Source organism: Arachis hypogaea, chromosome 9 (genome assembly GCF_003086295.3).
Source record: "Arachis hypogaea cultivar Tifrunner chromosome 9, arahy.Tifrunner.gnm2.J5K5, whole genome shotgun sequence".
Classification (NCBI taxonomy): domain Eukaryota; kingdom Viridiplantae; phylum Streptophyta; class Magnoliopsida; order Fabales; family Fabaceae; genus Arachis; species Arachis hypogaea.
Window position 1 is genome coordinate 11,027,914 of NC_092044.1, and position 71,765 is coordinate 11,099,678.

Here is a 71,765-nt window from a genome sequence, read left to right on the forward strand (position 1 = left end):
TATACTACTGACACTAACAAGTTGAGAATGCATATGAGAAATAACAAAACACACAAAACAAGAGAATTTCAAGATCAGAGCAAGTAAATCATCAAGAACAACTTGAAGATCAATGAAAACACATGAAAAATGCAAGAAGAACAGAAACATGCAATTGACACCAAAATTAAAATGAGACACTAGACTCAAACAAGAAACATAAAATATTTTTGTTTTTTTAAGATTTTGTAATTTTTTTGGATTTTTCGAAAATTATATGGAAAAGAAAATAAAGAGATTTAAAATTTTTAATAAGAATTCCAGGAATCATGCAATGTTAGTCTAAAGCTTTAGTCTAAAGGAATTAGACATGGCTAGCCAAGCTTCAGCAGGACATTACATTCAAGAGCTAAATTGATGAAAATCAATCAGCTTTGGTGATGATAAAAACATCACGTTGAAACTTTAGAATTCATTCTTAAAAATTCTGAAGAAAAAATACCTAATCTAAGCAACAAGATGAACCGTCAGTTGTCCAAACTCAAACAATCCCCGGCAATGGCGCCAAAAACTTGGTGTTGTTGCCGGATCAAAACTTGGCACTGTTATTGCAGGGAACAAATGCGAAACTGTAGTTAGGACATTTATTTCCCCGGCAACGGCGCCAAAAACTTGGTGCACGAAATTGTGATCATCAATGGCGCCATCAACATGGTACGCTCAATTGTAATCTCAACTCTTTATCACAACTTCGCACAACTAACTAGCAAGTGCACTGGGTCGTCCAAGTAATAAACCTTACGCGAGTAAGGGTCGATCCCACGGAGAGTGTTGGTATGAAGCAAGCTATGGTCATCTTGTAAATCTCAGTCAGGCGGATTCAAATGGTTATAGATGATTTATGAATAAAGCATAAAATAAAGATAGAGATACTTATGTAATTCATTGGTGAGAATTTCAGATAAGCGTATGGAGATGCTTTGTCCCTTCCGTCTCTCTGCTTTCCTACTGTCTTCATCCAATCCTTCTTACTCCTTTCCATGGCAAGCTGTATGTTGGGCATCATCGTTGTCAATGGCTACAGTCCCGTCCTCTCAGTGAAAATGTTCAACGCGCTCTGTCATAGCACGGCTATTCAGTTGTCGGTTCTTGATCATGTCGGAATAGAATCCAATGATTCTTTTGCGTCTGTCACTAACGCCCCACAATCGCGAGTTTGAAGCTTGTCACAGTCATTCAATCCTTGAATCCTACTCAGAATACCACAGACAAGGTTTAGACCTTCCAGATTCTCAAGAATGCCGCCATCAATTCTAGCTTATACCACGAAGATTCCGATTAAGGGATCCAAGAGATATCCACTCAATCTAAGGTAGAACGGAGGTGGTTGTCAGACACACGTTCATAGGTGAGAATGATGGTGAGTGTCACGGATCATCACATTCATCAAGTTGAGGAACAAGTGATATCTTAGAACAAGAATAAGCTGAATTGAATAGAAGAACAATAGTAATTGCATTAATACTCGAGGTACAGCAGAGCTCCACACCTTAATCTATGGTGTGTAGAAACTCCATCGTTGAAAATACATAAGAACAAGGTCTAGGCATGGCCGAATGGCCAGCCTCCCAAAGAGGGTTTAATCATAAAAACATGATCAAAAGATGTCTAATACAATAGCAAAAGGTCCTATTTGTAGAGAACTAGTAGCTTAGGGTTTACGAAGATGAGTAAATGACATAAAAATCCACTCCCGGGCCCACTTGGTGTGTGCTTGGGCTGAGCATTGAAGCTTTCATGTGTAGAGACTTTTATTGGAGTTAAACGCCAGCTTTTGTGCCAGTTTGGGCGTTTAACTCCCATTCTTGTGCCAGTTCCGGCGTTTAACGCCGGGCATTCTTGAGCTGATTTGGAACGCCGGTTTGGGCCATCAAATCTCGAGCAAAGTATGAACTATTATACATTGCTGGAAAGCCCAGAATGTCTACTTTCCAACGCAATTGAGAGCGCACCAATTGGGCTTCTGTAGCTCCAGAAAATCCACTTTGAGTGCATGGAGGTCAGAATCCAACAGCATATGCAGTCCTTCAGCCTCTGAATCAGATTTTTGCTCAGGTCCCTCAATTTCAGCCAGAAAATACCTGAAATCACAGAAAATCACACAAACTCATAGTAAAGTCCAAAAAAGCGAATTTTAACTAAAAACTAATAAAAAACTAACTAAAACATACTAAAAACAATGCCAAAAAGCGTATAAATTATCCGCTCATTACATGTCCAATGCTTTCCCTTTCTGATTTGCGAAGTGATTTTCTCTTATTGTTAAGATTGCTCTTATGCCCTTTATGCACATGAGACTCACTCTTGTCATTTTCTTCCTTACCAATTTTTTATTTATTGGACCATGAGTCCTGAATATCCAAACAACAATTAGAAACAATATAAATAAATCTATTCTTTGATTAAAAAAAATAAGGAGCGATACAATAAGAGATAACTTAACCGGTTTCTTTTGTAAGGGGAGTGAATCCTCTCAATTTTTTTCTCTTAATTGTTTTGTAAAGTGTGATCTCTCATCATTCAATATCTTCTCACATATTTTTTCTTGGTCCCACTTAATGTAACGTGAAAGATCACACTTTACCAAACAATTGAGGGAAAAAATTGAGAGGATCCATTCCCTAGTAAGCCCTATTGCATAATAATAATAATAATGATGATGATGATGATGATGATGATGATGACGACGACGACGACGATGACAGCAATGAAAATTAACCTTATTTTCCAAGATCATTTGAAGTTCATCACTCCCTATTATGGATGATTTATTTTTCTTTGTGTTCACGTTAATAATGAGATCATCTTCATCTGTTGAACTACCTACTTCAGAGTAATCAGGATGTGCAGGTGATTCAAAGGAATCCTCTGTTTCAAGATTATTCTTTTCGAAAACATTTTCTTTTCCAAGTAGTTTGTTCATCAAGACATTCATTATGTTAATTTCTTCATCATTCATTCCTCCAATTTCTGTTGCCCTTTCAATATGTAGTTTTCCCCTTTCTGTGCCAGAAGGACTACAATGTTCCTTGCAATCACAGAAATCCACAGGGAGAAGAGGAACTTTAATATTCTGGAAACTATATTTGTGCTTTTCAGTTCCAGTGAATGGTATAGATTTTACCTGCATAAGTACATATGTTGCATGTAAAAATTGAACCATATGATTAAGCATTAACGTTTCTTTACATGACCGAATATAAGGGAAAGACAAGAAATTTTAAACCTTATTACGTGATAAGATGTTAAACGTAACATGTATTACATGAATAGAAATTTTAACAGAATAGAGGAGGAATATAAATGAAAAACCATTTAAAACAATGATATAAAAATATATACAACCCCCCTTTCCCTTTTTCTCTCTCTCTTCTCATGATAGTACCTAGAAGGCAACAATGAGTCTTCAAGGCTACAAATGTCGCAAACATTCCCTAAAGTCTCTACATATTATACAGGGACAGTCTCGAAAAAACACATATACATCACAGAACAAAAAACAAGACACCAAAAGCACAAAATTACCTATAAGATATGTAAAAGAAAAGAATAATCCTAAAAAATTTAAAATGACACACTTCAAACAAACAGACCATCTGAGAACAGCATAATTAGACACTCCCACAAATGTTGGCCTTGTTATTCCTGCCAAAATCTTTAAAACGTGTCATAATAAATGTTTACAGTATGGCCTCATAGAAATGGAGACAGCTAACAGTTCAGATCATTTCTTAGTGTCATTCATTACCGAATATGTTACACTTGCGGTACATAGCCGGTCCTAAACCCGGATAAAGGAGGAGGGTTGTGTTAGGTCTTTGGAAACCAACATAAAAATATAGCCGAACCCCATGACATGAATCAAAGACATTATTGTGCTAAAGTTAGGTCGTTGCCCGGAAGCAACACGCCGTATGGCTCGAGTACGGTGTCAAAGCAAGAGCCGATGCATCGGTGCCCGGATGTAGTGTTAAATGAGCAAGGGTTCTTGCATTTTCGTGAATGGACGAGGGTAAATAAGCTAGTTTACAAAGTAAAAGGTAAAGGTCGAAGCGACAGAAGGTTGAGATTTGGGACATGAAACATAGGCACTCTAACAGGAAAGTCCATGGAGGTGGTGGACACCATGACAAGGAGGAAGATTAACATTATGTGCCTACAAGAAACGAAATGGGTTGGTGCAAAGGCTAGGGAGTTGGATACTTCTGGTTTCAAACTTTAGTATACAGGAAATGTGAAGAATAGGAATGAGGTTGGAATAATTGTGGATAAGAAGTGGAAGAAGGACGTAGTGGATGTCAAGAAGGTGGGAGATCAGATCATCTCTATCAAACTTGTGCTGGAGGGAGGTGCTTTCCATGTGATTAGCGCCTATGCACCGCAAGTGGGTTCGGGCGAACAACACAAGATAAGGTTTTGGGAGGATCTAGAGAGTTTGGTTCAAGGCATACCTTTGGGAGATAAGATTTTCTTAGGAGGAGATTTAAATGGCCATGTTGGGAGAGAAGTGATTGGATATGGGAGTATTCACGGAGGCCATGGTTTCGGGGTGATCAATGCCGAGGGTAAAACTATTTTGGACTTTTCCTCAACCTTTGATATTCTCATCGCAAATACATGTTTTAAAAAGAGAGACGAACATCTTATAACCTATAAGAGTGGCATGACAAGCTCTCAAATCGACTTCTTCTTGTTGAGGAGAGTCGACCGAAAATTTTACATTAACTCTAAAATTATCCCGGGAGAGAGTTTGACAACACAACATAGGGTGCTCGTCATGGATTTTCGCGTTGAGCAAAAGTTAAGGAAAAGACATCATACGAAGAACCCAAGGACAAGGTGGTGGTGGATGAAAGGTGAAGAACAAAGAAGCTTCCTAAGATGGGTAGGAGAAGAGACAAAGTGGGATGGGAATGGAAGCGCGGAAGAGATGTGGAGGGAGAAGACAGAAGTTATTAGAAGAACAGCAAAAGAATATTTTGGTGAATCTAAAGGAATAGGACCAAAAGACAAGGAGTCGTGGTGGTGGAATGCGAGTATACAAGAAAAGATAAAGATAAACAGGGGAATGCTTTAAAGAGTGGTCTTTATGCCGCAATGCAGATAATTGGGAAAAATATAAGGCGGCTAAGAAAGAGACAAAAGTGGCTGTAAGTAAAGCAAAAACAAGAGCATATGAGGGTCTCTACCAGTCTTTGGGCACGAAAAAAGGAAAAAAGGTATATATATATATATATATATAGAATCGCAAAGAGCCGGGAAAGAAGAACGAGAGATTTGGATCAGGTTAAGTGCATAAAGGATAAGGATGGAGAGGTGTTTGCTCAAGAGGAGAAGATTAATGAAAGGTGGAAGAGCTACTTCTACGAGTTATTTAATGAGGGACAGAAGTCTCTTCCAAGCCTTGGTCGATTATGCACAAGGGAAGAAGATCAAAACGTTGACTACTATCGAAGGATTCGAGACTTCGAGGTAAAAGAGGCTCTAAAGCAGATGAAAAATGGCAGGGCAGTAGGACCTAATAATATCCCGATTGAGGTTTGGAAGGGTCTTGGAGAAAAAGACATCAACTGGTTAACCAATCTTTTTAATGAGATTTTAAGGTCAAAGAAGATGCCTGATGAGTGGAGAAAGAGCACCTTGGTACCTATCTACAAGAATAAGGGGGATATACAAAGTTGCGGAAACTATAGAGGGATTAAGCTTATGAGTCATACTATGAAGTTATGGAAAAGGGTGATAGAACGGAGGTTGAAAAAAGAGACACAAGTAACAGAGAACCAATTTGGATTTATGCCAGGAAGATCTACCACTGAAGCGATATACCTATTAAGAAGGATGATGGAGAGGTATCGTAGTAGTAAAAGGGATCTACATATGGTGTTTATTGATTTGGAAAAAGCGTATGATAGGGTACCAAGGGAGGTCTTATGGAAGGTTTTAGAAAAGAGGAGAGTAAGGATCGCATATATTCGGGAAATTAAAGACATGTATAATGGGGCCACAACTAGTGTGAAGACTCAATGTGGTGTGACGGAGGAATTTCCTATTGGTATAGGATTACACCAGGGATCATCCTTAAGTCCATACATTTTCACATTAGTCTTGGAAGTACTCACAGAGCACATCCAATAGCTTGTGCCATGGTGCATGCTTTTTGCCGATGATATCGTCCTTATGGGAGAGTCAAGGGAAGACCTAAATAAGAAGTTAGAGTTATGGAGAGAAGCTTTAGAAGTGTATGGTCTGCGCATAAGCCGTAGCAAGACAGAATATATGGAATGTAAGTTCAGTCTGAGAAGGGAAAACCCCAATATAGAGGTGAAGATTGGAGAAAACATCCTAGGAAAAGTTAAAAGTTTTAAGTATCTTGGGTGCATCATACAGGATAATGGAGAGATTGAACAGAATGTAAATCATATGATCCAAGCAGGTTGGTCAAAATGGCGGAGTGCATCTGGTTTTATATGCGACAAAAAGTGCCTTTAAAACTTAAAGGTAAATTCTATCACACCACTATAAGACCGGCTATGCTGTATGGTACGGAGTGTTGGACGGCTAAAGGGGAGCACGAACATAAGTTGAGTGTGGCAGAGATGAAGATGTTGAGATGGATGAGTGGTCATATGCGATTGGATAAAATAAGGAATGAAGATATAAGGGAGAGAGTTGGAGTAGCACCCATTGTGGAAAAGATGGTTGAATCGCGTCTCAGGTGGTTTGGACATGTGAGAAGAAGACCGATAGAACATCCAATCAGGAGGGTGGATGAGATGGAAGATGGACAAAGGGCGAAAGACAGAAGAAGACCTAAGAAGACCATCCATGAGGTGGTCAAACGAGATCTACATGTAAACGTTCTCTCTGTAGACATGATACATGACAGAGTACAATGGCGTCGTTTGATTCATGTAGTCGACCCCACTTAGTGGGACAAGGCTTTGTTGTTGTATTCATTACCGAAATAACTGTACCTATAATATTGTGAGCTTAATTCTTGACATTGAAAAAAAACAAAAATATTAAGACATGAATCCATGGCAAAGCTCTACAGTATTTTACATAATATTTCCCACGTTATACCACTTTCATATGCAAAAATGGCATTCTACAAAGCCATAGCCACACTAGATACACACCCAAGACTGGCATCCACACCTTTTAGCTTGACAGTTTAAAGGTTATTCAAAACACAAACGCCTTTAAAGGCCACGGTTCAACATCCAAAAAACATGTTGAAACACAACCAGTGAACATATTTATAGATGGAGTTTATTCAACGTAGGGTTCCAAACTGAAAAAAGATTCTCTAAAATGAGATTAGTAAAGTGATAAAGTGAAGGCTTAATCACCATTGAATTTGTAACTTCTAAGATATGTGAACCCCACTATCTTAATTTATAACTTTACCAATATCCTCAATTTAGAGGAGTTTGATCCATCCAGACTCATTGGATATTGGCTTTTAACAACGTCAATGACCAATGAATACATACTTGTGTCGACTAAATGAATAAATAAAGGTATGTTATATTAGTATGTCACCTTTCTTAACCTCGGGAAGTAAATGTGGAGTTGCTTTGTCTTTAAACTCTCTTTTGTGGGCTTTTCCTCTAACTTATTAGTAGTGACTGGTTTGTCACTAACATGACATAGCATCTTCATCCCATTCTCGTTTCAACCGTACTAGATAATATTCTTTAGCCTTCTCAAGCTTCAACTTCCCACCCTTCCAAACACAACCATTATACTGCCAAGACAATAATTTTTTTTTAGTTTTTAACAAAAAATGCATATTGTTATAATCAATTGAATTTAATGAAGTTTTAACTAAAAAAATAAGAGAAAAAACAAACCTTGCTAAAAAGCCTGGAAAGAGATTTGTCATCGGTGGGAGAAGGAAGGAAGTCAAGATAGGCGAAACTGCGACCTTTGGTTCGGATTGTTTCGACTGCTTCGACATTGCCGAAAGAGCTGAACAAACTGTGGAGGTCTTGTTTAGTTACTGATTCTCCCAATCCACCGACAAATATTCTCACCGCCTTGTTGTGTTGCCCCTTCATGCCTTAAGGAACGTTAGCCTGCACTCAATTAACAATAATACAGTTGATAGAGGAATGCTATTAAGTTGGTTCGACAATGTTTTGTGCCTCCAAGAGTAAGAATTAGAAGCGGCAATTTTTTTCTTAATTATTTTTTGGGTAAAATATCTTTTTTGTCCTTGAATACGGAACCATGTCAAAAACTTCATAAATATCATAAGTTTTATTTTGGAATAAATAACCATTTGTACCTATGAAAGATGATAACGCTGACATATGTACCATGATAGATCAAAACTGATTAAATTACCAATTCAGAAACATGCAAAAATACAGGAAAAAAGGAAAATTTGGAAAAGAGAGAACACTAAACCAAAACATTAACCAATAATCACAAAACACTAAACCTTCACCCAGCAATTACAAACAAAGCCAGCAATTACAAACATTAGCACATTATGAAACATTCCAAAACACTAAACCTTCACCCAACAAAACCAGCAACTACAAACAAAGCTATCAGTAAATTTGAACAAAAAAATTAAGAGCCATCAGCCTACAGCATTCAGCAATATTGCAACAAACAAATTAGGAGCCATCAGCAACTGGTAAACCAGTAAAACACTATCAGAGCCATCAGAGTAAGTATTACTGACTAAAACACTAAAACAGAATAACAGAGTAAGTATTACTAACTAACAGAGCAATCAGAACCATACATACTAATTTTTAAATTTGTAAAAGTTCCACCATTAACCACCAGCAAATACAAGGGAATACCAAACTGGAAACCAAGACGGAAGACCGAAGATGAAGAATTGAAGAACCAAACTTCAAAGTTCAAACCAAGACTGAAGAAGAATTGAAGAAAAAAGGAACAAAAATTGAAGAAGACCGAAGATGAAGATGAGCCACTAACCTGGGTTCCGCGTCGAGAAGCCAGCGAAGATGAAGAGTACCTGCCGAGTTACTGGGTTAAGGTTCGACGACCTGGGAACGGCGGTGCTGACGACCTGGGGACGGCGGCGGCGCCGACGACCTGGGAACGGCGGCGACGAGGGAGGGCTAGGGTTCCTTCGCTTCAGAGTTCTCCAATCTCCAGTACAGGGAGTATAGTGACAAATGATTAAATGAATGAATGATTGGGGAAGAGGAGGGTGGTTGTTTAGTTCGACGGTTTTCACGGTTTTTTTTAGTGGTTATAGGTGAAAGACCAGACTGCTTGCATTGCCGGTTTTCGGATGAACTGGTTCGACCAGATGGTCCGGTCTAATTTTTAAAACCATGAGAATTGGACAAGACAATTATTAACGGTTATGAAAAGTTAAACGTCTTACTATTTATAAGATGCATTGAAGATTCTCGTTAGTTAAGAATTAAATAGACACCACTTTCTTAGTATTTATTTTATATTAAATTTTATTTTAGTTTGTTTTGTTTGTTTTATGCTCAGTTATGATTTGACTTATTTTTATTTTAGTGAACTTATGCATTAGGATTTTAAACTTAAAAGAGATAAAAATTCTCTAAAATTCGGTAGTTACTTTTTTTTCTTACTTTTGATGAATAAATTTTTTTTTAAAAAAATTTGGGTATAAACAAACCTTAACTATTGCATCAAGAAATCAAATTAAAGTAGAGAAATTTCTTTCTTTGATTTTTCATCTTACTCTAGTTACGTTCCATATCATGTCCTTTACCTTCGCTTGCGTTTCAGTGTATCGCGGTCTTCCTTGGCCTTCTCGTCACCGACAATAGAAGCAACTCGTCCAGATCGTTGTCTTTTGGTTTCAGGTCCTAGCCATTGCTGTGGGTCATGGACCGTTGTGGTTCTGGGAAGAGCACCGTTTACAATTGTTGACACTGACGTCATCGCTCGTGTGAGTTATTTATTCTATTTTTTTATCTTGTGATGCTTGTGTTTTTGTTAGGGTTTTGTTTTTTAACTGAATAAAATTCTCAAACTTGGTGAATGTTTGGAATTCGCAAATGTTTGAAATTCGCATGTTGCTTTAAAGAAAGGTAGTGGTGAATGGAAAAATTTGTTGCAGCTTCTAGGAGAAAATCCTCCATGAAAATAGAAAAGTCAAGAAACTCATGCTTGGCCAGATTATTTTTTCCACTCGATAAACGCCAATTTCTCAATTATCAAATCTTATTCTTTCTCTTAATTTACATGAAATTTCTTAACAATTTTGTATATGTGAATTGCTCAAACCTACTTTTAGTATTTATTTTAGGTGCCCTGATCCTAGATTTTTAGTCAATTCTCTATCTAAGGTTAGAGTAGACTAAGATCAAAGACTATAATTCTTTATAATTTTTTGGTCAATTCCCTGCTGCACCTTCTCATTACTATCCATGTTAAAACAGTGGTCAACCTCATCATAATTATAAATTAGTCAAACTGCCACAAAAAAGATAACAGTACTTGACAGCTAAATTCATCTTTTAAAATGCTAAATTACAAATTCAAATTTAATCTTCTAAAGAACATAAGTGACTATGAAAGTGCTTTTATACACAAAACAAGACCTGAAATGAGTGAAGCATGACCAAGGCTCCATTCCTGGAACCGAGTCCCTGTCAAGGGTTTTGACACTTCAATTAGAACCTTCTGAAACTTCTGAAACTGTTCCTTCAAGTCATCAAGTGATCCACTGTTATCTATCACTATATCCGCTTTATTCCTCTTCACATCAAGTGGCATTTGAGCATTGATCCTGTTCCCAGCATCCTCCTCATTTGATTTGTCTCTCCCCATGAGTCTCTTTTTCTGTGTTTCAGGATCAATCCACACAACTATAATTGGCTTTGTGAACTTGTCGATCTTGGCCTCAAACAACAAGGGGACATCAAGAACAATAACCTTGTATCCCTTCAGCCACAGCTTCACAACTTCCCAAAAAATTCCAGAGGATATATGGGGAGCCAATAATCTAAAACATGATCACAACTGAAATTCAAATAAAATTCAACAAACTAATCCTAAAAATGATGCATTTTAGGAATGATTGAATTGAAAATACTAGCTGTCGGTTACGAATTATAAAGTCTTCAACTTTAGCCTACTCTAACCTTAGAAAGAGAATTAACCAAAAATCTAGGATTAGGGCACGTAAAATAAATACTAAAAGAAGTAGCTTTGAGCAATCCACATATGCAAAATTGTTAGGAAATTCCATGTAAATTAAGAGAAAAAGAGTAAGATTTGATAACCGATCGAGAAATTGGCGCTTATCAGGATCGGAAAAAACAATCTGGCCAAGCATGGGTCTATTGACTTCTCCATTTTCAAGAAGGATTTCCTCCCCAAAAGTTGCAACAACTTTTTTCCATTTCTTCAAAGCATCCTGCGAATTCCAAACATTAACTGAGCTTGAGAATCTTATTCAGTTCAAAAGCAAAACTCAAACAAGAACACTCACATCACAAGAAAAAGATTTAGAATAAATAACGAACACGAGTGATGACGTCAGCGTCAACAACAGGAACCCCATGGGACTTGAAGAGATTGGAAACGGTGCTCTTCCCAGACGCGATTCCGCCGGACAATCCAACTATCCTCATTTCCCTTGATTCGATTCAATTCAATTCCTCCCAGGGTGTTCTGTGCTTCTACTTGCTCTGCAGTCGTGATTTGGTTCTTCTTGTGGCCTTTTGAAAATCTGTATCTGTTTCAGATGACATTAGAGCAGCCTCGCCGATCCGTTGCGATGAATGGCGACTGCGATGATGACCTTGTCTGTCTGAGCTTCGCAGTTCGCATAGTCTGCAAGAGCTTTCCTTCTTTTGTTCAATGCATAGGCGGTTTTTTTTCCAGACTGAGATGTTAATATTTTTGCCATAGAGACGGGCTGAGCCCGAAAGAAAAGAAACTTTAAATGCACTTCAAAACAATTATTAGGGTAAGAATGGTTCGCTGTATGAGCCGTAAAGCAAAAATCAATAAAAAGTGAAAAACAACTCTTGTTGTAACTATGGTATCTATATCTACTAAACAACAAAAACTTGACCATTTTATCATTCAATTGGCACAATAAAAAAAGAAACGGGACAAGTATGGCAAAACACATTTTGGATTCATTCATGATTATTCTTCTAGTGTGCATAATATCTGAAGCTACTCGCTAAAATTCAAATTAGTTCCTCAAAATAAGGCTATAACAATACCTAAACTTCTAGAGCTAATTGCTCAAATTAAATTGATTCAAATAATTATGCAAGCATCAAAAGCTGGATGGTGCTTCTTCAAGAGAAGAAAGAGGATATATGATAAGGTGGCATTGAAAATTTTTGTCCCAAATAGAGATCCAGTAGAGGTAAAATAATGTATAACACATCACTCTCCAGGGACTTAATTTCCTAGCAATGAGGTGGAAATTAAACCCTTTTGATGTGACTGTTCGGTGACGACAAACATAAACAGAAGCACACATACCCAAGAAAGAATATATATTACCCTGTCAAATTGTCCACATTTCCACTTCGTTGCAACAAAACCAACTGGGGCAGTATTGCAACTGCCTCCAGGTATATTGAAAATGCCCAGAAGATCTGCAATAGATTCACATTAAGTAAACAACCATATTCATGATGTCAAAGCCTAAACAGTTTCCAATGAAGTATCAAAATGCTGAGTTGAATATAATCTATTTTGCATACACAAATATATGGGAAAAGAATCTGCAGGCTTTCAATAAGTACAGGAACATGGGAAGATTCTAACTATGATGGCATATATAGTATCAAGCAAAATTATAATCTAGGGTATGCACTGGAAAATTCAAGATGCAATCTGCTGATTGGAATCCTCAGGTTGGGTCATAGATATATAAAGGTAACAACCCTTCCTTCACTAACCCGTTTTCATAGTCTAGTTAGTATTCACAACAAAAGCAAGGTTAGTCTCGGCAAAGAAAAGTCATATAAATCATATTTTTCACGTGGAAGTCAAGAACAGCTCAATCTGGAAAATGAAGGCTTCGACAAATGCACACAACACAAAACATCAAAAGGGGAAATGAAAAACTCTACATCAAAAGCACAGCAAAGAATACAAATTTTTAAAAGAAAAATAAATCAAAACAAGAAATCTGCACAAGTTGATCTTTCTCAATCTAATGCAAAAATCCTCAATTAATGACAAGAGGAATTGATCCAAGAAAAGAGAGGGAATTGATCTCCAGAATTGAATAGATAAATGGCAAGAGGCGGAAAAAAATCACAGCATCGAGAGAAAAAATTGAAACGTGAGGGTAAAAAGTGTGCAAACTTCGAGTATAAATTAAAACGTGGACAAAGTATTCTATCAAGATCAAGTTGGTACAACTTCTTTGAATCAATTATTATAAAATGGACAATTTTAAGAAAATTATTACAATGGTTTACCAACAAGTATTCTAAGAGCGCTCATTTAAATAAGGTCTCTTTAGCGCTATCTACCTTAATTTGTTAAAAGCTAATCTTAGAATACTAGTTGGCAAAAAGATTAACTAATGCAAGCACATTAAAAGATGAAACAGAACAGAAACATACAGCAAAACATAACTCGAGAAGTAAATCTAGTCCAAGAGTGATCTAAAGTCGGCATCTATATTTTCATATGACAAATTTGGAGCTAGACCAATACTGCCTATGTAAGAATCAAATCAATCAATATAAAATCTATTCTTACAGCAACAAATTCAACTCACTGATAATTTTTTACAACAAATTCAACTATGATAATTTTCATGAACAAAAAATTTAGCTAGGTGATTATTTCAGTAAGACAGCAACAAATTCAAGGTACAGCGACGATAATTAGCAACAAATTCAACTCATTGATGATTTTTCATCAACAAAAAAAATGATCTCAGTGATATTTTCAGCAACAAATTCAGCAAATCCTACTTCATTCATGATTTATAGCAACATTTAGATCAGCAACAAGGCAAACTAATTGATTAGCAATTCAACATCATCTCAAAATAGAGGGACAAGGGAAATCTGCAAAAGACAGAACAGGGGAAGCGATGATGCAGGGACTCACTAATGGTCCACGGCGACTCGGCGACGGCGAGGACTCGAAACCAGAAGACAACGAGGGACGAAGCACGCGACGACTCCACGACGGTCCACGGCGACTCGGCGACGGCGAGGACCCGAAACCAGAAGACGACGAGCAACGCCTCTGTCGCCGGCGACGAGGAGCCCAGGAAAGGCCACGAGACGTTAAAATGCCGGCGACAAAACGAGACAAACGACGAGACGCCGGCGAGTGTGAAGGAGACGAGACTCGAGTGAGACCGAGAGAGTCTCTAGTAACAGTGAGAGAGAAGAGAGAGTTTGAGTCCGTCAGTATGAGAATTGAGAAGTGTACTAAATGGGTTTTTGTTTTATTTTTTAAATTATTTAAAATTATAAAATTTAAGTTAGTTGAATTTTATACAAGGAATTATTAATTTTAAGTGTGTGTGTGAATTTGACACAAAAAAATAAATATAAATGTTGTACTTAGGAGATATATTATCAAATGTTATATATTTATATTATATGCCCCTATTTGAAAAATTAGGAGTAAAATAAAAATAAAAGATTATAAACAAAATTAAACTCAAATATAAATGTTGGGAGTGAAAAACGTATTTATCATTTGTTAAAATATATTGTAAATAAAAATATATTAAAAATGATTTTAACACATATTTTTTTTAGAAATCACTTTAATATAGTACCATTTTATTTAAAAGAATATGAGATTGTAACAAACATCACATACTCTTCGCATAATATACTCATAAAAATATTTTATATAATTTACTAACGAGTATAGGATTTTTTTTAAATAAATAAAATAAATATTATAATTATTGATATATGTAATTTTGAGAGTATTAACGATTTTTTATATTTAACCTTATCTCGTTTATAGTAATGTATGCACACGTCTCTACGTATCACGTTTATGAACGCGATGTGATACATACCTTATTTTGTTTACCGTGTAAACGAGATACGGTCATACTTATCTCGTTTACATATTTCGTTTATACTATAAATGAGATAAGGAAAGCTGGCGCCTATAAATATAACTCGTTAACAGATTGTCTGACCCCACTCCTGATCAATATTTCTCACATTTCTCTCCATCCTTAGGCTAGTTTATTGATATTTTTGAGTTCCCGGTACGTTATGGCACACAACCCTGACATAAATTGGCTGAACGCGTACTGACTCATTGCGGGAATTATCGACTTTGAGGTTGGTACTATCTTTTATGGTTCAAATTAATAATTGATTATCTTTTAATTAGTGAATAGACAGGATATATTGAATGATATTTAGGTAACACAGAGTATGTTAGTGGCAAATATGGATTAAGATATTTATAAGTAATTAAGTTAATTCATAATGAACTTTTTATTCATAGGAAAGACTTGTTGACAACTTATTTTGCAGAAGTCAAGTTTATTCGTAGTGAAAATTTGATAAGTATGTTAGTTGGCAAATAGGAATTATAAATACTATTTTTTCTGATGTTTATCTGATGGTTATCTGAGTTGCATATTATATTTTTTAGAATAGATCTAAACATGCTAGAGAAATTAGTTTGAAGTATTGTATTTGGAACTTTTTTTACTTTTAAACAAAGGCATCGCCTTTTATTGCCTAGGCGAGTTAGTCTGTCATACACTTGCACCCCCGGATGCCATCGTCCCTTACCTGAGGGAAGTCGGGTTTGGTGATACGGTGCAGCTCTGCGACTTTGTCTTTGACAACTCCCTGATCACTGTATTTTTGGAGCGGTGGTGTCCGGAGACCCATACTTTCCACCTACCATGGGGTGAGTGCACCATCACCCTGCAGGATGTTACGTACCACCTTGGGTTACGCACAGACAGAGAGCCAGTGGATGGGTGCCTGCGTGACTTGCAGACTTGACACAGTGGCCGACATGGGAGTACGTGGAGGAGCTCCTAAGAGTCAGACCGCCCCTTCCAGCGCAGCATGGTGCGCAAAGGAAGGAGTCGTTCAGCATAAAAAAGACCTAGTTTAGAGACCGGATCTGGTAGATGCCAGCCATCACCGATCCGGCCACCCTTCGATAGTACACCAAGTGCTATATCATGCTGCTGATTGGTAGATACTTGATGACCGACAAGTCCAACAATCAGGTGCACATCAGGTGGTTGCCATTGTTGGCGAACTTTAGGAGGTGCAGCGGTCTTTCGTGGGGATCCGCTGTGCTTGCATAGACGTACCATTCCTTGTGCCATGCAGCACATCGTGATACGACGGACATCGCCGGCTGTGAACCGCTTCTTACGGACGAACAACTGCTGCAACCTCTCGTAGGTGCATCTCACTATAGCTGAAATGGGTAGATACATTGTTCCCTTCAGCACTGCATTGATGCACTTGGAAAGGCTCGTTGTCATGTGACCACACCGACTTCCACCATCACAATGTTGCAGCCATATTTCTTTCTTAAATCTCCTGACCCAGTCAGCCATCTCACGCGATAAGGTCCTCAGAGCATACATGTACCACTTGTAGCCAGTACTGCTAGGAGTATAGGCATCATTAATGAGATATCGCTTGCCCTCAGCTGACTTGAACTGGGACATAAAGTTTGCAACTATATGCCTAACACAATATGCATGAAACGCCCTAGGAGGCTTCCATATGCTATCATCCGCTCTAAGCGCAGCCTTGATTGCTTGGAATCTATCAGATATAATAAGAAGTCCTTCCTGCGATATGACATGGCGCCTCAGATTGGATAGAAATAACGACCATGACTCCATACTCCCAGACTCAACAATGGCGAAAGCCACAGGTAGGATATTGCTATTACCGTCTTGGACAACTGCAATTAGCAACATCGCTCCATACTTGCTGTACAAATGTGTGCCATCTACTGAGACAAAGAGATTGCAATGCTTGAACGCTTCAATGCATGGAGGGTACGACCAGAAAACCTTGTCAAACTAACTGCAGTCCGGAACCATCACGTGTCCATCATAGTATGGCACAGCACTCAAGTCACATAACGTGCCTAGACAACAACTCTGCAATGCTTGGAGCAACCATGGCACCCTATTGTATGACTCATCCCAATCACCATATATCTGTGTAATTGTCTTTGTTTTGCCATCCATACCTTCCTGTACGGTGGCTTGAAGTGATAGCTTTGTCTCAGTGTACTTTGTAGAACAAGGATGAAAACTGATGGACTTGACTGTATGAGCGGCAAGATGAGTCTGCATATGAGATGACTGTCCAACTGCTGATAATCCTACGACATGGTGGGGGCTAGACACGTATGCAGTCTGCCAAATTTATGCACCTCCCTAAAGTTTTTAAGTATCATCAAATTAAAATCTAACCAAAATGACAACAGCGATTTTAAAGACGAGCTAAAATCTTGAAACACTCACCAATATCCGAGATTCTGTCGGAAGGTGACCCGGAAGGTCCAAGGACAACCGTACGTGAAATGCCTGCATCGTACGTGGTACTTCATCCGGTCCGATTCAACTACCCGATACTTTGTGCTTCGCCGAATGCTGTAATTCTTCACACCTTGCAGCACTGCCTCTCTACTCCTGAATCTATGACCAACTCCAAACTCCATACTACCATCCGTGTTGTAATCCTCGGCCCCCGTGTTCGAGTACGGAGTTTTCTCATACATCGCATCCAAGTCCAATGTGTGGTAGTAGCTGGGCACAGATGATAACTCCGGGATTGGTTTGGGAGTTGGCAACAAGTATCGACGTGATCTCCCAACGGGAGTCTCTGGTATGAACTCATCTTCATCATCACCCACAGATGAACCACTTCCGTCACTATCGACAACGTAGTCATCGTCCGATCCTCACCCTCAACTTTCATGTCCTGCACCGGACTCGCATAGTGCAACGGACGTGGTGCGAGAGGAGGGTCATCCAGTACGAAGTCTGAGGTACCACTACCGCCCCCACCAATGTCACGAACCTTCGCTGAAAGCTCCATCACTTGTTCAACCATAATTCTCCCGTGCACATCAAACATAAGGCGCACATGCTCGTCGCCATCGAGGCAAAACAGATGAAATCGAAACACCTCATTCCCCATCGATGCTAGCATCCTATACCCAACTCGACCAACCTATTTTGGCTCCGTACCACCAACGTGCGACAATATCATACTCTTTAGTTCTAACAACAAATCCACTCTTCTATTTCGAAAAAGCGTCAGACTCTCGCACTCAAATATCACTCTGCTGTCACTATTTCTCATCTAACAGTTGGGATAAACCATTGTAACAAAAAAAACCACTACTATTAGACATTTTTTCCAAAGCTCTAGGAAGGAAAACGGAAGAGAAGGAAGATTTGATAATTTTGTGAAGAATACCAATAGTTTGCTGGTCCTTTTATGGAAGCTAGATGTTTGTCTGTCCTATTATATTTCGTTTATTATGTCAACGACCTAAACTCAGTCTTATCTGATTTACACTGGCCATATCTCGTTTACACTGTAAACGAGATAAGGCATGTTTGACATCATGTTTATAAACATGATATGCAGAGACATGTGCGTACCATATCTTGTAAATGAGATACAATCATACTTATCTCGTTTACACTGTAAATGAAATAAAATTAAATATGAAAAACCGTTAATACTATCAAAACTACATATATCAGTAATTATAATATTTATTTTATTTATTTAAAAAAATCTAACGAGTTTATAATGCTTAATTACTTCTCATAATTTCATATTTGCTTTTAATACAAATATATGTGTCTAAACTAAATAAATTTCTTTTAAAAAAAAGTCTTAAAAAACATTTACTAAATGTAAGTATTTTTTCAACTTAAAATGTATATTTAATGAATAGTAGCTGGGGACTAATGGGAGTGATGGCTAATGGTGTACAACGATCAATTTTGGAAACTTTATGGCAAAAAAAAACTCAAAGGGAAAAACAATACATAAATCGGTTTCTTCCCTTGTTACAGTAAATACAAAACATCTCTGGCAATGCAATCTTTCACCAAGAAAGACTATTGATAAGAACCAAAGTCAAAGTGAACAGAATAAATCTGAGTTCTGAATGAATCCCTCAGCAAAGTCATGCAGAACCAGACTTTCAACTTGACATGATCATACTTGAAGTGACTATAAGATGCACATAGAGACCGAATGAAACTAGATAAATTACAATTAGAAATAATGGTAAAACTCTGGTTTATTATAAACCATAAGCAAATGTAATTAGAAGTATAGCATGAGAGCATTAGTCCATTCCAAACAGTTCAGAAGTAGCAATATCAAGCTTTCAAAATCTCCCCGGCTTTCACCAGATCTTCAAGTGCCTTGGAGATCTGTGCCTCAGACAAGCCTTCCAATTTGATGCCTTTCTCAACACCAAAGTCTAGCATTAACAAATTGAACAAAGTGAGAGCTCGCCATAAAGAGGTGCTTATTTCAAAATAATGCAAGAAATAATCAAGATGTTCGATAGACATAGATAGATGAACAATAGATTCGCTGAAATATGGGGATTTATTTCTTATACACATTTTCTATGTCAGTGGATTCTTTAAGCACTCTTTAATGCCCTCAAAATCCAGAGAAAAAAGGGTAGGAAACTGGGAATTTGTTATCTCTATTTCCTTGTCAGCAATTTTTCCCCAAAGGTATGGTGATGCCTTTGCATTGAATTGCAGGTCTCTTCATAAATTCTAATATCTGGTGTACATTTGGTGGAATGTGGGTAGTTAACCAAGTCATTTTACATAGCAATTATATCAATATCAAATTATTAATTAAAAAAACTGAACATAAGCAGGGCCTTAGCAAGAGCAAAAATCACTCCCTACATTAGGTTCTTGACTTGTATCAAATTTGTTATAAAAACCTATTTTGTTCACATTACATGATGAAGGATGTCAACCGATATTTAAGAAAAGAATATAATATGATGTTTTCTTTCAATAAATAATCTAAAATTGAACAATAAGGGGTAGTTTTTGTCATTAGGAAGATGTAAACTATGTTTTGTAACAACAGTTTGTTTACCCACAAATTGAGCATCCCAGGGGTTTTAAAAGGTGTAAAACCCAACCCCACAAAATTATTCTATCAAATATGGTATGTATTTATGTCACAAATGACAGCATCAATCATCGAAATTGAGTTGCAAGGAAAACAAGTCGGTAGGAATGAGGTAACTCACCAAAATGGAAGAGTAAATCAAAGAGCTAGTTAAATATTAACCAAGCATGCCACATGATACGGAAAATAGCGATGCAAGGAGAAGTGACCACATGAGCATTTCCAACTAAAAAGAGGCACTTCATTAAAGTGAAGGTATGAGGATGGTGAGACTTCTTTCTTATTTCTGCAATTACCTATTCTGATACTATCTATGTACCAAGTTATTAAAATCTTCCATTTGTGTATCAGGTGAAGTTATAGATACCTAGCCATAGACTATTGGGATTCAATTTTAATTGTCAAGTGTGCAGGATGAAGAGTGAATTGTGGGCAAGGCCCTATGGGGATAGATTTAGAAAATAGAAACTAACTCTACCAACTAGACAGAGGAGGCTGAATATTTTAGAAGTGGTAAGGGGAGGGGTATTGAGGAGAATATCTCAGAAGTTAGAAATGAACCAGACTTGGGAGAGTATTAAGTTTCTTGAATACGCAACTATAGAAGAGATTTGGCCTCCAGAAGAGGCATGCACATTTTACTATTCTTGCAATTTCAGTCTAAATTCGAGCATATTTTTTGTGATCTAGTCCTATTATGCCCATGAGTACAAGGTTAGTGAAAGATGATCATTAAAGGAACAATTCATTGACGGTGAATATCATTGCTAATTGTGATTGTAATTGGACTAGTTGGTGTGGATTGATCTTTGTGCAAGACCAGTACAACTAAAACTTTTAGCCTCACTATACATTAAGTGTGTAAGCAAGAAAGTTGAGAATTCTTGACTCAGGATAAAAGCAAAAAGTATTGTATATTAATATTTAGTTATGTATATTGTGCCAATGAACAAACGGGGATAGAAGGGCTCAATGGCTCATTGATGATGATATAGAACAGAAAAGCATATCAAAGGGTGATAAATTCAAATATAGAGAGTTTAATTTTGATGCACTGACAGTGAGTCATTCACACATCTGTTCTTTTGGAAGACCATTCTTGCTGTCAATATAAAAAGTAGTTATTATTACTGACGTGGTTATGTGATTGGATGCATGTGTAAAACTACTCTACACTATCAAAATTAAATTCAAATAATAATAAGAAGAAAAAGAATGAGACATTAGAATGATGATACCAAATCTTGCCCATAATTGGGGTTCAGCTCCACTGCATTCGCGGATCAGTATTGGCAATTTTGGGTTCAATGTCTTCAGTTCCTTATAATTCTTTTCCACAAATGTCCTGAAGATAACAAAATAAAGAATACTCATTACTACTTAACTATCTATAAGATTTACATAATCAAATCAAGAGATAAGAAAATGTAAATAATATAACCTTGCAGGTGATGACTGGCACATCAAAAACCGAAGCTCCCTTATGTTCTTTGAAAGATTTCCTCTCCACGCCATTGATTCCCTACCTCGATTTAATACTTTATTTTCAGATATTTCCTCATCAGCAGGCATCAACAAAAGACGGTAAAAGTAAAACCCCATACAAATGAAAGATAAAAGTTTGAGCTACTTCACTCCTATGAGCTGCTCCCTAATAAAGTTTCAAGTAGAAATTTCAAAACATTTTAATACTATGAGTAGTTGGTTTCAGATGTATTACCTGAATGACTGGATGTGATGCCAAAGTCGAATAACGTGTTTGCGTAAGAAGCCGCAAGGTGATGGACACGGAAACCATGCGCTGATTCGGGACTGGCTTCGGTTTTGGGGTTTAGAAGTGAGAATCGAAGTGAGGGTAGTGTTGTCATTTTACAATTTCAAAAATCAACCAAAAACCACGGCAAACAGACAAAAAATGACAAGAGTGGTAAACTGGTAATTGTTGGGAGATATTGTGCTTGTTGGGCATTGTTATTTTGATAAAGGAAAAAAAGATTTTTTTTTAATGAAAAGATTTTTTTTTCATTTATTAATGTATTTGTTAAATTTTTAATAGTAAAAATAAAAAAATTAAAAAATATTTTTTAAAAAAATTGTAATTTATATTTTTTTAAAATATTTTTTTTTAAAAAAAGATATTTTTTATGTAATAAATAAAAAAAATATTTTTATATTGTTATACCTAAATATAATTAATAGATAAAAAAATCTTATTGCATAAGATATCCAAATATAAAATTATTTTTACTTTTTTTATAAGATCTTTTAAAAAAAATAACTAAAAAAAATCTTGTTTTAGAAACTTACACAAACAAGTCTATTGTTTGCATACGTATTTTTCTTTGTTATTCTTAATTTTATTAGAGCTGGATCTAGAAAAGTTGAAGGTAAAGTCGATAAAGTTGTGTTTATTTTTACAGACAGGACATTGAAATAGGAATACAGAGATATAAATTTATGTTTGAGCAGATGAGACATGGATAGAGATATTGTGTCTAAGGACACTGAATTGATGTATTTTGTGTCCATCCCAACAAAAAAAACACAAAAATACTAACAAAAAAATGTTTTTTATTTTTTATAATTATATTTTTTATAATTATATTTTTTATTATTATATTTTTATTAAATTTTTGAATGAAAAATAAGAATAAATTATATTTTTATAATTTATTTTAATTTATCACCAAATACAATATAAAAATATAAAATTTTATATTTCTATCTTTTATATCTTGTTCTCCGTGTCAAATAAAATTATTATGACCAAATTACTATGGTGATACTTTTACTCTGTAATATTTAGCATCATGAATTAAGAAAATAAATTTAATTACTATTTTCTCTGTTATATATGCTTAATAGTAATAAAAAGTATCAAATTAATAATAATGGTCCATGATCAACTATTAGATTTAAAAGCCAAATATTGAAAGAATAGAAAGTTCCATCAAAATAGCAACTACAATAAACAATCTTTTCATTCTCATTTATAGGGGTGTGCATGTTTGGTCCGGCCCGAAAATTTGGTCCGGTCCCAAAAAATTTTGGATCATAAAGACCCGAGTTCGAAGTGATTCGGAGTTGACTTGGAGAGAAGAAATGAAATACGGGAAGTGCGTGAAACTGAGATCGGATCATAGCTTGGGTCACTCGGACCTAGTCCGGTGATCCGGTCATCATACACAATTAATATTTTGTGTTATTATTGATGGATGATGGCTATTTTTACGTAGAATTTAAGTATTGCAAACCTTAAATTTTGTGTTATTAGTCATTATAAGACTATAAATTAATTTTTTATTCTTAGAATGCATAAAATTTTAAACTAATGCATAATATTGTGTTATTTGTATTGACTTAAATATTTGGTGTTATTAGACAATATTAGTATTGATTGTGGTTATGCTTTAATTTTGGAGAAGGGTTGATTCTTGGTATATGTTTGGCAGTTTGGGTACCGGACAGTTCGGGAAGATCCTCGAGTTGATTGGTGGGGTGTGGCCTGGGACCAGGTCGCGAGGGTGGTGCTGGAAATTGGAATAGACGACTTCTCGGGCTCCGGGTGTAAAAGGAGGGTGTCACCTGCAAAGACACTCCGACGCCCTTGTCAGTTTAGTGTGCAGGCGAAAAAAGGGATAAAGTGGTAGGTGTCGTACCTTGGGGGAGGGGTAGGACCCTCCTCATATATACTGTGTCAGAAGTGGGTCCCACCAGAGAAGTCCCACCTTCTTCGAAGCTTCCTCATACAGCTGTAGCGATGAGCTGTCAAGGACGCGTGTCCGGGTCGGTGGCTAAGCAGCTCGCACCCGACCGTTCGGGTCGGGTGGTCTACATGTCGGGTCGGCCCACAATGCCGCAACAGTGCCCCCCAAGCGCCAGCAATAGTCGTGAGGGTTGTTGGCGGTGTGTTGTCTCTTCTTTCGCGCGTTGTCGCGAGTTCGGCCATCCGTGGGGGGAACGTGCCCCTTGCGCGTGTTCGTCTGTTGCTAGAGTGATCACTCGTCGCCTCGTTCCTCGCGTCGAGCATTAAGTGCTCATAATGGGTTGAGAAACCCCATGCGCAAAGACCATTTTGCCCCCAGTCTTTTCGCGCCTTTTGAGTGGCAGTTTTTAAACCTTTTGCATTTCTTCTTCCTTTCTCATTCTCTCTTCTCCTATCTTCACCTTCTTCTCTCCCAAGCATTCCAGAGCGTTATTTTTGCATTCCTATGTGTTTCCTTCTCTTTCAGGTTTTCATAATTATCTCAGGTAAATGTCAATTCCTTCCCTTTCTGCTTTAAAGTCCTTTTTCTTCATCATTGGTTCTTCTGTTTGCATGTTGCTTGTCTGTTTTGTATGATAGGTGATCTTAGTGTTGAGTAGGTGCGTTAGGAGGGTGATGAGCGGATAATTTATACGCTTTTTGCCATTATTTTTAGGTAGTTTTTAGTATGTTTTAATCATTTTTTAGTATATTTTTATTAGTTTTTAAGCAAAATTCATATTTCTAGACTTTACTATGAGTTTGTGTATTTTTCCGTAATTTCAGGTATTTTCTGGCAGAAATTGAGGGACCTGAGCAAAAATCTGATTCAAAGGCTGAAAAAGGACTGCTGATGGTGTTGCATTCTGACCTCCCTGCACTCGAAATGGTAATTTTTGGAGCTATAGAAACTCAAATGGCGCGCTCTCAACTGCGTTGGAAATTAGACATCCAGGGCTTTCCAGCAATATATAATAATCCATACTTTTTCGAGTTTAGACGATGCAAACTGGCGTTTAATGCCAGCTTTCTGCCCTATTCTGGCGTTAAACACCAGAAACAAGTTGCAAAGCAGAGTTAAACGCCAGAAACAAGTTACAAACTGGCGTTTAACTCCAAGGAAGACCTCTACATGTGAAAGCTTCAATGCTCAGCCCAAGCACACACCAAGTGGGCCCGAAAGTGGATTTCTGCATCATTTACTCATTTCTGTAACCCTAGTAACTAGTTTAGTATAAATAGGACGTTTTACTATTGTATTTTGATATTTGGACGAGCTTTTGGAACATCTTTAATTATTGTTAGTCCTTTAGACACTGGGGGATGGCCTCACAGCCATGCCTACCTTATTTTCACTTATGTATTTTCAACGGTGGAGTTTCTACACACTGGTTAGTTGTGCGAAGTTGTGACAGAGAGTTGAGATTACAATTGTGCGTACCAACTTGTTGGCGCCTTTGAGATCACAATTTCGTGCACCAAGTTTTTGGCGCCGTTGCCGGGGATTGTTCGAGTTTGAACAACTGACGGTTCATCTTGTTGCTTAGATTAGGTAATTTTCTTCTTATTTTATTTTCAAAAAGTTTTCAAAAAATCTTTAAAAAATTTTCTTCTTTTTCGTTTTTTTTTCTAAAAATAATTTTTGAAAAATCCAAAAAAATTTATAGAATCATAAAATCAAAAATATTTTTGTGTTTCTTGTTTGAGTCTAGAGTCAATTTTCAAGTTTGGTATCAATTGCATGTTTTGATTTTTTCTAAAAATTTTCGAAAAATTCATGCATGGTGTTTTTCATGATCTTCAAGTTGTTCTTGATAAGTCTTCTTGTTTGATCTTCATATTTTCTTGCTTTGTGTTTTTTGTTGTTTTTCATATGTATTTTTGCATTCATAGTGTCTAAACATGAAAAATCTCTAAGTTTGGTGTCTTGCATGTTTTTCTTTTCTTGAAAATTTTTCAAAAATAAGTTCTTGATGTTCATCATCATCTTCAAAGTGTTCTTGGTGTTCATCTTGACATTCATAGTATTCTTGCATGCATCTTTTGTTTTAATCCAAAATTTTTATGTTTTGAGTTATTTTTGTGTTTTCCTCTCTTCTCATTAAAAATTCAAAAAATCAAAAAAATATCTTTTCCTTATTTCACTCATAAATTTCAAAATCTTTGGGTTGACTTAGTCAAAAATTTTTAAAATAAGTTGTTTTTTGTTAGTTAAGTCAAGATTTCAATTTTAAAAATCTTATCTTTTCAAAACTTTTTTAAAAATCAAATCTTTTTCATTTTTCTTTTATATGTTTGAATTTTTTTTAAATTGATTTTCAAAATTTTTTTCTTATCTTTATTTCAAATTTTCAAAAGCTTTACTAACAATTAATGTGATTGATTCAAAAATTTGAAGTTTGTTACTTTCTTGTTAAGAAACGTTCAATCTTTAAATTCTAGAATCATATCTTTTAGTTTCTTGTTAGTCAAGTAATCAATTTTAATTTTAAAAAATCAAATCCTTCTAAATTTCTTTTTCAAAATAAATTTCAATCATATCTTTTCAATCATATCTTTTCAAACATATCTTTTTCAAATCATATCTTTTTCAAAATTTGATTTCAAAAATCTTTTCTAACTTCTTATTTTTTCAAAATTAATTTTCAAATCTTTTTCAACTAACTAATTGACTTTTGTTTGTTTTACTATTTCTTATCTTTTTCAAAATCACCTAACTACTTTTCTCTCTTTAATTTTCGAAAACTCCTCACCCTTTTTCAAAATTCTTTTAATTAACTAATTGTTTCAAATTTTAATTTTAATTTTATTTCTTCTCTTAATTTTCGAAAATCACTAACCATTTTTCAAAAACAATCTTCGAATTTCTCTCCCTCTCATCTTCTTCTATTTATTTATTTATTTACTAACACTCTTCTCTTCATCTTAAAATTTGAACCCTCTCTTCTCCTCTGTGTTCAAATTTTTCTCTTCTCCTTCTTCTATTCTTTTCTTCTTCTACTCACATAAAGGAATCTCTATACTGTGACATAAAGAATTCCTCTTCTTTTCTGTTCTCTTCTTTTTCACATGAGCAGGAGCAAGGATAATAACATTCTTGTTGAAGCTGATCCAGAACCTGAAAGGACTCTAAAGAGGAAGCTAAGAGAAGCTAAAACACAATACTCTGAAGAGGACTTTACTAAAATTTTCGAAAAAGAAGTAGAGATGGCCGAAACCAATAACAATGGTGGATGTGCAAGGAAGATGCTTGGTGACTTTACTGCACCAAACTCCAACTTCCATGGAAGAAGCATCTCAATCCCTGCCATTGGAGCAAATAACTTTGAGCTAAAGCCTCAATTAGTTTCTCTGATACAACAGAATTGCAAGTTTCATGGACTTCCATCAGAAGATCCTTTTCAGTTCTTAACTAAATTCTTGCAGATTTGTGATACTATTAAGACCAATAGAGTTGATCCCGAGGTCTACAAGCTTATGCTTTTCCCTTTTGCTGTAAGAGACAGAGCTAGAATATGGTTGGACTCTCAACCTAGAGATAGCCTGAACTCTTGGGATAAGCTGGTCATGGCTTTCTTAGCCAAGTTCTTTCCTCCTCAAAAGCTGAGCAAGCTTAGAGTGGATGTTTAAACCTTCAGGCAAAAAGAAGGTGAATCCCTCTATGAAGCTTGGGAAAGATACAAGTAACTGACCAAAAAGTGTCCTTCTGACATGCTTTCAGAATGGACCATCCTGGATATATTCTATGATGGTCTGTCTAAATTGTCTAAGATGCCATTGGACTATTCTGCAGGTGGATCTATTCACCTAAAAAAAATGCCTGCAGAAGCTCAGGAACTCATTGAAATTGTTGCAAATAACCAATTCATGTACACCTCTAAAAGGAATCCTGTGAGTAATGGGACACCTTAGAGGAAGGGAGTTCTTGAAATTGATGCTCTGAATGCCATATTGGCTCAGAATAAAATGTTGACTCAACAAGTCAATATGATTTCTCAGAGTCTGAATGGTTTGCAAAATGCATCCAATAGTACTAAAGAAGCATCTTCTGAAGAAGAAGCTTATGATCCTGAGAACACTGCAATGGCAGAGGTGAATTACATGGGTGAAGCCTATGGAAACACCTATAATCCATAATGGAGAAATCATCCAAATTTCTCATGGAAAGATCAACAAAAGCCTCAGCAAGGCTTTAATAATGGTGGAAGAAACATGTTTAACAATAGCAAGCCTTTTCCATCATCCTCTCAGTAACAGACAGAGAATTCTGAGTAGAGCCCCTCTAGCTTAGCAAATATAGTCTTTGATCTATCTAAGGCCACACTAAGTTTCATGAATGAAATAAGGTCCTCCATTAGAAATTTGGAGGCACAAGTGGGCCAGCTGAGTAAAAGAGTCACTGAAACTCCTCCTAGTACTCTCTCAAGCAATACAGAAGAAAATCCAAAAAGAGAGTGCAAGGCCATAACCTTGCTTGGTGTGGCCGAATGCACAGAGGAGGAGGAGGACGTGAATCCCAGTGAGGAAGACCTCATGGGATGTCCTCTAGACAAAAAAGAGTTCCGAATTGAGGAACCTAAGGAATCTAAGGTTCATCTAGAGACCATAGAGATTCCATTGAACCTACTTCTGCCATTCATGAGCTCTAATGACTATTCCTCTTCTGAAGAGGATGAAGATATTACTGAAGAGCAAGTTGCTAAGTACCTTGGAGCAATCATGAAGCTGAATGCCAAGTTATTTGGTAATGAGACTTGGGCGGATGAACCCCCCTTGCTCACCAATGAACTGAATGACTTGGTTAGGCAGACATTACCTCAAAAGAAACAGGATCCTGGTAAATTCTTAATTTCCTGTACCATAGGCACCATGACCTTTGGAAAGGCTCTATATGACCTGGGGTCAGGCATAAACTTAATGCCACTCTCTGTAATGGAGAAACTGGGAATCTTTGAGGTACATGCTGCCAAATTCTCATTAGAAATGGCAGACAAATCAATGAAACAGGCTTATGGACTAGTAGAGGATGTGCTAGTGAAGGTTGAAGGCCTTTACATCCCTGCTGATTTCATAATCCTAAACACTGGGAAGGATGAGGATGAATCCATCATCCTTGGAAGACCCTTCCTAGCCACAGCAAAAGCTGTGATTGATATAGACAGAGGAGAGTTGATCCTTTAATTGAATGAGGACTACCTTGTGTTTAAAACTCAAGGATCTCCCTCTGTAACCATGGAGAGGAAGCATAAAAAGCTTTTCTCAATACAGAGTCAAACAAAGCCCCCACACTCAAACTCTAAGTTTGGTGTTGGGAGGCCATAATCAAACTCTAAGTTTGGTGTTGAACCCCCACATTCAAACTCTAAGTTTGGTGTTGGAAGGTCCCAACAATGCTCTGAACATCTGTGAGGCTCCATGAGAGCTCACTGTCAAGCTATTGACATTAAAGAAGCGCTTATTGGAAGGCAACCCAATTTTATTTATCTGTGTATTTTCCTTTTTTTTAGGTTAATGATCATGTGGAGTCACAAAAATAATTACAAAAATTCAAGAAAAATAAAAAATAGTATTAAAAACAGCACACCCTGGAGGAGGAACTTACTGGCGTTTAAACGCTCTGCTACCCTTACTGGCATTTAAACGCCAGTAATAGTAGTAGAATGGGCGTTTAACGCCCAGTCTGGCACCATTCTGGGCGTTAAACGCCAGAAACAAGCACCAGACTAGCGTTAAACGCCAGAAATAGGCTACAATCTGGCATTAAACGCCAGAAACAGGTTACAGCCTGGCGTTTAACGCCAGAAAAGGAATAAAAGCTGGCGTTTAACGCCAGAAACAAGCAGCAATCTGGCGTTAAACGCCAGGATTGCACAGTAAGGGCGTTTTGCACGCCTAAAAGGAGTAGTGATGAAATCATTGACCCCTCAGGATCTGTGGACCCCACAGGATCCCCACCTACCTACCTCTCTCTCTCTCACTCACCAATTAAATCATATCCTCTTCCCTATATTCTCTTCACCAATCACCTCTATACCTCTTCCCTAAAAACCCCACCTACCTCACTTTAAAAATTCAAACACTTTTCTCTCCCAAACCCAACCCTAATGACCAAAACCCAACCCTCCTCTCACCCCTATATAAACCCCTCACTACTCCTTCATCTTCACACAACACAAACACCTTTCCCCCCTCTTGGCCGAACTCCTATAACCCTCCATTTCCTCTATTTTCTTCTTCTTCCCTTTCTTTCTTTCTTCTTTTGCTCGAGGAGGAGCAAACCTTTTAAGTTTGGTGTGGTAAAAGTATTGCTTTTTGTTTTTTCATAACCATTTATGGCACCTAAGGCCGGAGAAACCTCTAGAAAGAGGAAAGGGAAGGCAAAAGCTTCCACCTCTGATCATGAGAGATGGAGAGATTCATCTCAAAGGTCCATCAAGACCACTTCTATGAAGTTGTGGCCAAGAAGAAGGTGATCCCTAAGGTCCCTTTCATGCTAAAAAAAATGAGTATCTGGAGTTCTGACATGAAATCCGAAGAAGAGGTTGGGAAGTTCTTACCAACCCCATTCAACAAGTCAGAATCTTAATGGTTCAAGAGTTCTATGCCAATGCATGGATCACTAGGAACCATGATCAAAGTATGAACCCGAATCCAAGGAATTGGCTTACAATGGTTTGGGGGAAATACTTAGATTTCAGTCTGAAAAATGTAAGGTTGGCATTCCATTTGCCAATGATGCAAGAAAACGCATGTCCTTACACTAGAAGGGTCAACTTTGATCAAAGGTTAGACCAAGTCCTCATGGACATATGTGTGGAAGGAGCTCAATGGAAAAGAGACTCAAGATGCAACCCAGTTCAATTGAGAAGACCAGACCTTAAGCCTGTGGCTAGAGGATGATTGGAGTTCATCCAACGCTCCATCATTCCTACTAGCAACCGATCTGAAGTGACTGTAGATCGGGCCATCATGATCCATAGTATCATGATTGGGGAGGAAGTGGAAGTTCATGAGATCATACCTCTAGAACTCTACAAGGTGGCTGACAAGTCATCCACCTTGGCAAGGTTAGCCTTTCCTTGTCTCATTTGTCATATATGCAATTTAGCTGGGATTGACATAGAAGGAGACATCCTTATTGAAGAGGACAAGCCCATCACTAAAAAGAGGATGGAGCAAACAAGAGAGCCCATTCATGGACCTCAACAAGAGCATGAGGAAGATCCTCATCAAGAAATCCCTGAGATGCCTCAAGAGATGCAATTTCCTCCACATAACTATTGGGAGCAACTCAACACCTCCTTGGAAGGCTTGAGTTACAACATGGACCAACTAAGGGTGGAGCACCAAGAGCACTCCATCATTCTCCATGATATTAGAGAAGATCAAAGAGCTATGAGGGAGGAGCAACAAAGACAAGGAAGAGACATAGAGGAGCTTAGGCGTTCCATTGGTTCTTCAAGAGGAAGACGCCACCCTCACTAAAGTGGACTCATTCCTTAATCTCCTTGACTATTTATTTTTCTGTTTTTGGTTTTTAAGCTTCATGTTTGGCTATGTTTTGTGTCTTCATTACATGATCATTAGTGTCAAGTGTCTATGTCTTAAAGCTATGAATAATTCCATGAATCATCCACCTCTCTTAAATGAAAAATGTGCTTAATTACAAAAGAACAAGAAGTACTTAGATTTCAAATTTTATCTTGAAATTAGTTTAATTATTTTTATGTGGTGGCAATACTTTTTATTTTCTGAATGAATGCTTGAACAGTGCATATTTTTTATCTTGTTGTTTATGAATGTTAAAATTATTAGCTCTTGAAAGAATGATGAACAAAGAGAAATATTATTGATAATCTAAAAAATTATGAAATTGATTCTTGAAGCAAGAAAAAGCAGTGAATAAGAAAGCTTGCGAAAAAAAAGTGGCAAAAATTAAAAGAAAGAAAAAGAAAAAGCAAGCAGAAAAAGCCAATAGCCCTTTAAACCAAAAGGCAAAGGTAAAAAAGGATCCAAGGTTTTGAGCTTTAATAGATAGGAGGGCCTAAGGAAATAAAATCCAGGCCTAAGCGGCTAAATCAAGATGTCCCTAACCATGTGCTTGTGTCATGAAGGTCCAAGTGAAAAGCTTGAGACTGAGTGGTTAAAGTCGTGATCTAAAGCAAAAAAAAAAAGTGTGTGCTTAAGAACCCTGGACACCTTTAAATGGGGACTTTAGCAAAACTGAGTCACAATCTGAAAAGGTTCACCCAGTTATGTGTCTGTGGCATTTATGTATCCGGTGGTAATACTGGAAAACAAAGTGCTTAGGGCCACGGCCAAGACTCATAAAGTAACTGTGTTCAAGAATCAACATACTGAACTAGGAGAATCAATAACACTATCTAAAATTCTGAGTTCCTATAGATGCCAATCATTCAGAATTTCAAAGAATAAAGTGAGATGCCAAAACTGTTCAGAAGTAAAAAGCTACTAGCCCCGCTCATCTAATTGGGACTAAGTTTCATTGATATTGTGAGATTCATTGTATATCCTCTTCTTTTTATCCTATTTTGTTTTCAGTTGCTTGGGGACAAGCAACAATTTAAGTTTGGTGTTGTGATGAACGGATAATTTATACGCTTTTTGGCATTATTTTTAGGTAGTTTTTAGTATGTTTTAATCAATTTTTAGTATATTTTTATTAGTTTTTAAGCAAAATTCACATTTTTGGACTTTACTATGAGTTTGTGTATTTTTCTGGGATTTCAGGTATTTTCTGGCTGAAATTGAGGGACCTGAGCAAAAATCTGATTCAGAGGCTGAAAAAGAACTGCTGATGCTGTTGGATTCTGACCTCCCTACACTCGAAATGAAATTTTTGGAGCTAGAGAAACCCAAATGGCGTGCTCTTAACTGCGTTGGAAAGTAGACATCCAGGACTTTCCAGCAATATATAATAGTCTATACTTTTTCCGAGTTTAGACGACGTAAACTGGCGTCTATTCTGGCGTTAAACGATCAGAAACAAGTTGTAAAGCAGAGTTAAACGCCAAAAATAAGTTACAAACTGGCGTTTAACTCCAATGAAGACCTTTACACGTGAACGCTTCAATGCTCAGCCTAAGCACACACCAAGTGGGTCCGGAAGTGAATTTCTGCATCATTTACTCATTTCTGTAACGCCTAGTAACTAGTTTAGGATAAATATGACTTTTTACTATTGTATTTTGATATTTGGACGAGCTTTTGGAACATCTTTGATTATTGTTAGTCCTTAGACACTGAGGGCTGGCCTCACGGCCATGCCTACCTTATTTTTACTTATGTATTTTCAATGGTGGAGTTTCTACACACCAAAGATTAAGGTGTGGAGCTCTGCTGTTCCTCGAGTATTAATGCAAAGTACTACTGTTTTCTATTCATTTCATGTTTATTCTTATTTTAAGATATCCATTTGCACACAAGAACATGATGAATGTGATGATTATGTGACACTCATCACCATTCTCACTTATGAACGCGTGATTGACAACCACTTCCGTTCTACATGCAAACAAGCTTCAAGGTATATCTCTTGGGTTTCTAATCAACGATTCACATCGACTCCCCTCTGACAATGGGGCATCTGAATCCGAGATTAGAATCTTCATGGTATAGGCTAGAATCCATTGGTAGCATTCTTGAGATCCGGAAAGTCTAAACCTTGTCTGTGGTATTCCGAGTAGGATCTGGGATGGGATGACTGTGACGAGCTTCAAACTCGTGACTGTAGGGCGTGGTGACAGATGCAAAAGGATAGTAAATCCTATTCCTACACGATCGAGAACCAACAGCTGATTAGCCATACGATATCTATGCATGGTATTTTTCATCCGAGACGAGCAATCCGGCAGTTGATTAGCCGTACAGAAACCATAGAGGACCATTTTCATTGAGAGGATGGAAAGTAGCCATTGAAATGGTGACACCCAACATACAGCTTGTCATAGAAAGGAGTATGAAGGATTGGATGAAGGCAGTAGGAAAGGAGAGATTTAGAAGGAACAACGCATCTCCATACACTTATTTGAAATTCCCTCCAATGAATTACATAAGTATCTCTATCTTTATTTTATGTTTATTTATCTATTAATTATCAAAACTCCATAACCATTTGAATCCGCGTGACTGAGATTTACAAGGTGACCATAGCTTGCTTCAAGCTGACAATCTCCGTGGGATCGACCCTTACTCACGTAAAGGTTTATTACTTGGACGACCCAGTGTACTTGCTTGTTAGTTGTGCAAAGTTGTGACAAAAAGTTGAGATTACAATTGTGCGTACCAAGTTGTTGGCGCCATTGAGATCACAATTTCGTGCACCAGGGGGTTACCATTCCAGGGTATTAGCTTTTAGGATTTTGCTTGGGTTTTGCTTTAGCCCTGCTTAATTTTAGTTACTGAATAGGCTAAATGTAGTTTTTGGGTTTTCCCGAGCTCCCGACCTCATAGACTAATCAAGTGGTACCCTCACTGTAGGTATGCCTCGCGTCGTCTCCCAAGCTTCTATCTCCGCCGCGGGTTACGACCCATACGCTTGGGTGGCTTCCGACTTGAGGGACTCCCCGAACTAGATGGGTGAGGAGGAGCTTACCGTTTCTTCAGGCTGAGTACCTATGCAGGGGTACTGACGAGGAGGCCAACTACGAGGTCTTTGTCCCTGCCCCTCACGAGCGGCTGTACGAGCTCAATTTCCACGCCCCCCGGGTTGCCGACTGGATTTGGTTTTACAAAGCCATGTTCACCCAAGTGGGGGTCGGTATCCCCTTCTCCACTTTTCAAATGGGGCTTTTTAGTCAGATCTCCGTGGCATCGTCGCAGCTGCATCCGAACAGTTGGGCTTCGATCCGCTGTTTCGAGATGGTGTGTGAATACCTGGAGCTGCCGGTGTCCGTCGATGTTTTCCTTTACTTTTTTAATCTCACGAATCCTACCAAGGAGGGGAAGGCGAGGAAGGGGTTCATGTCCTTCCGATCTGCTCAAGGTCGGAGGATCTTTGGCTTGTTCGAAGACTCTTATCATGGGTTCAAAGATAAGTATTTTAAGGTGCGTCCAGTCAAAGGTCGCCATTCCTTCTGGTTGTCGTTGGAGGGAGAACGCCTCATCCCAACATATTGGAGTTTCGGGACGGGGTCTAACACTTTTATTAAGGTGACCTACAAGGGGATGTCTGCCGTGGATAGAAAAATTGCCGACGTGCTGTGGGCCGTTTTTGGGAGAAACCACGTGAACCCCCACTTTTTTATGGGTAACAGGAAGGTCGCCCGGAATTATATTTGTGAGTGGTTTTTGTCTTGTGTTTTTTGCATGGTCGCTGCTTTGGTTGGTTATGCCGATTAAACGACTAACTTGTTCATTTCTTTTGCAGTGGGAATGTCTGCCGAGGTGACACGCCTTGAGAGCTTGTTCAAAACTTTTCTGGCGGAAAGCGATGGGGAAAAGGCCGATGAGCAGCCGGTAGTCCCTGCCGGGGACAAGGAGGATCAGGTGGCACCCTCACCCCGTGACGTCGACATGTCGGATAAACCTTCTGACGTGGCGCACGTTTCTCCAGTTCATGGGGAGGCGGCCAGTACCTGACATTCGTCTTCTGCTCAACAGGTCGAGGAAGACGACCTGAGGGTCATTCCTACCCCCCAAGAGGCAGAGATCACTCTCCAGCTCCGAAGGGGCCCTCACCGTGATGGAGAAGAACTTCGATGCCGGGACGTTCATAGACTCCCAGTTGCTTCCCGGCACGGAGGAACACTTTCATGGTACCGACCTTGCGGGGCAGGCACGATGGATGTATCGTACCCTCCTTCACGGTTCGGCCATAGCTCGGAAGGCAGAGTTTGAGCTGTCGGGTATGCAGTCACTACGCCGGAAGCTCGAATCTGCTGTTATAGCCAACAACAAATTTAAAACTTAAGTTGAAACGCTCCAGGGGCAGCTATCCGAGGTGAAGGAGAAGCTTAAGACTGCCAAGGAGAAGGCTGCGTTTGCCCAAAATAAAATTGAAGACTACTGATGCTACCGTATCCCGGCTGACTGAGCGGGAGATGACTTTGGAAAGCCAGCTCAACGCCGCACAAGGTCGGGTGGTCGCTTTGGAGAAGGAACGTGATGCGGCCGTCTCGTCAGCTAAGGCCTCTCAAGCTGAGGCTGAGGGGCTGAAGAAGAATCATAAGGAGGTCAGAGAGCAGGGAAAGAGCGCGATCTTCATGACTGAGGAGGCTCTCAAGGCTCAGGTGAAGATCGTGGCTCCCGATTTTGACACGTCGGCAATTGGGGTTTTCAAAATGATAAAGGATGGCAAGATTATCGACATGCCCAGAAAGTGAACTCCTGTATCTTATGCTTTTGCATGGATTTGTGGTTTTGTTATAGAACTTATGAAACAAATTATGTTATACTTTGTTAGCCGCTTGGTCAGCTTGTGATTATCGTCTTTATCAGACGGTGTATGCTTGTTGCTCGTTTACCATTATGTTGGTATCTTTGGCGAAGCCATGTCGTTGCTTTACTATTATCGCGGCCGTTTGTTATAGCTTTAATTTGGTTGGCTCCCGGAGTGATCAGTCCCGGGGCGCCGTATTCGTTATGAGGAACATGTTGTCGTGGGATGCATAAAAGGTGAAATTTGTTAAGTAAATATTAATCAACAGTTAAACAGGTCTATAGCCATGGTAAGCGTTTAACAATAGTAAATCATTGAGCTCATCAAACCGCCTAGCCGGCGTGTCTGAGTTAGGAATAAAATCTTCTCAAGTTACCTGCATTCCATGTTCACGGGATTTCCTTATCGTCGAGCTTCCCCAATTTGTAGGCGTCTTTGCCGAGCACTTCTTTTACCCTGTAGGGGCCTTCCCAGTTTGTCGCCAGTTTTCCTTCCCCTTGGGTCGGTAGCCCTATGTCGTTGCGTCGCAAAATGAGGTCATTTTTTCCAAACTCTCTCCTGAGCACTTTGGCGTTGTAGCACAAGGCCATTCTTTTGCTTCAGTGCTACTTCTGTCAAATGGGCCATCTCCTTGGCCTCATCCACCAGGTCCTTCTCCACTGCTTCTTCTACTCCCTTCAGAAGTAACCATGGGCTCGGCTTGCTGATTTCCATGGGTATCATCGCGTCCACCCCATACGTCAGGCGGAAGGGGGTTTCTCCTGTGGAGGACTGCTCGGTTGTACGGTAAGACCAAAGGACCGAAGCGAGTTCGTCGGCCCATGCACCTTTTTTATTATCCAGCCGCTTCTTGAGGCCCAGCAAGATGACCTTATTTGCGGACTCGACTTGCCCATTTTTCTGGGGGTGCTCTACCGAAGAGAATTTCTGTTTTATACCAGACCGATGAGAAATTCTATGAACTTCTTGTCAATAAATTGCGTCCTGTTGTCTAAGATGATGACCTCCGGGATGCCGAATCTAGTTATCACCTACCTCCACATGAATTTTCTACAATTGGATGAGGATATGCAGGCTAGTGGTTCGACCTCTATCCATTTGGTGTAGTAGCCGATGGCAACTATGAGATATTTGACTTGCCCCGAGCCAACCTGGAAGGGTCCCAAGAGGTCGACTGCCCATTGTGCGAAAGGTCGGGAGGACGTCAGTAGACTTAGTTCAGAAGCCAGTGCTCTGTGGAAGTTAGCGTTCTCTTGACACTTGACGCATTTCCTTACGAATTTTTTGGAGTCTTTCATCATCGATGGCCAGTAGTATCCAACTCGGATGAGCTTTCTCGCTAGGGCTTTGCCCTCGATATGGTGGCCGCAGCACCCCTCGTGGACTTCTCTGAGAACATAGTCCGTCTGGTCGGATGCAGGCATTTCAATAGACGTTGGCTGAATCCCTTTTTAAATAGTTATCCCTGTATGGTCGCATATTTGGTTGCCTCCCTTCTCAACGCTTTGGTTGTCCTGTCATCGTCGGGGAGTCTACCGTTTTCCAGGAAATCAATGATAGGGTCCAACCAAGAGGGGCCTAACTTTCACACGTGGAGGGTAACCGCTGGTTCCTTTACCATGCCTTGAATAAGAGATCGGTTGCCGACTCCCAGTTTCGTGCTTGCTAGCTTAGACAGGAGGTCCGCCCGTGCGTTCCTTTCCATTGGGACATGTTGGATCGTGACCTCTTCGAACTGCTTGCTCAACTCTCTAACCTTCTCCAAGTACTTTTGCAATAGCGAGTCTCTGGCTTGGTAGCTTCCATTTACTTGTGAGGTAATGACCTGTGAGTCGCTACACACCTCCAGCCTTATCGCCCCGACTTCCCGAGCTAAGGTTAGGCCTCCCAAGAGGGCCTCGTACTCTGCTTGGTTGTTTGACACAGGAAACTCGAACTTGGTTGATTGTTCGTATATGACCCCAGCTGGGCTTTCTAAGATGATCCCGGCACCCCCCGGCGTTTGGTTGGAGGCCCCATTTACATGGAGCCTCCACCGTACGCCCGCTTCTTTGGTTGGGTCCCCTGTTACTTCCACTAGGAACTCTGCCATTGCTTGCGCCTTAATCGCATGTCGGGGCTCATATTGTAAGTCGTACTGGGAGAGCTCAATGGCCCAAGTCATCATTCTTTCCGCTAAATCGGGTTTTTGGAGCACTTGACGGATTCTTTGGTCCGTTCTTACGATGATCTGGTGGCCTTGGAAGTATTTCCTTAGTCTACGGGAAGAGGTCAGGAGTGCCAGTGCCAGTTTCTCCAATTTGCTATACCTTGGTTCTGCTCCGTGCAGCGCTCTACTGACAAAGTAAATCGGCTGCTGAGCCTTCCCTTCTTCTCGCACCAAAACCGCGGCAAGCGCTTCCTCCGTTATGGCCAGGTACAGGTAGATTGGTTCTCCGACCTTAGGCTTCCCGAGTACCGGGGGTTCTGCTAGGATCTCTTTGAAGTGTTTGAACGCTTCCTCGCACGCATGAGTCCATTCAAACGCTATCCCTTTTCTCATTAGATTGAAGAAGGGCAGGGCCTTTGCTGTCGACGCTCCGAGGAATCGGGACAGCGCGCTGAGCCTTCCCGCCAGCCTCTGGACATCTTTAACACAGCCCGGACTTTTCATTTGAAGTATCACTTGGCATTTTTCAGGGTTGGCTTCCACCCCCCTTTGGGTTTTCATGAATTCTAGGAACTTCTCGGCCTCCATGGCAAAGGCACACTTGAGCGTGTTGAGCCTCATGCCGTATTGTTGGAGGGACAGGAATACGTTCCCCAGGTCGCTCAAGAGGTCCTTAGGCCGGGTGGTCTTTGTAAGGATATCATCTACATAGACTTTCACTGTCTTGCCTATGAGATTGTTGAATATCTTGTTCATTAGCCTCTGGTATGTGGCCCCTGCATTTTTCAGGCCAAATGGCATCACCTTGTAGCAATAGATTCCTCCCGGCGTTATGAACGCTGTTTTATCCTCGTCAGGTCGGTGCATCGGTATCTGATTGTAGCCGGAATAAGCATCCATGAAGCTCAGATATCGGTACCCCGCCGCCGCATCAATAAGTGCATCAATGTTAGGAAGGTGGTAGCAAGGTTCTGAAAACCGAACCGGTCATCGAACCGCTCTATGTACTGATTCACTGGTTCATAGGTTCAACCGGTCCGACCGTAGTTGAACCGTAAAAACCGTTTTATAATAAAATAATAAATAAAATATAAATAAGCACATAAAAATATAATTATAGTCTAATCTAAACTTGAAAATATCATTCAAATTAAAAGTACTACATAAACCAAATGTTATAATCTCATTCAAATACAAATTCAAAGTTCAAAAGTCAACAAACAAACAACCAAACATAACATAGCAGCATCAAAATGAGCCAAATTTGTCATCAACCATCAAAATCCTCCATAATTTGTTGCAGATTTGGATCATTGATTTCATCACCTTCATTTCCACTACTTGGACCAGAAAAAGCAAGTGGTGCAGCATAAAATGTACTAGTACTACCACCACCACCACCTTGATCTAAATCAACATCAATCTCATCTAAGAAAATATAATCATATTTTTGTATTATGCAAGTATCATAGATGTAGTAAATCACACCGGTAAGCAGGATAAGGAAAAATGATCCCAGTACTGATCCTGCATTCATCAAAACTCCATCTTTAGAAAATTTTCACATTTACTTGCTTTCAGGCTAATTAATAATGATACCAAGAAAAGCATTAAAAAAAAAGAGAAGGCATAATGAAGTGAAAACTAACCTGTTGTTACCAGAGCTGTTGATGGTCCTGCAACTACACCAGTAAACTTAGATCATGCAATCACTTGAAAAAGCAATAACCCTGAATTTGTTGAACAAGTTAAAAGGTACATAAAGCTAGTCGGAATCATGGACTGATTCATTGATTTGGATGTCTAATGTTTTCATGAAATTCATCTACTTGCTTCAATTATTTGTTAATAAACATCTAAGAAAGAATCTACTCCAAAACAACAAGAGTCAAGCTTAATTAAATTGGCTATTAGTCATGTCAAATGCAACAAAATGAAAAAATAAAATAAAAAAATAAGCTACCTTTATGGTTGTCTAAACAACTGAATTCATTCTTTGTACTATTCCAACTACACGTGTTCCCTTTTGATTCACAGTAATCTCAACTCTCAAGTTCACAACAAATGAACATTGAACAAACAACATCCAAATTCCAAAATCAGAGTATACAAACAACATCTTAGGTTCAAAAAATTCATAATTCAATTCACAAAATCATCTCTCAAAACCAGAGTATACAAAACGTCAAAACCAGAGTTCACAATGACAAAATCATGTCACAAAATCAGAGTTCACACAATCAGATTTCACAAAATCAGAATTCACAAAATCAATTCACAAAATTAATTCATATTTCATCACAGAATTAGTTCATAATCATATTTCATCACAGTTTCATGACTTCATCAGAGTTCAGTCAGTTCACAGAGTTGATATCACTATATCAGTTCATAACAGTTTCAGAGACTCAGAATTTCATCAAAATTCTTTGTTCACAGAGTTCACAGAGTATCAGATTTCATCACAAAATCATGTTCATAAATCATAACTAAATTAAAAAATAAAAATTACCTGGAAATGAGGACTTCAGTTCTTCAACGCTGCTGACGCTTCTCTATTGCTTTCTCTCAGAGGCAGACGCTGACGGCAAAGTGGCTGAGGGCGCGACGCTACTGAGGGCGCGACGCTGCTGAAGGCACGATGGAGGCCGAGGGCGCGACGCTGCTGAGGCTGCGAAGCTGCTGAGGTCGCGACAGAGGTGAGTGCGTTGAGGGCTTCAGGCGTTCTGTCTCTCACAGTGGTGGCCGGTGGGTCGTGGTGGGTCGTGGCCTGGTGGCCTCGTGGGTGTTGTTCTGTGGGAGTGGGAGTGTGGGTGTGGGACGCTGAGGCTGGAGTGAAGCACGAAGACGAAACTGACGAAGGAGAAAAGGGAATTAGAGCTTCCCACATTGCAAAACGACGGCGTTTTGCTGTCAGGTTAAAAAACCGGCCGGGTCCCGGTTCGGTTCGACTGACCGGTAACCGGCCGGTTCGTCGGTTCAATGTCGGTTATCAAATTCTGCGGTTTCCTTTGTTGACCAAACCGCTTTAGCGTCCGGTTCACGGTTCGACCGGTTCGAACCGGTTTTCAGAACATTGGGTGGTAGCAGTCCTTGGGACATGCTTTGTTGAGATCGGAATAGTCGACACACATCCTTCATCTCCCATTGTGCTTTTTTACCAGGACTACATTTGACAGCCATGTCGAGTAGTCTAGTTCTCGGATAAAACCTGCTTTTAGGAGGCTGGCCGTCTGCTTGACCACCTCCTCTGCTCTTTCTTGCGACATCTTCCTTCTCCTTTGAGCCACTGGTCGGGCTTTTGGCTTGACGGCCAGGTGATGTGACATGAGCTGGGGGTCTATTCCTGGCATATCGGCTGGTGTCTAGGCAAATAGATCACCATTGGCCCTGATCATTTCAACCAAAGGCTCTTTCAATTGATGTGGGAGGTTTCTGTTTACGAACGTGAACTTCTCCTCCGTGTCCCCAACCCTAAACTTCTCCAGGTCTTCCTCTGGTTCGGGTCTGGGCTTGTCGCCGACCCTGGTGTCCAGGTCGGCGAGGAACACCCCTGACGCTTCTTTAGATTTTTTCCTTAATGAAAGGCTGGCGTTGTCGCAAGAGACTGCCGTTTCCAAATCTCCTTTTATGGATCCTACAGATCCCTCATTAGTGACAAACTTCATTACCAACAGCTTCGTGCTGATCGCTGCCCCAAGATCGTTAATGGTTTTCCTCCCTAGGATGATGTTGTAGGCTGTGGAGTCTCGTAAGACTACGAACTCAGCCATTATCGATCTTCTCCCCTGTCATTGTCCTATGTAGACCGGCAAGGAGATTATCCCGTCCGGCTTGATGAAGTGGTTGCCTAGCCCTACGACACCGTGCTGGTGAGTTGTTAGGTCGGCATCCCGTAATCCCAAGGCATCGAACATGTTGCGGAACATAATATTCGAGTCCGCCCCCGTATCCACAAAGATCCGTTTAATGAGGCCGGTTCCTACTCTAGCCATGATGACCATGGGGGGCTTTCCGGGACCTCGTCGAACCACCGGTCTTCCGGACCGAAAGAAATGGATGGAAGCCTTTTGGAGCTTCGCGCAGACGAGGAGGAGACCGCCAGGACTTTGGCATCTTTCTTGTGCGCCGATCTCGACCTTGGAGACGTGTTCCTTGCGGTTACTACATTCACCACGATAAGGCCGTGGTTGTCATCCTCTGGCTCCTATCGTCGCTTCACCATCTGGGCCTTATCTTCCCCATCACGGTCACGGTTCCGTCTCCTCGGCTCCCTGATGAGGTGGGAGAATTCGGCTAGTTTTCCATCCCTGATCGCTTGTTCTAGTGTGTCCTTCAGGTCGAAGCAATCCTGTGTCTTATGTTCGTAGCCCTTATGGTAATCACAGTATAGGCTCTTGTTCCCCATGGTTCGGTCCTTCAGAGGTCGGGGCTTCGACAAGATTCCCTTCTCGGCTATCTGCTGGTAAACTTCTATGATCGGGAGGGTGAGGGGAGTGTAATTGGTGAATTTTCCGATGCGAGGAAACAGTCTGGGTGTCTTGCTCGGACCACCGTCTCTGGCGTGTTCCTTCTGCCTTTCTCCGTTACCGTGCTGCCGGGGTTGATTGTGAGAGGGCTGTTGCTTGTTGGCAGCCACAACTTGACTGACTTCCTCATCATTAATGTATTCCTTGGCTACGATTTGGATCTCTTGCATCGTCCAGACCGGCCTCGTGGTGAGGTGCTTTCTGAAGTCCTCGTTAAGGAGTCCGTTCTTCAGACAGAGACTGGCCACCGAATCAGTTAACCCCTCGATCTCCAAGAACTCATTGTTGAACCGGTCTAGATATTTTCTGGTCGGCTCGCCGGTCCTTTGAGTCACACCGAGCAGATTGATCGGCTGCTTTGCCTTCGCAATTCTGGTGGTGAACTGTGCTAGGAAGGCACGGCTAATATCCGAGAAGCCGGCCACCGAGCCCTGCGGGAGGCTGTTGAACCACCGTATCGCAGGCCCTGGCAAGGTGACCAGGAAGGCGCGGCATCTGACTTTGTCTCCTACTCCCTTCAGTTTCATCCTGGCCTCAAAGGCCGTGAGGTGCTCCTGCGGGTCTTGGGTTCCGTCATACCTCATGTTCGTTAGTTTGTCAAAGTGCTTTGGCAACCGGACCTCGACGATTGAACGATGGAATGGGGTTGCGCCCATTATCACGGGTCGCAGTGTTCCCCCAGATCTTTCTCCGCCGCTTTCACGATCTCACCTCGTGGCGCGCGCCCCTTACCTCGGGCGTAGATGATTGTGTCATTTCGTCTTCTCGGATATTCATGATCTTCGCAGCTACTTCCCGATTCCGATCTTGAGGCGGGAGTGTGCCGCGATCGACTTCGATGGGAGGTTCTTCCTCGGCTTTCAAGAGATTGGGAGTAGTCGGGGTCGGAAGTTTGCTGACGATGTTCCTGATCCACTAGTTGTCGCTCCAGATTCTGCACCCTATGGCGTCGTTCTTGCATTATCCTAGCGCTATCACAACCAGTTCTCCCGAAGGGGCATCTTTCTTGGGCCCCTCGACTGCGGCTCGGTACGTCGCGGGGGGATCTCAGTCGCTCCCGTGGGGAGGCGACGGAGGCTTCCCTCTCAAGGCCCGCCGTGTGGCCATGGTCCCCTGGACCTTGCACGATGTCCATTCAGGCGTCCCCACAGACGGTGCCAATGTTCGGCAGTTCGGGTACCGGACAGTTCGGGAAGATCCTCGAGTTGATTGGTGGGGTGTGGCTTGGGATCAGGTCGTGAGGGTGGTGCTGGAACAGACGACTTCCCGGGCTCTGGGTGTAAAAGGGGGTTGTCACCTGCAAAGACACTCCGACGCCCTTGTCAGTTTGGTGTGCAGGCGAAAAAAGGGATAAAGTGGTAGGTGTCGTACCTTGGGGGAGGGCTAGGACCCTCCCCATATATACTGTGTCAGAAGTGGGTCCCACCAGAGAAGTCCCACCTTCTTCGAAGCTTCCTCATACAGCTGTAGCGATGAGCTGTTAAGGACGCGTGTCCGAGTCGATGGCTAAGCAGCTCGCACTCGACCGTTCGGGTCGGGTGGTCTACGTGTCGGGTCGGCCCACAATCAGTTTGGGCCAGGCCGCAACAGTATATTTTTTAAGTGAATTTTACTGTGTCAAATAATGGTTGGAGTCTTAAAAATTTGTGTATAAAAACATGCTAGCTTACAAGAAGGTATCAAAATAATATAATTTTAACGGCCCGTTTTCACTCGGTATAATTATGACCCGAAAGTGTGTAAGTTTCATCTGGTTTAGGGCTAGGTACGGGTCTAACAAATAGGACCAGTATATATTTCGAGTCGGATTTGGGTCATATCAAACCCTATTTTACCCAACCCATGAACACCCCTAGTCTTGGTATTAATAAAATAAACTTTAAAATAATAAGGTAGTATTTTTGGTAGGAGGATCTGGGACCGAGACTGAAAAATTGGAATTAAATTTTTAGTATTACGACATAAAATTTCTGTCCTATTAATACCTCCAAAAAGTAGGAACACAAAAGATTAAAATTTCTGGAGATCGAGACTGAAATTTTAATAACATTTATTTTCAAAAATACCCTTATCCAACTTTTCAAATTCAAAGTCTTACCCACGTACCCTTTTTCCTTTAAAACATGCCTCTTTCTCTTACAACTTATATCCCCACCGCCACCACCAGCACCATCGCCGTGGCAGGACGATCTTGCTGTCGACCTTCGATCACCCAACTTCGCCTCCAGGGCCACTACCACAACCACCATTGACATCAAGTGCAGCACAAACTTCAGCGCAAAAACCACCACACTTACAACTTCTATCTCCGCCCGCATCTCTCTCCCTCCAATGAAGTCCCACACCCTTTCCTCCAACTTCCGTTGGTAGAGGATTGTTCTCAGCTAGTTCTTCTAACTGAGATGGTTGTATAGTGTTTTGACATACTCTAAACAATTTTTTTATTATCCCTAAATATCTTCTAAAATTTATCATAGTGACAACCCTACAACTTGAGCACATATCAAAAGAGGAGAGAAAACAAAAGATTTCTTGTAAATCTAAAGCATTAAGAAACAGAAATTGTCTCTGAAAGCACAAATAAATTAAATTACCAGAAACAAAGAAAAAAAATTAAAACAAGTAATTAACAATAGAGGGTAGTTTACTTCTACAGAAAAATACAAAGATGGAGAGTAAAGGCACAACAGAAGGAAAGGATTAAAGCGACCATGATAAAATGTTTTGGCTCAACATATAGCCATTGAAACAATGTAACATTTTTGACTTTGTTACTGAAAAATATCATAGAAAGAAGACCATACAGAGTAAAAAGAATATTTAAATAATTTTATTTATTTCAGTATTTATATTTATCTTAATTTTTAAATCAAATAGGACACTGAGACATAATTTAATTTTGTACATTTTATACCAAATTTAATATAGACACTTAATTTAGTTTATATCTCTTAATTTTCGTCTCTCAATTTCAATCTTTCTTCTAAATGCAAGCCAAAAATTCTCATAATTTTTAAAATATTATAAATACTTGAAGAAAATGTAATATAAATCATAACCATAATAAGTATCGGGAAAAAAAATTATAACCATAACTCTTTAGAATCTTTCAATATTTATTAAGAATTTATTATTTTTCAAAATATTATGAATGCTTGAAGAAAATGTAATATAAATCATAACTATAATAAGTATCGGGGAAAAAAAAATCATAACCATAACTCTTTAGAATCTTTCAATGTCTATTAAGAATTTATTCTTTTAAAATTCATTTTATTTGATACTACCTTTGCATAATAAAAAAAACTTCACCCTAATTCTACCAATAATATACCTGCCCTGTCCTATAACCTTTTAAATTAATGTTTTTCTATTAACTTATAGAGAAAAGTATTGTTTTTGTCTCTAACGTTTGGGGTAAATTCTATTTGTGTCCCTAACGTTTAAATTATCCTATTTGTATCCCTAACGTTTGTAAAAGTGATTCAATGTTATCCTACCGTCAATTACACATCATGAACGCTTTAGTTTAAGTTTTAAAAATTTCTTCTTGAAGTTAGAATATAAATGTCTAGAATAGATTTGATGATCCACTTTGAAAAATAGCTCATCAAAAGTTGAAACTAATTCCTAAAACATTTACATAATTCACTTTTTTAGGAATATAATTGAATCTAAAACACAAATAGTGGGTATAATATTAAAATCGAATACATTCAGGTGAGACCTAATTGAAAATGAATACATTCAAGTGAGAATAATTGAAAAATATAATCTAATTTGTTAGTATAATTGACAGTAGGATAACATTGAATCACTTTTATAAACGCTAGGGATACAAATAGGACGATTTAAACGTTAAGGACAAAAATAAAACTCACCCCCCAAACGTTAGGAACAAAAACGAAAATTTGCTCAAACTTATATATACACACACCGAAAAAATATGAAAGATATATCTATACCTCGATCTCATTTCGCTCCAAACATAAATTTATCTCAATTAAAATTTGTCTTTGCACGGATTGAATAATTATCCGTCACAATTAAGTTGGATAGACTAAATATCCGAATATATAAATTATCCGTCATCTCTACTTATATTTAAAATGAAAACAAAAAATTTAAAAATATATGAAGTGTTTCATACTACATTCATTTAAACAAAACTTAAAATTGACCTTTTTAAAATCGATATCTTTTTTTATTGTAATGATAAAAAGATAGAATTTCAATCCTAATCATCAGAGTTGTTTTATGTTGATTCAATATAGATATACTGTTTGATGCATTCTCATGGTTGTTTAGTATATCAATCAATAAAACCATTGCAACCAAATTGTCAGCGTAATGCACTACTTGTCACTTTGACAGCGCTATGGCTTAAAGAAAATCAACCAAAAACTTTTCCATTTTCCATTAACAATGATGGTAAAAAAGGAGGCCGAGACAATATTTTAACTTTTAAGAAAAGTAATTTTCAGACATCCAAAAAGAATAAAAAAAATCTCTATCAAAAGTCAACAGAATAGTAAACATGTTTAAAAAGTTTTAAAAGTAATTTTTTTGAGTTTTTAATTTATAAAAAATAGTCGTATTAATATTTAGTACAATTTTTTGAAAAGCTATTAAGGGGCTTATAGAGAAATTAAAAAAAATGACTTCTCTCATAATATTACTATTTTTTGTGCTTATTTAGACGCCATTATTTTGATAACAAAATCTTTTCTTAATGAAAAAAGATTTTTTTTTTAATTTTTTAGTGTGTTTAGTAAATTTCTAGTAGTAAAAGTAAGGGTATGTCTAAAATGAGCTCAATTGAATAAGCCACATTCATATAGACCATTAGATTTTATTAGATAAAAATCAAAGGCTAATATAAAAAAAGAGTATTGATGAACTCTAATAAATATAGAATATCCTAGTACATAAATAAATGCTTTAAATGGCAATACTTTAATACACAATACTTTAAACGGTAACAAAATCTTTTATTCTTAAATAATTAAATATAAAATATATAAATATAAAATATATGAGTATTTTTTATTTATTAAAATTAATTATTATACAAAAATATTTTATAATATTAAAAAATTATATTAAAATAATATTTTATATTACTTAACAAATAATTAGATTATCATATTTAAAATTTATTAACTAACTACTTTTATTAAAGATATTATTATATAATATAATTTTTTATAAAAATATAATTTATTTAAAATATTATATAATATATATAATACATAAAAATATTAATTTTTTTAATTTTTTTTAAAAAACAGAATAAATAATATAATTTTAAATACATACCTAAATAAAAAAATTAATATTTTCATATATTATATATAAATTTTTTAAATTTTACTTTTACAAATATTTTGATAAAAAATTATATGATATAATAATATATTTAACAAAGTAATTAGTTAATAAATTTTAAATATAATAATCTAATTATTTATCAAATAATATAAAATAAATTTTAATTATTTTATATTTTTATATTGTAGTTTAAAATATCATTTTAATATTATAAAAAAATTGGCATAATAATTAATCTTAATGAATAAAAAAACATATTTTTTGTATTTATTTATTGTATATTTTTTAGAATAAAAAACTTCTACTTTTATATAATAAAATATGTGATAATCTTCTTAATATATATATTAGGGGTGGCAAAATGGGTCGAGTCCGTCGGGCCGACTTGTCGAACCTGCTAAAAAAGATGGATCAGGCTAAGATTTGAAACTTGCCAAATTAAAAAAATTCGCCAAACTCCTAAAATTTTTATGCAAATTTTTTTTATAATATTAAAAAATCATATTAAAATGATATTTTAAATTGTTATACGGTAACAGATTTAATATGTTTTCTGATTTCAATGTTATTATATGATTATAATTATTTAATATATAAAAAAATTACTAGATAGTATATATATTAGAGGTGATAATGCGGGCCGGCCCGCCCCAACCCGTCTCATCCCGCCTAGACTCGCACCATAAACAGAACGGACTGGCCCGCCCTGCCAACTAAAGTGGGTATAAAATGCTAGCCCGTTTGACTTTTAAAAAAAAATAATTAAAATTAACTAAAAAATAATAATTAAAAAATTAAAAACAAATAAAAAATAGCCAAATATAATATAATTTTTTTTACTTTTTTTTTAATTTTTAACTTCAATAAAATTGTTCAAAATAATATTTGTCAATAAAATCATCTTTATTTTAAAAAAATAAGTCACATAATTTGAACATATATACGAAATTGTAAAATAAAATAAATAAAGTCACATAATTAAAACATATATACATAATTTGGTAAATTTTTTTAATTTGACAGGTTTCAAATCTTAGTCTGACCCACCTTTTTTAGCGGATTCAGCGGATCAGACCGACGGATTCGACCCATTTTACCATCCCTAATATATATATATATATATATATATATATATATATATATATATATATATATATATATATGTGTGTGTGTGTATATATATGTTAATAAAAAGATTATCACATATTTTACTATAAACGTAAAATTATTTTGTTCTAAAAAATATAAAATAAATAAATACAAGAAATATAAATATTTTTATTCATTAAAATTAATTATTATACAGAATTTTTTTATAATATTAAAATAATATTTTAAATTACAATATAAAAATATAAATAATTAAAATTTATTTTATATTACTTGACAAATAATTAAATTTTTATATTTAAAATTTATTAATTAATTACTTTGTTAAATATATTATTATATAATATAATTTTTTATTAAAATATTTGTAAAAATAAATTTTATTTAAAACGTTATAGATAATATATAAAAATATTAATTTTTTTATTTAGATATGTATTTAAAATTATATTATTTATTTTATTTTTTAAAATAATAAAATAAAATAAAAAATAATATTTTCATGTATGATATAATATTTTAAATAAATTATATTTTTAAAATATTTTTATGAAAAATTATACTATATAATAATATCTTTAATAAAAATAGTTAGTTAATAAATTTTGAATATAATAATCAAATTATTTATCAAGTAATATAAAATAAAATTTTAATAATTTTATATTTTTATGTTACATTTTAAAATATTATTTGAATATAATTTTTTAATATTATAAAAAAATTTTGCATAATAATTAATTTTAATAAATAAAAAATTTCATATATTTTATATTTAATTATTTAAGAATAAAAGACTCTATTACCGTTTAAAGTATTATGTATTAAAGTATTGTCATTTAAAGTATTTATTTATGTACTAGAATATTCTATATTTATTAGAGTTCATCAATGCTCTTTTTTTATATTATCCTTTGATTTTCATCTAATAAAATCTAATAGTCTATATGAATGTGGCTCATTTAATAAACACATAATTGTTGAGCTCAAAACATCTTTTTTTAGAAGCTGTAATTTACATCTTTTTTTTTAAAGATCTTTTTTCCCAAAAAAATATTTTTCATGTAAAAAATAAATAAAAAGTACTTTTATATCGTTATACCTAAATATAATTGATATCCAAATATAAAATTATTTTTATTTTTTTATAAGATCTTTTAAAAAAAGATAACTCAAAAAAAGATATTTTTTTAGAAACACACCCAAACAAGTCCTTTATCACATTTTTATAAAATAAGTACTTTTAGAATTAAAAACCCAAATACAAAATAACTTATTTATAAGTTATTTTTAATATAATTATTTATTATTTAAATTATTTTTTTAAAAATAGATTAATTAAGCTATTTATCCAAACTAAAAGTAACTCCTTTTATTCTCTTTTAGATTATATCTCTTTTTTGCCGTTAATTTTAGTTTAATACACTCACGTACGCTAGCGCGCACAACCTCAATATAACTGTGATATAACATATAATTTAAGAGTGTTTACAGAGTGGGATGATTTGGGTTTGAAAACAAATAGAAATCGAACCAAATAAAAAGAAAAGGAGTGTTGAATTGGTTTACGAAAATGGATGAAATCAATTTTTATCTTTCACATTATATTAAATCAATTCCTATGGAAACTTATAACTTTGATAGGATTTAAATAAATAAAGGAAGCAAATCCTAAGAAATCTGACAAACAAAAATTAATTTCTGATATTTAAAATAACGTAATATTTGATCTTATCATTAGATTTTTTTTAAACAAAATTACAAACACACTGGATAAATTTGACTTTGAAGTTATTTTAAAACTTAAAATAATTTAATTTAATTAAATTTTTAATAAAAGATGAAAGCAATTCCCGCTAAATGCTAGCAAATTTATCCGGTCCGAAGTTCCAAACAGAATGTTTTATATACAAATTAAATCAACTCCGATCTAAATCTTTTTTGAACACAAAGTTTAGAATCAAAACAAGAAAAAGATAAAGAACTCTGCCACAATACAATTCAGAAAACATGAACACAAACAAATCAACCCATTGTTCTGACCATAAATTTGTTTCTTCTATCAGCAACAACAAGAAAATAATCTCGATGCAACCCACTAAAGAAGTAGCTTCCACTGCTGCAAATCTCAACATGTTGAACCATCAACAACAATTCTTGAGGGGTTTGCCACTACCACAAATTCCAGTGCAATTCCAACAACAAAGAAACATTCTTCCAATCTATCAATCCGGAGTTTGTGCAAAAAAGATGCAAGAATTTGTCCATTGCCAGCAGCGCCGGCCGGCCGACAACAACATTATCTTCTGGAAGAGATTTGTGGCCGAGTTTTTCGCTCCAAATGGTAAGAAGAGCTTCTGTTTCTCCTTGTATCCAAGAACAAAAACCAGAGCCAATTTTTCCCTTGGTGGTATGAAAAAATGTGATATGTGCAAGAAGAATCCTGTTAATGGCTATGAAGTGTGTTTTGATGTTCTTCCAAGGCTTTTAATGGTGAAATATGAGAGTGGACTATTGGAAGAGAAGCTTTTTACCGACATTCCCCGCGAATTCAGAGACCCTTCTGGCTACATTGTTCTGGTCTGCAAGAAAGCAAGAAGAGAAAGCTTGTTCCACAAGTTTCGTGTCGTCCACGAAGGTTCCATTCGAATAGTCTTCTCCCCTTACATCAAGATATGTTCTTGGGAATTCTGCGTGACGTGCCACGAAGTGTTCATTAGCAGAAGGCATTTGGTTCCTAATGTGAATCAAATTGGCGATGCCATATCAAAGTTCCGGGATTTCGCAGCCAATAATAATGACAACAATAATGTTGCTGCTGAGGAGTTTCAAGAAAGTAGCAGTAAGTTGGTTGCAGTAACACAAGAATTGGCTAAGAAATTGGAAGTTCCAATGCTTGATGATTATTCGGGGTTTGCTAAGAGCTATGTTAGGTGCCTTCAATTATCAGAAGTTGGGAACTCTATGAAAGACATGATTGATTTCAGCATACGGAATAAGATTGGACCTATTGAGAGCTTGGCCAAATTCCCAAAGAAACTTAGAATTGGTGATCATGGTGAAGATCAATTGCAGCAACAACAGCAGCATCAAAACGGGAATCATGATTTGAATAATGGTGGTAGGAACAATGGAAACACACCTGGTATGCAAATTGGTTCTTCTAGTTGAGTTTTATATTAGTTATGATGAAGTTGCTTATAAATTTTTAATGCTTATTAATGTTAACACATTGACATTGAATAAATAGAAATGAACTTAAGTTGTCACCTGCATAGAGAAGCTCAACACCAACTTGAATACTTTGGAACTCGAGTCGGGAGTTACAAATCAAAATACATCACTTCTTCTCAGATAAATAAAACTATATTTTAAAGCATAAATGAGCACCACAATAAGATCAAAAAAATAGATTAAAAAAAAAAGGAAAGAAAATTCACCATCTTTTGCATACAAAGCAAGTTGTGGTTAGATTGACAACTGAATAAAAGTGGGTGAAAAAAGAAGCAAGAAAATAGGCGCAAAGTATGATAAATGCACTTCAATCATGTCTTTCCTGCAGGAAGAGAGAGAGCCTTGAATTATTTACAAGTGCTACACACACCTCATGATCATTGAAAACACTTTTCTGTTCTTTTTTCTTTAGCCTCTTCTCTGTTCAGAAAATAATTCACACATTCATGGGGTCATTTGTTGCTCCACCAAAAGCAGCAACACTGAAGCAGCAAACAAGTACAAAAACAAGCATTAGTATGGTTACTATTTTTAAACCTATCCATATATGTATCATAATATTCCATCTAGACTTGACTTCTTTAAAGTGTACTGGTTGGTAATAAAGGGTAGCATACACATTGGAATTTGTTAGTCAAGGTTGTTCAACACTATCTCATTTAACCAACGATGCAATAAGGACACGGGACATGACATGGCACGCAGACACACAGATTTTAAAATCTTATAAGACACGGATACACGATATATATATAAAAATATAAAGTACTTTTTAGATAAATTACAATGATATTTTGATATTTAATTGATATTAAAATATAAAATACTTTTTTAACTGCTTTAATATCTTCTTTTAATTAAATAAAGTATTTAAAATATTTTTTGTTTTAATAAATAATATATATGTTATTTCTAAACTCATTTCAAGAATACATGTTAAGAATAAAATTGGACACACTGAGATGTAATGGTATTTAGGTGTATCTAAGTGTGTCCGGAGAAGAATTTTTTATTTTTTATTAAGACACGGTTAGACACAGCAGACGAATGTCGATAAGTGTAAATGTCGTGTCCGAAATGTGTATGACAGCACGACAACTCAGCAAAGTGTCTGTGCTTCATAACATTTAACCAATTTGTGCACTCTAGAAGAGGTTAATCCATTGCAGGCATACCTGTGCTTTGTCATTGCTAGGTTGGTTCTTGATAAAGTGTGGTCTTTGGTTAGGTGTGCCTGGCGTAACTCCAGCTCCGCCCTGTCTCTCCTCCCTCACTTGGTTGAAAATGTGAGTGTAGCCATCAGCTGATGCAGGGTTACTAACATCCCACTCGCCGAACTTCGGAACAGCTGCTCCTTTGTCAGGCTGCCGCATCAGAATGCTAAAGTCAGAAAATTTTGTGAAGCAAACATTGCATAAAAGCTCTGATCAATCATTGATGATTTGATGTAATCTCAAATATTGTGTGTAAATATGCCATGTGGAACACCATGACCACTCATACCCCATTCAATGGTATGAGTTAGCACGATGTCCCATTTTTTATGTGTAAAGATAACACAAATTGTGTAATATATATGAAAGCTTTTAAGTTTCATGCCATGCATGGTGACCAAGAGAAAATAGGACTAAAAAAAACCAACAGTCTCATCGCCCCGATTAGCTGGTCTTAACCGGGATCTTCCTGGTGTTCCATGGCTGCTATCATAGGAATTCTTTCCTTCCCATGATGGACTATCCTTTCCAGGGGCTCTGGCCTGACGATGAAGGGGAGAACGTTCGATGCTGTACTCAGAACCAGTACTTTGTCTAGAAGGTCTTCTTCGGTTATCGGCAGAACCTACTCCCTGGCTTGCTTGACGAGCAGGAGAGTCAACAAAAGGCTTAGCATCAGTGTCTTCCTTGCTCTTCTGTAACTCATGTGTGGATGTCTTAGATCCCTTTCCAGATGGATGCTCTGAGTCAGTTCCGGGTATGGCCGGAGGTAGCTGATCAGATGATGAATTATAAAATGATAAATCCGAATTCTCCTCAGGGTCATTCGGATTTATCATCTTCGTGCCAGTTCGATCTTTCCGAGCCTTGTCAAAATAAGCTGTATATGGAACATTTTCTCCACTTTCCCAATTGCCAAATTTTGGTACATGCGATCGTTGCTATCAAATTCAGACATCAAAAAGAAGTATGTCAAGTACAGTTTCATTGAATAAACCAAGGATATGACTTATGGGTTTGGTATCTAGATGAATTAGAGTTATCAAATGTGGAAAATAATAGCAGAGGGTCACTGTGGATTGTATTTTGAGAAAAGTAATTATTTTTTTTAAAAAATATTTTTAATAGACAAAAGTTATTTTACATTTGGATAGACTTTTTCAAAAAAGCTTTTTAAGTATTAAAAACGTCTTTTGCTTCTGCTTTTTTTTTTTTTTAAAACAAGGTATTGTTAGTTTTTAGAAAAAGTAAATAATTTGTTTTTTTAATAAAAATATTTTTTTAAAAAGATGTATCCAAGTAGGTTTAAATCAAATAAAAGTACTTTATTTATGAAAAAAAAAGAGTATTTCTTTCACTCAAAAAGGCCAATCCTAACCAACTCTTTCCATTTTCATGGCAACAAAGATGATATTTTGATATTTCAGGAGTCAAATCAAATTGAAACTAGACTTAATAATTCAACATGAGGGTAGTTTATAGAGAACACAAAGATCATACAGATTGGAAGAATTTACACTGTATTTGTCCCCATTTGACTAACTCGTGACAATCTTATATTCTTAGTCTCTTAGTAACAAGTAAAAGTAAATAGAGCCAGTATTAGACTGTGCATATAAATGTGGTTTTCAATTTCAATCTACAATGATTTCATCCAAAGATGCTCTGATATTAGTTTATGTTAAGAAACAATAGTGAGATCATTGAGAACTTTAACCTCGAAAGTTCCCTAAGTACTGAAAGCTAATACTCTTAATTACAATTGGAGAGCTTTTCCTCAATAATTACAAGGATCACAAGTCATGCTAAACTGTTGTAAAGTGTAGATCGTGTTTGTAGGGCAGATCATTTGAACATTAGTTCTTATTAATTGTTTGGCTATGATTCTACGACTTTTCTTGGTTTCTCTCTACCTTTGACTATTGGGATACTTCAATTGATCCACTTTTCTTACCAGTTCTTCTATAAGCATTCTCAATTTCCTTGCATGACCGAAATACCAAAGGCAATAATCTAGCATCTTGTCAACAAGAGGTGCTACACCAACTTTCTTTCTGATGGATTCATTCCTAATCCTATCATAGCAAGCATATCCACTTACCAAGGTGACATTCTTATCGCTACAATATAATCCAATTATATTATCTAACATCTTACATTTTTACATGGTTGTCTACTTAAATAACATTGTAGCATGCATGAAAGAGTTGTTATCAACTGCAATTTTTATGAATGGTTGGCCCAATATTCTAAACATTTCTTTCCAATTCATCCTCAGAGATACCTTGATCAAACTTCAACAAGAATAATAATTCTAAGCCTAACACAGCTTTGACGTGAGAAACATGCAGGGAGCAACAATGAGATGATCAAAGATTGAACAATTAAAGCAAGCCTTTTATCTAACATTCTCAAATACGACTCCCTTCTGCACACTACTTAGGGAATCAGAAACCTCACTGCACTTGTGTGTGCAACATTGATAACTCTTTGTATTGTATCATCAAACATTTTGAGTCATTCAATTTGATCATCTTTATTCTCACTCATGTGCTCTTATGACTCCTTGAAATGGCTGCATCAGTATGATGCTTTTAACAACAATAAATATGTCCTCAAAAGTTTTAAATTCTTAATTTATTATAAGCTAAATAACGATGGCTGTAGCTGTTTACCACATAGTCCCTCATATCAGAACAAATAAGATGAATGTTTATGCACTTTACCACTTGCAAGCTTACAAATCAACAACCCGATTTTACTTGCACAAAATGATTATTTCAAACCTAAAATAAATAATTCTCTCTCTTTCTATTAAACCTAAGCTGGGAAGTTGAGTGCTTCTTTTTCACTCATGGAATTTTAATTCTCTTAACAAGTCTAATGATTAGTATTTCTGGTGAACATTTCAGCCGATCAAAGTTATTCTTAAAGCATAAGAACAAACACCACCGAGTCCGAGTGTGTTGCTCAGCTAGTGGGAGGTTTTGCTAGCTTAACCAGAAGCTTTTGGTTCAAGTCCAATGGGTATGCGACCGGCTATGCTCTAACTCGGAAGGGAAAGCTTTGCTTCCTAAGTGGTCCTACCAGGCTAGAGCAGAACTCCCTCCAAACTAAGGATAACTTGTTTCGACCAAACTCATGGATACAACCCTACTAGCTGCTTGTTCTCTCTTATCTTTGACAGATCCAAATATCCAATTTAGTAATTCACTACACATAAAAGTATAACATTTCCTTGATTAATTAGGTACATGATCCATATCTTTGAAAATTTTGAATTTTAAGAAATATATCCACCCACACAAGGCTACAAGCTAAATTCTCAAAGCAGCATGATTCATGGAACTAGCTACAAAGAAAAACCAAGAAAACTCTGCATGATAAGAATCTTATTGAATTGCTTCAAATTTCTAAGAAGCAGAACGAAAAACTGAAGCTGCTAATAGTTGATTTGGCTGCAGATGAAACGAATTGACCAAGAAAATCTTGTCTGGTCAACCATATCAAAGTCTAGAAGATGAACAGTCACAGAAACACAAACCAGGAGAACAAGAAGAAGAACCTCACCTTCCATAGCAATAACATAATGCAAGACATTGAATTTCCCTCTATTCAGTGACCAATTTGTACAATTTTCTCAGCAATCATAAACACATATAACATGACAAAACCATGACAAAAATTAAAAATAAAAATGAAAATATATTTACAAAAATAGAAGGAGGAAAAAAACTTACTGCCATTTCTAACCAAGCTTGGAAAAGAATCCACAGAAAGTGCAGAGCAGAAGAGACACGTGGCGGCTGCCGGCGAAGGATCAGAGTCTGACGCTGTGAGAAAAAAGAGAGAGGAAGAGGATTATGAAGCGTTCGTTGATCGGAGCCACCGGAAATGCTCTGAAAAATAATATATGTTTTCTGCTTCCAACTTCTCTGTCTACTAAGTCATACATGATATCGCATTAATTAAGTATTTTATTTAAATTAAAATTGACAAGAATTGAAGAAATAAGAAATTATTTCATGGAAGCCACCATTCATGTTTCTGTCACTTCCAACTTCCAAGTCATAATTGTTATTTGTTAGCACTTAATGTACACTCGCTTATAACTTTTAGGTATTATTTTGATGTATGTAAAGTTTTTTTATATAGTTGTGTAAGCACGTTATTTGGATGATTATTTATATAATCAATGTAAAAATAATTATTTTATTGATATAACGTTATATAATTTAATATACGTGTAAAATTATTTTATATTTAATTAAAATTAAATTCTTATTTTTTTTAAACGTATTAAAAATAATTTAATGTTACTTTTATTTTTAATGCAAGTAAAAATACTATTGGAAAATATATATCTTGTTAAATCTTAAGTTTTTCAGTAATTTAATTATATATATATATATATATATATATATATATATATATATATATATATATATAAAAGAACACAATGATGATGTGGAGTGGTGAAGACGATCATAATATGCGAAATATTTTCCTTTTCTAAATATTATTATTCTTTTATCTATTTTTCAAATGTATTCACAACAATAATTTCATGTATATTAATATTGTCACATGTAATATGATTACATTTATTTTTATAGTAATATAAATAGAAAATTTTTATACTAATATGATATTTATATTTTTTAAAATTATTTATTTAGATGATTATTTTTTAAATTTTAAGTTATTTATTTAAGTTATTTTGCTTAGATCGTTATTTTTTTAATTTTAAGTTATTTACTTAAGTTGTTAGTTTTTTAAATTTTAAAAACACTTTCATAAGTTGTTAATTTTAGATATTCACATAATTTATAAAGTTATTAATTTTTAAATTATAATTATTTTTTTATTTTTATCGACAAATAATATAATAGATATAATTTACGACAAAACTAAAAAATTATTTTTAATTTTTATTTTTTGATTAGATTAAAAGAGTTTTATATTTTAAAATAATATTCAATTTTAATTTTTTTTATGCCATTATTTTGAAAGGAGTGTAAAATAAAGATATTAATTAATTAATTAATTTTTAGATAAGATCAGGAGTGATATATAGTATATACAAGGAGTTAGAATTCAATATAGCAGGTAAATATGTCATTCTAGCTATTCGCGTCTTTTATTTGTGATATAAAATACATGTTTAATAATTATTAAGATATTCTGGCAATTTTATAAGAAATATATGGATATCTAAACTTCTTTATTACAATGATATGTAACTCGAATTGGAAAGAGATTGGTAAAATTAATATTTTAAGAAACTTAAAGGTTGAAGACCGACCAGATATATCATGTACAGTGTTTAAAATTAAGCTTGACATGATAATCTCCAATCTTAAGTAAGGAATTTTATTCGGAGTGCTAGATATAGGTATTGCTCATCATCTAACCTTATTTAAAAAAAATTTCTTAAATTATTTATGCAGTTATATATTTATTAAAGCACATACGTAAAATAGATAATTTATTTATAACATATTTTTTTTATCTTTTTATTATAAAAGATGTACATAGTAAAATTCTAAAAGAAAGGTCTGCCATATATTTATATTCTTTTGTAGTTGAATAGAGACCACAAGATAACAACTACAACTTAAATTGATCGGTTAATATTGTTAGAGTTATCCAATTCTGTTCGGTATCCAAAGTTGTTTAGAACTGTGTCTACATATATGATTCATGAACTATGTGGGAGAGAGCTTTCTCAAAATCTCCCTGCATAAAAGATGGATATTACACCAAATATTATCCTAAAATATTTAATAACACCAAAGTTATCAATGATAGTGGATATCTATCATGTAGAAGATATGACACAAGAGTAGTTATTGAGAAGAAAGAAGTCCATATGGATAATAGGAATGTAGTTTCTTACAATACATATCTGCTTATGTCTTATCAAGAGCATGTTAACGTAGAGTACTGCAATAAGTCAAATGGTATCAAATATTTGTTCAAGTACGTGAATAAAGGTCTAGATAATTAAAGTGGCAGTTGAGGTTTCAAAGGAAGTTTTCAATGAAGAGGATGCTTAGATTATTATGAGCTCAAACAATTTTATGATTGCGGGTATTTATTTGCATGTGAGGCTATGTGGAGAACTTTGACTTTTGATATTTATCAAAGATGATCTTCAGTGATGAGATTATCCTTTCATTTGCCTGAAAAGCAAAATATCATATTTAAGACGATGACAATCTTGAGAAAATCATGGAATAATAAAAAGGAAAAGGTACAATGTCCTTAGCATGGATAAAAGCCAACAAAAAATTTGCTATATGAAAATTTTGTTAACTGTTCAAAAAAGTTGCATAACATATGAGTCTATTAGAACAGTTAATGAAATTATATATCCTAACTTCCAAGATGCTTTTTACTTTATACGACTAATGTGTGATGATAGAAAATTCATTGCAGCTATTAATGAGGTCTGGTCATCAATTTTGAGAAAACTGTTTGTGATGCTACTAATATTTAATAATGTTAGCAAATCAAATCGTATTTGGAATGCAACTTGGATATCATTGGCTGACAGGATACTATATAAGAGGAGAAAAATATTGAAAAATCAAGGTATTTTACTATGTAATAAATCATTATCAAGATTTTATTTGTCAAAATTAGTGTTCACTTATGGGCAACTTTATGTTGTTTTGTCAAGAGTTAAGAGTCACAATGGTTTGAACGTTTTAATTTTAGATGAAGACAGCAATCCAAAGTCATCAACAACAAATATTGTGTTCAAAAAAGTTTTTAATAATATTTAGGTAAAAAAAATAGTATTTTCATTTTAGTAATATGTTATAATTTACACTTTTGTCTAATTATTTGTCATAAATATAACTAATTTATCTATAACTATACTTTTAGACTTGAAATAAAATGTATAATATGGAGTACAACATCATATAGCAATTGTTTATCTAATGAGGTTAGTAAAATACTAGATTATCGATAAATTCTTTTAGTCTTTTGATATAAAATTTAGTGTAAAATTGATATGCTACTAATACAGTTATATATGTTCTTATTTTTTCAAGTCTCTTTTCTTATGGTTTAAGAATATTATAAATTTCAAACTCATCCTTTTACATTTTATTTTAAATAAATATAAAATAATATATTCAATGCACTTATTATATAATAATGATAATAATATTATACTAAAATTAAAAAATTTATAATTATAAAATATTATTTTCAAATTATCATATCAAATTTAATATAACTCTATGTATCGCACGAATTTAACACTAATTTACTATATATCTCACCACCTTCATTAGTAACATTTTAAAGAGTTAAAAACATAATAACTTAAATTATTTTTTAAATATTTGTGTTATAAATAAGACAAAAAAATAATATAAAAATATTAATATGTACTTAAATGTTTGAAATAAAAATAATACTTTATTCATTTCAAACAACTTTTCTTTAAAATAATTATTCATATCATAAGTAAGAATTTGAAAAATTAAAATTACGCTAATGCTTAAATAGATGCCTGATTATGAAGCAAAATAAATATTATTTGCAGGAACGAAACTAGGTTGAAGTTTAGGGAAAGGTCAAAAAATAATTTTATAATAGAAAAAGAGTAAAATAAAATTTTTAGGAGAGATTAAAATAAAATTTATACATAATTTATAAAAAAATTTAAAATTTGGGAGGAACATTGCCCCTTTTTGCTATATGTGACTCTGCCCTTGATTATTTGAATTTGTATTTTTTATAAATATAAAATAAAAAAATGAGTGATTGAGTTTGGGCATTTGGGATTGGAAGAAGTAAATTTAATTAGGTATGGGGTTAGTCACATTATAATCTTATGAAATGAAGTCTCTGAGCTGTGTATGATTGTATGGTTTGGATTTTGTGAGGCAGTGTGTGACCGTTTTTGTTTGTTGGGGCATTTGAGCCAAGCAAGTTGGTGGAATCATTTACGTCGTCACGTTAATTATGTCATAATTAAAAAATCATAAATAATAAATAAATAAACTAAGGATTCCATAAAGACAGAATGTTAGAAAGCTTCAAAATTTACTGCATCAGCAAAAATAGACAATAATTTGTTTTCAATCAAATTTTTAATCATATGACTAAGAAAAAACAATAGAGTTTTGATCCGATTTGATTAAGTTAGACTAACTGAAATTTTATAAAAATTGAGTCCATATTTTATCAATTTATTTTTTACTAAAGATAAAAAGACTCAAAACTCGTAATCTCGACTTAAAACTCGTAATCTCTTAGTTAATTATAGAAAAATTATGTCATTTAAATTCTAATTCATTAGCTCATATTTTATCATTTTATTAGTTGAGTTTTATGTATATATAACTTATTTAAACGTCAAAATTTATGTTTGTAAATATAATATTTACACTTAATTAATCTCAGGATAATTCAATAACATAATTATATTTTATTAGTAATAGAGTAAAGTATCGTTTTTGTCTCCAATGTTTGGGGTAAATCCTATTTGTGTCCCTAACGTTTAAATCGTCCTATTTGTATCCCTAACGTTTATAAAAGTGATTCAATGTTATCCTACTATCAATTATACTAACACATCAGATTATATTTTTCAATTATTCTCACTTGGATGTATCCATTCTCAATTAGGTCTCACTTGGATGTGTTTGCTTTTAATATTATACCCACTATTTGTGTTTAGATTCAATTATGTCCCTAAAAAAGTGAATATGTAAATGTTGTAGGAATTAGTTTCAACTTTTGATGAGTTATTTTTCGAAGTGGATCATCGATTCTATCCCAAACATTTGTATTCTAACTTCAAGAAGAGATTTTTAAAACTCAAACTAAAGCGTTCATGATGTGTAATTGACAGCAGAATAACATTGAATCACTTTACAAACATTAGGGATACAAATAGGACGACTTAAACGTTAAGGACATAAAGAGGATTCCACCCCAAATGTTGGGGACAAAAACGATACTTTACTCAAAATATTAGGAGGAAAAAAAATCAGAATTTACATTATTTAATATTCATTAATTGTCGCAATAATTAATAAATATTAAATAAAACAAGTTATAGTTGTTTTTTATTTTTTTTTGTTACCAAATATTTCTATTTTTATATCTCAAACTCACCAACAATCATAAAAATATAAAAGAGAATCTTTAAAACAAACACAAAATATTTTGATTTATAAAAAGATGATCATTACATAAATATATACCTTTATATAGGCAAAATTTTTCAATAAAATAATAATTTTTTTAACAACTAATACTTAGTTGTATACATAAGTGGCACAATAAAACTTGTAAAATTTGTTTCAAATTGTTAGATTGCTCACTATCCATTGAGTTGTCTTTATTAATCTTTTTTTTTTTTGAAAGTAAGAGCTCAACACAATATAGTAGAGTAACAGTATTAAGGGACACAAAGCATAATAGTACTAAGCAGTTTAGAAAAAGTGAGACAACAGCACAAAGGAGATTTCCATGTCATCTCCGGCATAACCATCAACAACCAAAGGGATCTACACCTCTCCATTCGTTAGAGTTCATCACCGTCTTGTTAATTATCTCTTCCACACCTTTGCTTTCATTCTGAAAAATTCGTCTATTTCTTTCCAACCAAATGTTCCAAACGATCGCACAGAAACATCTCAATCGTTGCTCTTGCTCCTCCTTTCTCCTTGGTTCCTCTATCCAGCATAAGAAATATTCTCTCATCGAACCTGGAAATGACCACTATCGGCCATACATCGATATCCAAGCACTCCAAACCTGTCAGGAAAATCCACATCCTAGAAACAGATGGTGTACATGCTCCACCTTAGTGTTACAAAAAACACAGATATTATCTTTCTGGCTAATAATTCCACACCTGCTAAGCTTGCCTTTTGTACTCACTCTACTTATCAGGACAAACCAAGTAAATAGCTCCACTCTAGATGGAACTAAACCTTTCCAGATAGTCTTAGTGAAGTTGTAACTGGTCACCTCCTTTGGGATTGTTTCCTCCTGCCAAACCTACACAAATGAGTTAGTTGAAAAAATACCTTTTCTATCAAATTTTCACACAACTCTATCCTCTCTATTATTTATTAGTGTCACAAGTCGCAACACCTCGTGTAATTGACTCAGAAGTTCCAACTCCCATTGAAAGAGCTCTCTTCTCCATTGGAAATTTTAAATCCACTCCAACCTGTCCCAGAACCCACAATCTCCTATAACAGATCCACATTGGTTTGAAACCGAGAAAAGTCTAGGAAACCGATCCTTCAACGCTCCACATAGTAGTCATACATCTTCCCAAAAACGAGTATGCCGCCCATCACCAACCTCCAAGGACAATCCTGTAATCATCTTCTCCCTGATATGTTGATTTGTTATTTGTAATTGGCATATATCCTTCCAGGGGCCTCCTCTAGTAGGTAGCACTTGAGTTGACAGTAACTCATTAGGATTTAGGTTGTTACAGGAGCATACCACTTTTTTTCACAATGGGCAGTCTTCCTTAGCAAACCGCCACCACCACTTAAATAACATAGCTGTGTTACGAACCATGGCATCTCCAACGCCTAACCCTCCCAGTTTCTTAGGGGCCTGCACCACTTCCCATTTAACCAATGCCATTCCATTACTCCCATCATCCTTCCTCCACAGGAACCCTCTCTGTAGAGAGATCAATTTTACAGCAACAGCTTTCGGCATCTTGAACAGACTCAAATAATACATTGGTAGACTATTTAAGACTGATTTGATTAGCACCAACTTCCCAACCTTGTTTTGTAATTTTGCTTTCCACAGGCTAAGCTTCTCCTCCACTTTGTCTATTATGGGCTTCCAGGTCTTCACCAGCCTTGGATTGGGTCCTAAAGGGATTCCCAAGTATTTGACTGGGAGGGAACCTCCCTTACAACCCAAAAAATGGCACATACACTGAACCCACTGCTCGTCACAATTTACTGTAATCAAGCTCGACTTGTCAAAATTAATGCTGAGCCCTGACATCAGCTCAAAGCACCTCAAGAGTCGCTTGTAGTTCTTGATAGTCTTCTCTTCCGGTGGGCTAAACAAAATTATATCATCTGCAAACTGGAGATGCGATAACTCTACACTATCTCTTCCAACCAACAATGGTGATATACGGCCATTCCTGACTGCCTCTGCAATCATCCGATGTAGCACATCTACAACTAGTACGAACAAGAAAGGTGAAAGTGGATCACCTTGTCTCAATCCTCTTTCTATTTTGAACGGCTTAGATGGCGAACTATTTATCAAGACTGACATAGAAGCTATCGTCACGCACTCCATCACCCATGATCTCCATCTAATCCCAAAGCCCATCTTTTGCAGTACTAAGTCCACAAAGCTCCACTTGACTCTATCATATGCTTTTTGGAAGTCTAACTTGATTATCGTTGCCTCCTCCTTCCTCTGCTTAAGCCAGTCTACAGTTTCACATGCAATTAGATCCCTATCATGTATTTTCCTACCTTTCACAAATGCACTCTAAGTCTCCCCTACTAGCTCTGGCATTACTTATCTCATCCTCTTAACCAATACCTTGGAAATAATCTTGTATACAGACCCAACCATACTAATAGGTTGTAGGTCTTTAATCTCCCTTGCACCAACAAACTTCGGAGCTAGCGCCACCCAAGTGATATTGGACTCCGCCGGTAACCTGGATGTCTAAAAGAACCCAATCACAGCTGCCGTGAATTCAGATCCTATCTCGTCCCAACACCTCTTTATGAAATTCATATTGTACCCGTCATAGCTTGGTGCCTTAGAAGACTTACAGTCCCACACAGCCTCTCTAATCTCCTCAGCAGACGGTAGCATTTCCAACTTCACAGCATCATCCTGACCTATGCTACCCACCAGTCCGTTCCTGAAGCCCACCATAGGAGAATCTTCCTGGTGATATAAATCCGTATAGAAATCTCTAATAGCAATTTTTATCCTAGCATGATTCCTGACCAGTCTTCCATTGATTAGCAATGTATCAATCATGTTATTCCCCCTTCTTGTTGAGGCTATATTGTGAAAATATCTTGTGTTTTTGTCCATCTCCTTAGCTTGTCGCGATCTGGACATCTGCTTCCAATGAATCTCTTTTCTCACATACCACCTCTCACAGCAAGTGACTAGTGCCTTTCGTCTAGCCTCTATCGTTTCATCATACACTCCATTGCTCACCATATCATCAATCTTCTTAATTTTTTCCTCAAAGGTCGTAATCTTCTTGTCTATATCACTAAAATTAGCCTTATGCCACCTCCCTACCGGAACTGTCAATGCCTTCAATTTATCCGTGAACTGAATCACGCCCAAACCTCTCCACTCCTCCTTCACCATTTTAAGGAAGCCTTCATGTGTAAACCAGGAATCTAAGCTTCTAAAAGGCCTTGGACCTCCCCTCAGTTTTTTGTCTTCTACTATAATAGGACAATGATTTGACAAACCCCTTGGTCCACCTCGCATCCGAGTCTCCGGAAACTGCTCTAGCCACTCTAGGCTAACCATAGCTCTGTCAATACGACTACAAGAATGTCCCCTAAACCATGTGAACATACGATCAGTGAGCGGCAAATCCACTAACTCCATATCTTGTATCAAAGTCTTAAAGTCTTCCGCAGACCGAGATAAGACACCAGTACCTTGTCACTCATCCACATGTACTATTTCATTAAAATCTCCCATATAACAACTAGGCGCCTGGCATAACCCAGCTATATAGCTCAACTCTTCCCACACCTGCAGCTTCACATCCCTGTCATGTGCACCATAGACCAGGAAAAACGCACAGTTGAAACTACTATTTACCAGGACCCCTTCAACACACAGCCATCTCTCCCCCTTATAGCAGTTATTCGATTTAAACACTGATTCATCCCATATTAATAAAATTCCACCTGCTGCACCTCCAGAGCCTACATATTCCCACCCCGCACCATCCTGCCCCCATATTGTTGCCACATCAAATCTCATCACTATCTCCCTTTTAGTCTCAATCAAGCCCAAAAGATCTAATCTATGTTTATTCTTAAGGTTCTTCACCATGCTAAACTTCCCATCACCCCTTAACCTCCTAACATTCCAAGAACTAAAAATCATTTAAAAAGCTTCTGACACACCTATTTTTTATGTTTGGGTCTGCAACATCTCATTTTCTCCTTCTGCTTTGCTATTTTCCTTTTGCGATCTATTTCTTCATTCTGTGCCTGGAGTATTGCCATAATGTCATCATCCTCATTGTATAGCATGGCACCTGATTCCTTTGCCAACTCCCAAGTTCTTTTGTTCTCCAGCATCTGTGCCTCCCAATTTGAACACTGAAAATCACCGTCTTCTGCACCTGGCTCCCCTATCTCATCCCCACAATCATTCCCTTCGCTTCTGTCCTTCTCATGCCTGACAACCAGCCTCTTCTCGCTTTGCGCATTAGCCTTACCTCCATCACTGCCAGGTTCAAGTGGTTTATAGGTCGCCGTACCCATCTTTGGATTCGCGTTTCTCCCTTGAGTGCCGCCCTCAACAACCTTCACGCCTTCCTCTGCATCAACCCCGTTCCAGCGTAGCCCATCACCAGCGCCCCTCTGATCTTATTTCTCATCCCCATTAGCCCTACAATTAAATCTGGTCACCCGTAATGTTGCCCTGCAGCCATCCTCGGCAGCGGGATCTTCACCTGCCAGCCTTTTGACTTGTCAAACTTGGTGCCTTGCACTAGAAACTTGCATTCATATAGTTTTAATAATCTTCTTTTGCATCCATATAGTTTTATAACCTTTTAAGTTACGTTCCAACTTAATTCCAATTCCAATTCAATTTGATTTCGAATTTTTTTGATATTCTAGCATATTGTATTTGTACTATTTTTGAATGTTCTTGATTTAATTATCTAACATTGTCTCTCTTAAATCAAACTTGCAGAATTAATTATTCCAAACATCTTTTTTAACTTGAAAAATAATTCAATCTTCAATAATTTTGAAAAAATATCTACTACTTATTCTTTACTAGGACGATACTCGATTAGAACTTCTTTTTCGTTCATCAATTCTCTGATTTTATGAAATTGAATATCAATATGCTTCGATTTTTCATGAAATACTGGATTTTTGCAAAGTGCAATAGTTGACTTGTTATCAAAAAATATTATTATTGAAGTACTTTGTTTCTCGTTTAATTCTTCAAGAATTCTTCTTAACCAAACTGCTTGGATTGCACAACTTGCTCCTATTATATATTCTGTTTTTGCTGCAGAAGGTGCTACTACTGGTTGTTTCTTTGATGACCATGAAATTGTACCAAAACTAAGATGAAATAAAAATTTCGAAGTACTTTTTCTTATTTTTATATCTTCAACCCAATCACTATCAGTGTAACCGATAAGATTCACTTCATTAGTATTTTTATAATAAATACCATCATTTAAAATACTTTTGATATATCGAAGAATTCGTTTTGCAGCTTGCAAATGGTCGATAAGAGGATCCTCCATAAATCTGCTAAGCAAACTAACTCCAAACAGTCAAAAACAATATCTGGTCTAGTTATAATTACGTACTCAGACTTCTAATCAAGTTTTTGTAATATGTAAGATTTACTACTCTTCCTTTATCTTCTCTCAGCTATTTGAACTTCTCTTCGACCGAAGTAGGAATTAGTTTTGAATGCTCCATCTAAATTTTTTTCAAAATATCATTTGCATTTTTTTTAGAAATGAAAATTCCGTCATTCTTTTGAAGAACATCAATGCCAAGAAAATAAGACAACAAGCCCATATTCATCATTTCAAAATGTTTTATCATAACTTCCCTGAATTCTGCAATTATCTTCAAATCATTGCCAATAAAAATTAAACCATCAACATAAAGACACACGATCAAGATATCTCCAGGTTCAATGAACTTGATATAAAGAGTATACGCAAATGGACATCTTTTAAAACCCTTCTGAGTAAAATAAGAATCAATCTTCTTGTACCACGCTTTTGGTGCTTGCTTTAACCCTAACAAAGCTTTCTTTAACTTGTAAGCTTTAGTTTCTTCTCCAAGAAATTCATATCCTGCAAGTTTCTCAACGTACATTTATTCTTCTAAAGTACCATTTAGAATTGCTGAAGAGTGCGAATGGTATCTAATCTAGCAACAGGAGCAAATACTTCAAAGTAATCGATACCTGACTTTTGTTTGTATCCCTTTGTAACTAATCTTGCCTTGAAACAATCAACTTCACCGTTGGGTTTGTACTTAGTTTTATAAACCCACTTTACCCCAATCGACTTCTTATCTGCTGGTAAATCTGTTAGCTCACATGCATCATTTTTCTCAATGGCATGAATCTTTTCATCTATTTTTTTCTTCCAATTATTGTCTTTAGAGACTTCTTCAAAGTTCAATGGCTCACAATCAAAAAATAAAGCAAAATCTATTATTTCTTCATCGAACGGGTCATTGTCATGCCAATTTCATAATCTACAAATCTAGCAGGTAGTCTTCACTCTCTTTGCAATCTTCTAGATGATTCTGGTTATTCAGTTGTGTCAGGTTGCCTTTTTTCTATTTCATCACACGTATTTGAAATTATAATCAGTTGTTTTTCTGTCTTTGTGTTTCAGTCCCACATGCCTTTCTCGCCAATATCACGTCTCTCCTAATGATCATCTTCTTTGATTCTGGATATACAATTTGTATACTTTTGAATCTGTGTTATCCGATTAAAATACACTTCTCGCCTTTGTCATCTAACTTCTTCCTTAACTGGTCTGGTACATGGGCATAAGTAATACACCCAAAGACTCTGGAATGATGAATGGAAGGCCGCTTTCCACTCCAAGCTTCCTCTGGGGTTTTATCTCGAACACACTTCATTGGACACTTATTTAAAATATGAACTGGTGTTGTGACAGCTTTTGCGTAAAATTCTTTAAGCGTTTGTTTTGACTTGAGTATGCATCTGACAATATCCATGATGGTTCTATTCTTTCTTTCACCAATTCTATTTTGTTGAGGAGTATACATTATTATTAGTTGGCATTGAATTTCAAGTTGCTTACAGTAATCTGAACACGCAAGATGTTCTGTTCCTTTGTCTATTATGAGAATTTTGATTTTACAGCCACTTTGTTTTTCGAAAAATGCCTTGAGTGTCTTAAAAATATCACATGTTTCTAATTTCTGCTTCAGAAAATATATCTATGTATATCTACTAAAATCATCAATAAAAATGATAAAGTACCTGTTACCACCGTTGTTGGAATTTCTACAGAATGAAGATCTGAATGCATAATTTCAAATAATTTTCTAGCTCTCCATGACTTTCCTGTAGGGAATGGATCTCTGTACTTCTTTTTCAGTTGACAAATCTCACAAACACAATTATGAATATGAACTCATGATAAACCAAAAATAAGTCTTTTTCTTGATAGGTAGTTTAGGTCAGAAAAATGAAAACACCCAAATCGCATATGCCACAACCAGCTATCATCAAGTATTACATAACTCATGCAAGAGAGATTAACATGTTGAATTTTTAATGAAAATATTCTATTTGAAGTCATCTTTGTTTTATCTATGAACCTTCCAGTGTTGTCAAATATAGTGCAATATCCATGATATGTTATCATCTTATATCCCTTTTCAGATAACTGTCCCATATTCAGTAAATTGTAGTCAAGTTCGGGAACATAGAAAGTATCATAATATAACGCAGAGAACTATCATTTAATCTAATTGGTATTCACCCTTTTTCTTCAATAGGGATCTTTGTACTATTACCAAACGTTAATAATAGTTTAACTGAATTATCTAGTGAAAAAAAACTATTTTCTACCAGACATATGATTACTGCAAGCATTATTTAAATACTATATATTTTCATCTTTAACACATGAATTACTTGTAAAAAATAAAGTTTGAGTATCTAGATTATCATCAGTATTCTGATGCTGATTTCTGCAACGTGTGCTTGATTATTATTCATCATTTTGAATTTACAATCTACTACTTTGTGTCCGTACTTTCCACAATGAAAACAGTTGAAATTGGTTCGTTCTTGATAAAAATTGCCTCAACCTCAGTTCCTTAGTTATAATTTCCACGACCTCTACCTGTGAAACTTCCTCTACCTCTATTTTGAAAATTGAAATCATGACCTCATTTTTTTTTGTGTATGACTTGATTCTGCAACATTGTTTAAATTCACCCGACTTTTCAGGGCTTCCTCGATTGATTTTTTTTACTTCTCTAGTATTCTACTAATGTGACTTTCCATAGTTTCTTGTAACTCGCAATCATCAGGCTATCCATATCGTAGAACTCTAGTATCGTAGTCACCACATGGTCATACTTCATTGGCATGGTGCAAAAAAATTTTTTCACCACTTTGCTATCAGGCATATCTTCTTCATAGACTCTCATCTTATTAACAAGATTTGTAACACAAGTAAAATATTGCTCAACAATTTGCTAGACATTTCGTACTTTTCATATTCTCTTCTCAAAAAACTGTTGCTTTACTTTCTGAGCTTTATCTATGACTTTGTATGACAGCTTTAACGTGTTCCATACTTCTTTTACATTTTTTGGTATTTGTTATTTTGTCAAATACTGTATAATTTATTCCTTAATGAATTTGAGATAGCGTCAATTGATCTCTCTTCTGTTGGGCAGTATTTGCTTATTCTTGCAAACCTAGTTCAATGAAATTCCACATATTTTGGGCTTTCAAATGGGTAGGCATCAAAGTCTTCCAATAATTATAATCAAGTTTTTCATCTAACTTGGACTAGATCACACAATATTAAAAGTGTTTATCATACTAACTCTATAAATAAACAACTATGTGAGAAC

General features: G+C 36.3%; 5 protein-coding genes, 2 long non-coding RNA genes and 1 other non-coding gene across 23 annotated transcripts; 1 reads left to right on the forward strand and 7 right to left on the reverse strand.

The window, feature by feature from the left end:
• Positions 1–1,470: 1,470 nt before the first annotated feature.
• LOC112710359 (protein REPRESSOR OF SILENCING 3) lies at positions 1,471–9,256 on the reverse strand. 8 transcript variants are annotated; one of them, XR_011865363.1, is made up of 6 exons: positions 9,001–9,256; positions 7,896–8,120; positions 7,585–7,789; positions 2,759–3,056; positions 2,253–2,390; positions 1,471–2,120 (listed from the first exon to the last, which is right to left on the reverse strand). XR_011865363.1 is itself a non-coding variant. In XM_072202502.1 (5 exons), the coding sequence occupies exons 3-5, from the start codon at positions 7,702–7,704 to the stop codon at positions 2,106–2,108; spliced, it is 540 nt and encodes a 179-aa protein (XP_072058603.1). In that variant the 5' UTR covers positions 7,705–7,789; positions 7,896–8,120; positions 9,001–9,256; the 3' UTR covers positions 1,471–2,105. The 8 variants fall into 8 exon arrangements, 2 of the variants coding, with proteins under 2 accessions (XP_072058603.1, XP_072058602.1); XR_011865361.1 differs by having other exon boundaries at positions 2,759–3,163; XR_011865365.1 differs by lacking the exon at positions 2,759–3,056.
• A 1,189-nt stretch (positions 9,257–10,445) lies between these two features.
• Positions 10,446–14,463, reverse strand: LOC112710361 (dephospho-CoA kinase). Of its 8 annotated transcripts, none has more exons than XM_025762539.3 (5): positions 14,116–14,463; positions 12,544–12,638; positions 11,544–11,870; positions 11,301–11,434; positions 10,446–11,020 (listed from the first exon to the last, which is right to left on the reverse strand). In XM_025762539.3, the coding sequence occupies exons 3-5, from the start codon at positions 11,649–11,651 to the stop codon at positions 10,585–10,587; spliced, it is 678 nt and encodes a 225-aa protein (XP_025618324.1). In that variant the 5' UTR covers positions 11,652–11,870; positions 12,544–12,638; positions 14,116–14,463; the 3' UTR covers positions 10,446–10,584. The 8 variants fall into 8 exon arrangements, with proteins under 8 accessions (XP_025618324.1, XP_029144733.1, XP_072058599.1 ...); XM_029288900.2 differs by having other exon boundaries at positions 11,544–11,938; positions 14,116–14,451; XM_072202498.1 differs by having other exon boundaries at positions 11,510–11,870; positions 14,116–14,450.
• A 4,615-nt stretch (positions 14,464–19,078) lies between these two features.
• On the reverse strand, positions 19,079–21,524 carry LOC112710362 (uncharacterized). The gene is made up of 2 exons (XR_011865368.1): positions 21,416–21,524; positions 19,079–19,494 (listed from the first exon to the last, which is right to left on the reverse strand). It is a non-coding gene; the product is annotated as an uncharacterized lncRNA (long non-coding RNA).
• Positions 21,525–27,531: 6,007 nt separating this feature from the next.
• Positions 27,532–27,639, reverse strand: LOC112714149 (small nucleolar RNA R71). The gene has a single exon (XR_003159105.1). It is a non-coding gene; the product is annotated as a small nucleolar RNA R71 (small nucleolar RNA).
• Positions 27,640–39,782: 12,143 nt separating this feature from the next.
• LOC140174940 (uncharacterized) lies at positions 39,783–40,632 on the reverse strand. Its single transcript, XR_011865090.1, has 3 exons — positions 40,435–40,632; positions 40,121–40,147; positions 39,783–39,998 (listed from the first exon to the last, which is right to left on the reverse strand). It is a non-coding gene; the product is annotated as an uncharacterized lncRNA (long non-coding RNA).
• A 2,046-nt stretch (positions 40,633–42,678) lies between these two features.
• LOC112708863 (uncharacterized) lies at positions 42,679–43,656 on the reverse strand. The gene has a single exon (XM_025760791.1). The coding sequence runs from the start codon at positions 43,654–43,656 to the stop codon at positions 42,679–42,681; it is 978 nt and encodes a 325-aa protein (XP_025616576.1).
• A 7,873-nt stretch (positions 43,657–51,529) lies between these two features.
• LOC112708864 (transcriptional corepressor SEUSS-like) lies at positions 51,530–52,612 on the forward strand. Its single transcript, XM_025760792.1, has one exon. The coding sequence runs from the start codon at positions 51,530–51,532 to the stop codon at positions 52,610–52,612; it is 1,083 nt and encodes a 360-aa protein (XP_025616577.1).
• Positions 52,613–52,718: 106 nt separating this feature from the next.
• On the reverse strand, positions 52,719–58,007 carry LOC112710364 (RPM1-interacting protein 4). Of its 2 annotated transcripts, XM_025762543.3 has the most exons (5): positions 57,926–58,007; positions 57,630–57,722; positions 54,318–54,830; positions 53,851–54,039; positions 52,719–53,157 (listed from the first exon to the last, which is right to left on the reverse strand). In XM_025762543.3, exons 1-5 carry the CDS (start codon positions 57,926–57,928, stop codon positions 53,128–53,130), a joined length of 828 nt encoding a protein of 275 aa, XP_025618328.1. In that variant the 5' UTR covers positions 57,929–58,007; the 3' UTR covers positions 52,719–53,127. The 2 variants fall into 2 exon arrangements, with proteins under 2 accessions (XP_025618328.1, XP_025618330.1); XM_025762545.3 differs by lacking the exon at positions 57,926–58,007 and having other exon boundaries at positions 57,630–57,881.
• Positions 58,008–71,765: the final 13,758 nt, after the last annotated feature.

Coding starts and splice junctions, on each gene's coding strand:
- LOC112708864 (XM_025760792.1), top strand. CDS start 51,530: ATGCAACCCACTAAAGAAGTAGCTTCCACTGCTGCAAATCTCAACATG.
- LOC112710359 (XM_072202501.1), bottom strand. CDS start 7,704: ATGAAGATGCTATGTCATGTTAGTGACAAACCAGTCACTACTAATAAG. Junction 3,164..7,584: donor ACTTCCCGAGGTTAAGAAAG/GTGACATACTAA, acceptor GTACTTATGCAG/GTAAAATCTATACCATTCAC. Junction 2,391..2,758: donor AAATGATCTTGGAAAATAAG/GTTAATTTTCAT, acceptor TTGGATATTCAG/GACTCATGGTCCAATAAATA.
- LOC112710361 (XM_025762539.3), bottom strand. CDS start 11,651: ATGAGGATAGTTGGATTGTCCGGCGGAATCGCGTCTGGGAAGAGCACC. Junction 11,435..11,543: donor ACGCTGACGTCATCACTCGT/GTTCGTTATTTA, acceptor TGGAATTCGCAG/GATGCTTTGAAGAAATGGAA. Junction 11,021..11,300: donor AAGCGCCAATTTCTCGATCG/GTTATCAAATCT, acceptor ATCATGTTTTAG/ATTATTGGCTCCCCATATAT.
- LOC112710364 (XM_025762543.3), bottom strand. Junction 54,040..54,317: donor CTAATCGGGGCGATGAGACT/GTTGGTTTTTTT, acceptor CTGATGCGGCAG/CCTGACAAAGGAGCAGCTGT. Junction 53,158..53,850: donor CTAGCAATGACAAAGCACAG/GTATGCCTGCAA, acceptor TTGCTGCTTCAG/TGTTGCTGCTTTTGGTGGAG.
- LOC112708863 (XM_025760791.1), bottom strand. CDS start 43,656: ATGGGCGCAACCCCATTCCATCGTTCAATCGTCGAGGTCCGGTTGCCA.